At 49.1% G+C, this 70,572-nt stretch overlaps 4 protein-coding genes across 4 annotated transcripts; 1 reads left to right on the top strand and 3 right to left on the bottom strand.

Moving 5' to 3' along the window:
• Positions 1–11,551: 11,551 nt before the first annotated feature.
• On the bottom strand, positions 11,552–12,663 carry LOC114909072 (vomeronasal type-2 receptor 26-like). Its single transcript, XM_029255899.1, has 2 exons — positions 12,631–12,663; positions 11,552–12,367 (listed from the first exon to the last, which is right to left on the bottom strand). The coding sequence occupies exons 1-2, from the start codon at positions 12,661–12,663 to the stop codon at positions 11,552–11,554; spliced, it is 849 nt and encodes a 282-aa protein (XP_029111732.1).
• Positions 12,664–14,327: 1,664 nt separating this feature from the next.
• On the bottom strand, positions 14,328–43,852 carry LOC108934050 (uncharacterized). Its single transcript, XM_029255898.1, has 21 exons — positions 43,592–43,852; positions 42,530–43,327; positions 42,204–42,425; positions 41,844–41,967; positions 40,828–41,720; positions 36,170–36,278; positions 32,513–32,725; positions 31,633–31,976; positions 29,243–29,406; positions 28,786–29,080; positions 27,724–28,521; positions 27,397–27,618; positions 27,067–27,190; positions 26,039–26,943; positions 24,055–24,330; positions 17,557–17,720; positions 17,104–17,398; positions 16,052–16,849; positions 15,725–15,946; positions 15,365–15,488; positions 14,328–15,241 (listed from the first exon to the last, which is right to left on the bottom strand). Exons 1-21 carry the CDS (start codon positions 43,850–43,852, stop codon positions 14,328–14,330), a joined length of 8,265 nt encoding a protein of 2,754 aa, XP_029111731.1.
• Positions 43,853–49,187: 5,335 nt separating this feature from the next.
• Positions 49,188–56,919, bottom strand: LOC114911710 (extracellular calcium-sensing receptor-like). Its single transcript, XM_029255897.1, has 7 exons — positions 56,872–56,919; positions 55,633–56,449; positions 53,438–53,607; positions 53,011–53,065; positions 50,967–51,095; positions 49,547–49,617; positions 49,188–49,328 (listed from the first exon to the last, which is right to left on the bottom strand). The coding sequence occupies exons 1-7, from the start codon at positions 56,917–56,919 to the stop codon at positions 49,188–49,190; spliced, it is 1,431 nt and encodes a 476-aa protein (XP_029111730.1).
• Positions 56,174–65,892, top strand: LOC108934047 (extracellular calcium-sensing receptor-like). The gene is made up of 7 exons (XM_029255326.1): positions 56,174–56,333; positions 62,528–62,657; positions 62,813–63,107; positions 63,372–64,169; positions 64,274–64,495; positions 64,732–64,855; positions 64,979–65,892. The coding sequence occupies exons 2-7, from the start codon at positions 62,617–62,619 to the stop codon at positions 65,890–65,892; spliced, it is 2,394 nt and encodes a 797-aa protein (XP_029111159.1). The 5' UTR covers positions 56,174–56,333; positions 62,528–62,616.
• The last annotated feature ends 4,680 nt before the right edge of the window (positions 65,893–70,572 follow it).

Here is a 70,572-nt window from a genome sequence, read left to right as displayed (position 1 = left end):
GCAAACAGAGAAGGACGCGGAACTTTGTTCGCCGACACAGCTCACTTGCTTGAGTCAGCCTGCTCCTCGCTCTCATCCTTGTTCCCAGTCCACCCGCCCGACTCCTTCTCCCGTGACCTCTACCTTCCTGTGTTCTGATCCGTGTTTTCGTGTTTGACCTATCGCCTGTACTCACCGACCACGATTCTGGATTTCCTGGTAAACGACGTTTGCAGTACGAAGACCCACGCCTGTCCCCGACCACGGTTCCTGTCCTGTCCCTCAAATTCCTGTGTACTCTGCAATTGAGTCCGCCTTCTACTTCCGGAAGAAACCATGGCAGAAGGTTCCGCCTACGGAATGGACTTAGCGGAGATCGATCGCGTCAAGAGGGCACTCGTCGCACAAGGTAACCATTTGGGGTCGATGGAGCAAACCTTAAATAGCCTTACGGAGGCTTTCCAGTCCCTAGTCGAAACGATGCAGGAGCAAGGTATGCTCGTTGCGGCGAAGACTGCCCCCGCGACCGCCTCCAGACCAGAGCAGCTGCCAGCAATACCACCGTCTCCGCTGTCCCAGCCTCCACTGCCTCAAGACCCGCGTCTCCTGCCGCCTGCCCGCTTCGAAGGTGACTCCACTCGCTGCGCAGGGTTTTTGATGCAATGCGAGCTGGTTTTTTCTAGCCTGCCTCAGGTGTACGGCACTAACCTAAGCCGTATTACTTATATCATGTCTCTCCTTGCCGGCCGCACATTAGACTGAGCCACGGCCACTTAGGGGTGTAATTCACAGTCAACCTATGAAGACTTTAAAACCTGGTTTCAAGCCGTGTTCGGGCTGCCCCCGTCAGATGACAGCATAAGTGAAAGACTGTTCGAGATCAGACAGGGGGAACGAACGGTAGCCGACTACGCCATCGAGTTCCGCACCTTAGCCGCTCGCAGTGACTGGGGCAAGTCAGTACTCCTGGCTAGTTTTCGGAGAGGTTTAGACCCTCACATACGGAAAGAGATGGTGTTCCGAGGAGACAAATGGACCCTGGATCAATTCATTGACACTGCGGTGGCCGTCGACAACACCTTGCGCACTAAAGAACCACGGCGCCGCGCCACTCCGGAGCAAACCAGCAACGAGCGCAGCACCGCGGAGCCCATGCAGCTGGGACGGGGATGCCTGTCTCCCACGGAACGAAGGCGAAGATTCCAAGAAGCCCTGTGCCTGTATTGCGGGGAACCCGGACACCGTTATCTTCAGTGTCCCGTCCGTCCCCGAGCCCAGGTGAGTGGGATCCTCCACTGTGACCGTATGACTGTACCCATCACCTTGTCTTGGGGAGTGGGTAGCCTGTCCATACAGGCTTTGGTCGATTCTGGGGCAGCAGGCAGTTTTATAGACATTAATTTTGCCCAGTACCACAAGATCCCTGTAGAAAAATGTCCCCAGCGCCTTAAGATTAATGCGTTAGATGGACAACCCCTAGGCAAGGGGTTTGTAGATTCCCAGACAGCCCCCCTTCAGATGGTGATCGGGGCTTGTCATCATGAAACAATACAGTTTTATCTGATCGCCACCCCTGAGGTTCCGGTGATTCTGGGATTTCCCTGGTTGACATCTCATAACCCCGTCTTTTATTGGAGCACCGGAGACCTCACTTTGTGGGGAACTCAATGTGAGGGAAAATGCCTGAGGTTACCTTGCAGGGCTACCTCCATTGAGGGAAATGAATCTGCACGGCCTGCCCAGATACCCCCCGAGTACCAAGGTCTGGCTACAGTTTTCAGCCGCAGTCGTGCCGCCGAGCTACCTCCTCACCGCCCATGGGACTGTGCAATTGATCTGTTACCAGGTACCACACCACCCCGTAGTTGTGTTTATCCCCTGTCACGGCCTGAGCAGCAGGCGCTTCAGCAATACATCACAGAGGCGCTTGCCTCCGGTATCATCCGACCCTCCACTTCTCCTGCCTCCGCCGGTTTTATTTTTGTGGAGAAGAAGGACGGGGGATTGCGACCGTGCATAGACTATCGGGGCCTAAATCGCATCACTATCAGGTACCCTCATCCAATGCCATTGATCACAGCTGCCCTAGAACAAGTTCGAGATGCGAAATGGTTCACAAAACTAGACTTAAGGAGTGCATACAACCTGATACGTATCTGAGAAGGAGATGAGTGGAAGACCGCGTTTAGTACGACCATGGGGCATTATAAGTACCGGGTCATGCCTTTGGGCTTGCCAATGCACCAAGTGTATTTCAGGCCTTTGTCAATCATGTGCTGGGGGACCTGGTACTTTGTGGGGTGCTCGTATACCTGGATGACATCTTGATTTTTTCCAAGGATTTTAACAGTCACGTTCAGTTGGTTAGACGGGTTTTACGGCGCCTGCTACAGAACCGATTGTACGTCAAGCTGGAAAAGTGTGAGTTCCACCAGCAAAGGATCTCCTTCCTTGGTTTCATACTGACCCCGGATGGAGTCGCCATGGATCCGGGTAAGGTACGTGCATTATTAGAATGGCCGTGTCTGACCACTACAAAGGCCTTACAACGATTCCTAGGGTTTGCTAACTTCTACCGCCGGTTCATAAGGAATTTCAGTTTGATTGCTGCCCCTCTAACTGCATTAACAGCAACGAAATCATACAGACTCCCATGGAACCCAGAGGCTCAACAGGCATTCGATGAGCTCAAACGCCGCTTCACCTCAGTGCCCATCTTACACCAACCAGATCCAGAACTCCCATTCATCGTGGAGGTCGATGCATCGGAAACTGGGGTAGGCGCTGTGCTTTCCTAACGCCAGGGTAAGCCGGAGAAAATGTACCCTTGTGCCTTCTTCTCTAGGAAATTGTCTCCTGCTGAACGCAACTACGACATCGGGAATCGGGAGCTGTTAGCCATGAAGTTGGCATTAGAAGAATGGCGTCACTGGTTGGAAGATGCAAAGCATCCCTTTCTGATACTAACAGATCACAAGAACCTCGAGTACCTGCAGAGTGCCCGACGCTTAAACTCTCAGCAAGCCAGGTGGACGCTCTTTTTTGCTCGATTTAACTTCACGGTGACCTACAGGCCTGGGACGAAAAACACCAAAGCGGATGCTCTCTCGTGCCTACATGAGGAAAGACCACCCCCTGGTGAACCTGATTATATCCTGCCCAGGACCTGTGTGGTGGGGCCCGTGCTATGGGATGTCCACCAAGGGCAGCAACCAGATCCGTCCACAGTACCTCCTGGAGAACCGGTGGGTAAGCAATATGTTCCCCCAGGGAGACGAAAGACGCTGCTCCAATGGGCACACGATCACCCAGCTGCAGGACATCCCGGCTTCAGCCGCACTCAAGAGCAGCTGCAGAGGCAATACTGGTGGCCGTCCCTCAAAGAGGATGTGCAAGACTATGTCCGGGCTTGCCCTGTTTGTGCACAAAGGTTCCAACCCAGAAACCTGCAGGTCTCCTACAGCCCTTGCCCATCCCAAGGTGCCCCTGGACACACATAGCCCTCGACTTCTTAGTCAACCTCCCCAGTTCAGAAGGTAAGACCACAATCCTGACCATCATTGACCGTCTCTCTAAGGGTTGTCGCCTGGTTCCTTTACCAAAGCTACCCACTGCCCTCGAAACCGCCGAGCTTCTCTTCCACCATGTTTTCCGGCTTTACGGTCTGCCCGAGGACATAGTATCCGATCGAGGACCTCAGTTCACCTCACGGGTCTGGAAGGCATTCTGGAGAAAGCTAGGGATTACGGTGAGTCTGACTTCTGGCTACCACCCCCAGGCCAATGGGCAAGTGGAGCGTCTCCAACAAGACATTGGCCGGTTTCTTCGAAGCTACTGTTTGGGTAATCCCCAGCAGTGGGTGAGGTACTTGCCCTGGGCAGAATACGCCCACAACACCCTCACTCACTCATCGACTGGACACTCACCATTCCAGTGTATTTTAGGGTACCAACCGCCGTTATTTCCATGGCATCCGGAACCCAGTGACGTGCCCGCTGTGGATGCCTGGTACAAGAACAGCCAGACGGTATGGAAAGCCGTGTGCGATCATCTTCTCCGTCGCCAGTCACAACTAAAACACCAGGAGGACAGACGACGACGACCGCTCTCCATCCTCCCTGGTCAGAGGGTATGGTTATCCACCCGCGGCTTACAAGGACCATACATGTCCAAAAAACTTAGCCCTAGGTACTTGGGACCCTTCAAGGTTCTACGGCGAGTCACTCCTGTCACCTATCAGCTACAACTACCCCGGCACTTCCGTGTACACCCCTCTTTCCATGTGTCGTTCCTGAAACCCATGGCCACTACTCTCCATCAGCCGCAGCCAGCACCTCCCTCTCCCATAACCTTGCCCGACGGGAGTGGGCCTGCGTACATCGTAAGGGCGCTCCTGGATTCCCGTCGCCGCGGAGGGACCCTTCAGTACCTTGTGGATTGGGAGGGTTATGGGCCGGAGGAGCGCAGTTGGGTGGCGGCCTGTAATATTTTGGATCCTGACCTTGTTTCCGATTTTCACAGGGCACATCTGGATCGGTCCTCTCTCCGCCCCCGTGGTCGCCCCCCGGGTCCCAGGCGAGCGTCTAGAGCCGCTCCTGGAAAGGGGGGTCATGCCACACCCATGCCATCACCATAACCAGATACACCTGGACCTGGCAGGATATAAGGCAAAAGCAAACAGAGAAGGACGTGGAACTTTGTTCGCCGACACAGCTCACTTGCTTGAGTCAGCCTGCTCCTCGCTCTCATCCTTGTTCCCAGTCCACCCGTCCGACTCCTTCTCCCGTGACCTCTACCTTCCTGTGTTCTGATCCGTGTTTTCGTGTTTGACCTATCGCCTGTACTCACCGACCACGATTCTGGATTTCCTGGTAAATGACGTTTGCAGTACGAAGACCCACGCCTGTCCCCGACCACGGTTCCTGTCCTGTCCCTCAAATTCCTGTGTACTCTGCAACTGAGTCCGCCTTCTACTTCCGGAAGAAACCATGGCAATTTCAAATTCCTCGAAAGGGAAACTGCCTTTCCTTTTTTCCTCACCACATGTTGTCCTGATTCGGTGCTTCTGACAAGCACATGCCAAAGCTTGGCAAAAGTGTGAAATCCACTACTTTTCCATCTCTTTGCTAATTACTAAATTTCTCTAAAAATGGCCAAAAACTTCTTCCCCACTCCTAAAGAAAAGTCAATGATAAAACTAATTAGATAATAACTGGACTGAAGAATATTTATTTGTAAATGTTTAAACATAGGGGGGTGCGGTGGCGCAGTGGGTTGGACCACAGTCCTGCTCTCTGGTGGGTCTGGGGTTCAAGTCCCGCTTGGGGTGCCTTGCGACGGACTGGCGTCCCGTCCTGGGTGTGTCCCCTCCCCCTCCGGCCTTACGCCCTGTGTTGCCGGGTAGGCTCCGGTTCCCCGTGACCCCCTATGGGACAAGCGGTTCTGAAAATGTGTGTGTGTGTGTGTGTTTAAACATAGTCTTTCCATGTCTGCTGTCATGTGTACATCGAGTAAAACGTTTTGTAAATGAATTTGCGCCACCGCGCCCCCCACAACAAGCCAACTCATTGTTATTCACTTTGATGTATTTTCTGTGATGGGGGGTGCGGTGGCGCGGTGGGTTGGACCAGGTCCTGCCCTCCGGTGGGGCTGGGGTTTGAGTCCTCCTTGGGGTGCCTTGCGACGGACTAGTGTCCTGTCCTGGGTGTGTCCTCTCCCCCTCCAGCCTTACGCCCTGTGCTGTCGGGTTAGGCTCTGGCTCCTCATGACCCCGTCTGGGACAAGCGGTTCAGAGGGGTGTGTGTATTTTCTGTGTCCTATCAGTTCCAATATCAATATGAATATTAATAAGCAAAGTAATACATTTAGTGCTGTTTTTACTGTTAAAATGAGTATGATCTGAGAATTACTATAAAAATGTTTGACCCTTAGTCCATTTTACATTTCATGATCTTATACTCATGAGAAAGTAGTTAAAGAACCCCCATTTATATGCTATTAGACAAAGGAAGAAATTCTATATTTTTGTTCACAGAATAACATTATCAAAGTATGTAGTAAAGTTGCCTTGATCGCACCAGGTGTCAAAGCTGTAGATAGGTTGCAGGTAGCTTTTACCTGAATGCTTGAAATTTGTGTTCTGTTTATTAAAGAAACATTTTGTGAACATGAGTGTTAACCCTTGAAAACGCCGCCTGTGCTCCGCGCCTGAGTCCCCGGCTCCGACCAGGGGAAAACCCAGTGACAGAAATATTCAACCTATAAACACACACTACAAACAGGGCCATGCAGAAGGACTGTAAACAGGAGCTGCGCTGTACACATATTCATTTGACACTAATTTCACTACCACCCTAAGTGCAAAGACAGGTTGATTGGTTGTTAATTTTAGGTTTTAACACTAACACTAATTACAATAATTAGTAACACATATTAATAACATACACTAAAAGCAGTTCAACAAACCAGATTAAGCGGTGAGCTTGCGCACCATGTCATTTTTATGTTCCTCTCTGACTGGACCACTGCACAACCATTATACTTTGCCTTTCACCACAGATGAGACAATCTCTGTGTTGGACCAGTCAACTGGTAGACACTTTGTACACTCCGCCGAACTTGAACAGAAAGGTTTACGCTGCACTATGTGATTTCCCACAAACCTTCATTATATCCTTCACTGATACTGGGGGGGCTTTCATTCAGTCACAGTTGAATGTGGATGTATGCTCTGATGACGTTGGATGTTACACCATCAACTGCAGTTTAAAAGACCAATGTGGGACACACATGTCTGTTGCGGTGGCTACATCTCTCATACTTGTGACCTGGGTGCTGGCTAGCTGGCTGAAGTTTTTGTTTTTCCTTTCTTTTTTTGAGACAGATGTGCAGTTTATATCGCCACCTGGTGGGGCTGATGGCCCCTTCCTTGTAGTGCTCAGTGTTCATGCCAATAAAATTCATAATGGGTATGCACACATCTTTAAAGCACATGTGAGGGCATCCATTTTATCTCTTTCCTGAGGAAGTTCCTCCACAAAGAATATCTTTTGGGATGGGAGCATCTTGCATCGGCCAAACACGTCCAAGCTAATGAGGTGGTGTTCCAGTAGCAAAGTATACATTCTTGCAATACCAGCATGGATGAGTTGGAGGCAGTGCAGGTTTTGAGTTTCTTCCCTTGCTTGTCATATGTAGTCCAGGATTCACTGCTATACAGAAGAGTGCTTATGACACATGTACCCTGCTGTCAAACAGCAAACTGTGCCAGTAACTCTGAAGGGAACCAGACCATTGGGACCAGAAGGGCAAGCTCATGTGAGCCCCGTGGAGAGCAGAGCTCCCCCCTCCAGTCAAGAGGCACCTGCGGCGGGATCGGCCTTGGGGATGGGACCAGAGGGATGTGTAACTGCAATTACATCGATGCAAACCCATGTGACCCTGTCTGCAGGGGACGGGCTTTGTTTTTTTTGCTATCAGATGTACACTCACTGCCCTCAAAAACATTCAAGCTGACCAAAGATTGAATACAATTTTCCTATTTAATGAGTGAGATTACATGAGTACCTGTGACCTTTCTATACAACTGCAGACATCCTTCATAAAACACTATTTCTCTGTAGCTATTCCTCATATGTGGTATATTCCCATTTATTGAAACAGTGTCATGTAATTTTTTCACGATGTGCTGTGAAAGAGAAACAAACAGTTTGCAAGACCTGTTTATTGTGATGCCTTCATTGTTTCCATCTATTACAGCATTCTTAACATAAGATTTTGCATGAAGACAGATGTTTTACATTATCTAACACAGTTTTTTGTTTGATTAATGATTGTTAAGTTTCTTGGAAGATAGTTTTTAATCAAAACTGCATCCCTTGTTGGTACTATAATGTTGGTCAGCGCTGTTGCCTTGTAATCAGTCAGTCTCAGCAAAGTATTTAATTTTCAACGTCTTCCGTAAACAAAAGATACGAGGAAGCATTATTAAGCCAGAAGACGTAGTCACGAAACAGGCAAAGGGTCACCGATGTGCTGACGAAATCCAAGGGAGAATCCAAGGGGCGTAATCCAAAGACAAGCAGTAAGTCGTATAACGAGAGAGTCGAGCTGATTCAGGAGAGAAGGATCGGGAAAACAAGGACGGGGAGAGGGAAGGTCGAGGACGAGGACGAGGACTCAGGGAGGATGGGAGAGCAAAGGTAAGTTCCGTAAGCGAGAGAGAATGCTGAACAAGGTTCCTCGTCTGTGTGTGCTCTGGAGCGTCCTTTTATGTGGTCGTTCCCTGATCCGCCACAGGTGTCCCTCGTTGCGCTGAGGGGGGCGTGAGAGTACCCTCCCCTCCACGGGTGGCTCCAGCTGCCCTGCGACGACCAGGAGGGCGTCCATGGGGCCTGAGCGCGGGACAGTCTGGGTGGTCCTTGTGAAAAGTGCGGATCAGGTCTGGGTCCAACACATCACGGGCTGCCACCCAACATCGTTCTTCCGGTCCATAGCCCTCGCAGTCAACAAGGTGTTGGAGGACGCTACCTTGGTGACAGGAATCCAGAAGCGCCCGGACTGCATAGGCGGGTGCTCCTCCATCCAGTGAGGGAAGCGGCGGGGGCGAGTCCAGGAGAGGTTGGTGTATGGACGTAGCGCAAGGCTTGAAAAAGGATGCATGGAAGGTTGGTGGATTCTGAGGTATTGTGGCAGCTGGAGGCGGTAGGATACCGGAGTGACACGGCGCAGGACCTTGAGTGGACCGATGTACCGGGGGCTGAATTTCTTGGACACGTATGGCCCTTGGAGACCTCTGGTGGAGAGCCAGACCCTCTGGCCGGGCAGGAAGGAGACTGGATGCCATCGTCGGTCTGCCTGCCATTTCATTTGGGTCTGGCTGCAAAGGAGGTGTCGCTGTGCTGTTTGCCATACCTTGGCGCTGGACTTGTACCAGGAGTCCATGGCCGGGATGTCTCTGGAGCTAGGCTGCCAGGGGAATAAAGGAGGTTGATAGCCCAATACGCACTGGAATGGAGAACATCCTGTGGACAAGTGTGGCATTGAGTTATGTGCGTATTCTGCCCAGGGTAAGTATCACACCCATTGTTTTGGTTGTTTCATAGAATAACTACGTAGGAACCGGCTGATATCTTGCTATAGGCGTTCCACCTGCCCGTTCGCCTGTGGATGGTACCCCGAGATTAAACTAACGGATACCCCCAACTTTTGCCAAAAGGCACTCCATAGCCAGGATGTGAACTGGGGTGCTCGGTCAGATACAATGTTCTTGGGTAATCCAAAGAGGCGAAAGACATGGAGGAACAGGAGCTCGGCGGTCTCCAATGCTGTAGGGAGTTTTGGGAGGGGTACCAACCGGCAGGCTTTGGAGAATCCGTCAATCACAGTCATGATGGTGGTCGTACCATCAGAGTTGGGCAGATCGATCAGGAAGTCTAGTGCACTATGGGACCAGAAGCGATTGGGTATCGGCAAGGGCTCCAGGAGTCCAGCGGGTTGTTGATTTGGAGGCTTGGCCTGGGCACAGATATGACATGTCCGCACGTAGTCCTGGGTGTCTTCCGCGAGCGAGGCCCACCAGAAATGTTTCTGAAGGAGCATCTGGGTCTTGTTGAATCCAGGATGCCCAGAGGCTGGGTGGTCATGAGCCCATTGGAGGATAGTGGCTCTCATCTGTGAGGTACATATTGTTTTCCGATGGATTTACCTGGTGGTTCGGGGTCGACAGCCTGGGCTTGGGCGAACTCCTTAGAGAAGTCCCACGGAACAGGAGTAATGAAGCAGGTCCGAGGTAGGATGCAGCTTGGGTCGTGCTCGGCAGGTCCCCGTTCGTACATGCGGGAGAGGGCGTTGGCCTTGATGTTTTTGCTGCCAGAGCGGTAGGATACAGTAAAGTTGAAACGTGTGAAGAAGAGGGCCCACCTGGCTTGTCGGGGGTTGAGTCGTTTGGCGGTTTGCAGATATTCCAGATTCTTGTGATCTGTGAGGACAGTGAAAGGGTGTCGGGCCCCCTCTAGCCAGTGCCTCCACTCCTCCAACGCCCACTTTACTGCCAAGAGCTCCTGGTTGCCGATGTTGTAATTCTTTTCTGCCGGGGACAACTTCTTAGAAAAGAAGGCACATGGATACAGTTTGGGTGGATTACCCTGATGCTGTGACAGTATCGCTCCTACCCCAGTCTTGGAGGCATCCACCTCTTCCATGAACGGCTTGTCTGGATCTGGGTGGTGGAGGATTGGGGCCGAGGAGAACCTACGCTTCAGGACCTCAAAGGCCCGTTGGGCCTCCTCGGTCCATGTGAACCGTGGCGTCTTGGTGGAGGTTAAGGCGGTCAGTGGGGCGGGCAGGGTGCTGAAAGCCCTAATAAAATGACGGTAAAAATTGGCGAACCCCAGAAAGCGTTGAAGGGCTTTCATGGTGGTGGGTCGGGGCCATTGGAGAATGGCTTTTACCTTGTCAGGGTCCATGGCCAGGCTGGGCTTTGAAGTCTTCATAGGTATACTGGGAGTGGGTTTCCCAGGTGGCAGTGGCCCAATCCAAAGCCCGTTCACCCAAAAGAGAAATTAGGTAAGCAATCCAACTTTGAGCTGAGCAATAGACATGGGGCAAACTGGAAAATACGAGCTCGCAATGCATCAAAAACCCCGCAAACTTGGACGGCGTGCCATCATACCTTGTCGGGGCTGCCAGTCAAGGGTTGCGTTCGGGGGGTGGTGATGATGCAGTGATAGCTGCATGGGCTGATGCAGGCGGCGCGGGTAATTCCGGAGTGTGTAGCGCATTCACCAGGTTGTTGTATGACAAGATGAGGTGGTTGAGCATTTGGCCCAACTTTTCTAGGTGCGCTGCACAGGAATCCAGCTCCGCCTGCAGTGGGTTCAGCTCCGCTGGGTCTGCAGTAGAGGCGGAACCTTCTGTCACGAGGTTTTACCCTGGTTGGAGCGGTGGACTCAGGTGCGGAGCACAGGCGGGGTTTTCAAGGGTTAAGCCAGAAGACATAGTCACAAAACAGGCAAAGGGTCACCGATGTGCTGACAAAATCCAAGGGACGTAATCCAAAGACAAGCAGTGAGTCATATAACCAGAGAGTCGAGCTGATTCAGGAGAGAAGGATCGGGAAACCGAGGACGAGGACGAGGACTCAGGGAGGACGGGAGAGCAAAGGTAAGTTCCGTAAGCAAGGGAGAATGCATCTGTGTGTGCTCTGGAGCATCCTTTTATGTGGTCGCTCCCTGATCCGCTGCAGGTGTCCCTCTTTGCGCTGAGGGGGGCGTGAAAATTACTCAATAGGGCAAATTAAGTGATAATGAAATGTGTTGCTATCCAATAGTTTCAAACAAAATAAATATCATTTATGGAAAACTTTAAAACGTTGCATGATTGTGTATGTAATATATGCAGATTGGTTGTTGATTAAATGATTCACATTATAAACTCTGAGAGAAAATTTGTTTGTTGAGATGTCATGGTCTAGTCACACTTGGGGGACGAAACAACTCTACAACTCCACATTGTACTGAAAACTTTGACAAAATCTGTGTGTGCAGTCAAAGTTCTGGTTACCCAGTTCCTTTCAAAGAGCTTTGGATGGAACTTTGCCCATCATGTGCTTTTTGGTGTTCTTCTCTGGCTCAAACAATATAATAAAGCATTTAGGGGCAAATATACACATGACCAAACCTAAACTGGAGGATATTATAGCAAAGATCTCAACAGCTACAGTGAACTTGCCCGGTGAGCTGACATAGGCCGGGATAAAGGTGATCCACACCGCACAGAATATGAGCATGCTGAATGTGATGAATTTGGCTTCGTTGAAGTTGTCGGGCAGCTTCCTGGCCAGGAAAGCCAGTACAAAGCACATGAGAGAGAGGAGACCAATGTAGCCCAACACAGCCCAGAAGCCCACGGCTGAGCCCACGTCACACTCGAGAATGATCTTGTCTTTGTAGTACTTCATGTTCTTGTTGGGGAAAGGAGGGGAAAATGTTAACCAGAGCACACAAATGAGGACCTGAATGAGAGTGAATGCAAGAACACTGAGTCTCTGCTGTGGAGGTCCAAACCATTTCATGACATTGCTGCCTGGAAGTGTAGCCCTGAAGGCCATCAACACCACTATCGTTTTGCCCAGAACACAAGAGATGCAGAGGACAAAGGTGACCCCGAACACTGTGTGACGCAGCATGCAGGACCACTGAGAGGGCCGGCCGATGAAAGTGAGAGAGCAAAGGAAACAGAGGGTGAGCGAGAAGAGCAGCAGGAAGCTCAGCTCTGAGTTGTTGGCCCTCACAATAGGAGTGTCCTTATGCAGGTAAAACACAGCTGCGATGGCAATGGCAAGACATGCTCCAACCACTGAGCTTGCAGCCAGAATGATTCCCAAATACTCGTTGAATGAGAGGAATTATGGAAGGACTTTTGGCAGAAGCTTGGGGTCTCCGTCAGCTTCACCTCAGAGTACTTCGGAGCTACTACGGTTGGAACCAGGACCAGTGGTCACAGTTCTTACCATCGACAGAGTATGCCTACAAGGCCCTTTCTCATTCCTCCATGGACTTATCCCCCTTCCAGTGTCTTTTAGGTTATAAACCTCCCCTATTTCCTTGGCATCTGGGCTCCACAGTTGTCCCAGCCATCGGTACTTGGTACCAAAACAATGAGGAGGCCTGGCACTCCATGCATGACCACCTGCACCAGACCATATTTTCAAGCTGGACTCAAAAACATTTTTCAAGTTGGTTTGTTTGTCTACTTAGTTCGGAATCTAGATTTAACATCTTATTGTCACAAGGCCTCAGAACTCAGGGTGATCACTGGAGGTATGGCCCCAGGTCCACCTAGCTGCACCGGGATACTTGAACTCAACAAATTCCTGGTCTTTAGGACTATGAAAGTAGTAAAAGGCGGATTTCTTGTTGCTGGTTGTCTGGACTGGAGTTATTAATTACTTATTAAGAATCTGAACCAAAAAAAATTGTATTTTTTAATGAACATACCACCCTGTGCCAAACAATTTCCTATGAATAATATGCATACTTTCTTCAGGCAAAAGTCATATTTATTCTGTCATGTTATTTAGAGTTCCACCCAAATACCCCGGTTGTGACTGATGTGGTCTTGTTAATGAATACACTTTCTGTAGCGTCTGGACGGGAGTCCGACACGGACGCGCGTTGCTATTACATCCAAACATGGACGAAAAGTAGAACGACCCCACGTGCAGAGTGATATTTGGAGTGCACGGTGCAGACTGTAAAGCACTCGGTGGAAGTGAAACAGGAAACGCGGGACAAGGAAACACAGACTGTGTTTGAACTAAGGTGAACAGTGAAACGCTACTCTGTGAGTATGACTGCAACTCAGAGATGTGACAAAATGCCAGATTGGAACACTGGACCAGGACTGGAGAAAAAGAGGCAGGGACTGACAGGACCAGCACTTGGGACTGGAACATAAACACCTATGAGACAAACTGAGGAAACAAGAGACTACTGATGGCCAGAAGAGCACAATGGAACTGCTGATTAAGAATTCACAATCAGTCCTGCTCCACTCGCTCTTTTTATACCTCCGTGACCTATGAGACTGTGAATTGGTATGTGGGTGTTGACTAATGGCACTGAGTGGCGCCGCCTCTGGCTGGGAGGGGCATTACCCCCGTGGGCCATGACACTTTCACTGTTAATAACATTAGTTAAAATTAACCCACCCATGTATCCTTCCTGGGCTTCGGTGAAATTAGTGTTGAATAAACACATTGCACGGGGGCGCGGTGGCGCAGTGGGTTGGACTGGGTCCTGCTCTCTGGTGGGTCTGGGGTTCGAGTCCCGCTTGAGGTGCCTTGCGGCCGACTGGCGTCCCGTCCTGGGTGTGTCCTCTCTCCCTCTGGCCTTACGCCCTGTGTTGCCGGGTAGGCTCTGGCTCCCCGTGACCCCGTATGGGACAAGCGGTTCCGAAAATGTGTGTGTGTGTGTGTAAACACGTTGCTTAATGGCAAATGAAGTCTTCACATTATGCTCAAAACATGTGTAATGTCTTCCAAATCAAACAGTGTTAATAATGAAATGTATTGCTATATTTGAAGTTTAATGATTATATTCATATAAAACTCTGAGCCTGTGGCATTTGTACAGAAAATATGCAGACTGAATGTGATGCTATTTGTTAAGAAGACAAGAATTTCATGCTTTAAGCTCAAGGAACAATTTTATTTGCAGATACTGACATGTCTAGCGGAGGGTCCAATCACAGTTGGTGGATAACATTAATCATGATGACCTCTATAACTCTGAATTTCTGGGACAAAATCTATGTGTACAGTCAAAGCTCTGGTTACCCAGTTCCTTTCACAGAGCTTTAGAGGGAACTTTACCCATCATGTGCTTTTTGGTGTTCTTCTCTGGCTTAAACAGTATAATAAAACATTTAGGAACAAATATACACATGACCAAACCGCAACTGGAGGATATTATAGCAAAGATCTCAACAGCTACAGTGAACTTGCCCGGTGAGCTGACATAGGCCGGGATAAAGGTGATCCACACCGCACAGAATATGAGCATGCTGAATGTGATGAATTTGGCTTCGTTGAAGTTGTCGGGCAGCTTCCTGGCCAGGAAAGCCAGTACAAAGCACATGAGAGAGAGGAGACCAATGTAGCCCAACACAGCCCAGAAGCCCACGGCTGAGCCCACGTCACACTCGAGAATGATCTTGTCTTTGTAGTACTTCATGTTCTTGTTGGGGAAAGGAGGGGATAATGTTAACCAGAGCACACAAATGAGGACCTGTACGAAAGTGAATGCAAGAACACTGAGTCTCTGTTGTGGAGGTCCAAACCATTTCATGACATTGCTGCCTGGAAGTGTAGCCCTGAAGGCCATCAACACCACTATCGTTTTGCCCAGAACACAAGAGATGCAGAGGACAAAGGTGACCCCGAACACTGTGTGACGCAGCATGCAGGACCACTGAGAGGGCCGGCCGATGAAAGTGAGAGAGCAAAGGAAACAGAGGGTGAGCGAGAAGAGCAGCAGGAAGCTCAGCTCTGAGTTGTTGGCCCTCACAATAGGAGTGTCCTTATGCAGGTAAAACACAGCTGCGATGGCAATGGCAAGACATGCTCCAACCACTGAGCTTGCAGCCAGAATGATTCCCAGATACTCGCTGAATGAGAGGAACTCGATGGGCTTTGGGATGCAGGCGTCTCCCTGGGGGTTGGGCCAGGCATCGGAAGGACAGCGGACACAGTCCAGGGAGTCTGCAGAACAGAAATAGCATGGTTTCCACTGATCTGATATGCACTGTGTTCATGGTTCTTCCTGTCTGCAGTGTGTCTAAAATGCACAATGCATCACAAAAACACCTTGAAAGGTCCCATCACCTGTCTTGTTGCTGATCTCATCCTCAGCACAGGGCACACAGTCGTAACAGCAGACAGGCTTTCCTCTCTGCACAGCCTTGCGAGTTCCTGGGGGACAGCTCTCACTGCACACTGACTTGGGTACCTGCAGGGATTTATACACACAGACATGCAGCATGTCAGCATACTCATCAAGAGATAGCGCTTTGCGGGTTTTACTGCAAATAAATTGTTGTTCAATAAAAATATTTCCAATTCAGTCACACTCAGATTTTCCGTTTCAGGTTCATTTGCCTGGGGTATTATAGCTGAAGCAGAAGACACAGCAAATGTAGAAGTGAAATGGAGAAATCACAGTTGAACAGCAACTTAGAACTCTACCTGTGACTGGCCACCTGTCCATGTGATGTTCCTGGTCATTGTGAGGAGCTCCCCTTCTGGTGCAGATGCGTCATAGTACCCCACAGTCACAAACTCCACCTGCCCGTTCTCTGACAGCTGCCAGTTCACCAGCTCGTAGGTAGCGACAGGGTCTCCGTTGGCATCAAAGGAGACGCGGTTCCCATTGAGAGTAAAGTTCACCTTACGGATGTGCTCCAGGACCTGAAATTAGAGGGGAGGTGGTTAGAAGATGCTGTCAGTCACAATCATTATGGTCTGTGTGACACTCAGTTGTTAGACCCACATGACCCTGGGAGCATGCTGCACCTGCAGAGGGTTCGGCTTCATTCCACGGTCACAGTGCAGGGTGGAGCCGTTCTGCTCTGCACATACAAGGCTGTGCAGGCCATGTGCCACTGCGTACACTGCCTTATACACCATGTTGGTGATGCGCAGCTGGGATGTGTCCGTGTAGGCATTCTGCAGCTGCTGCAGACTTTCACTTCCATTACAGACTCGCTCCCCAGGTCCTACTGGACCACTTGCCAGGCGACACCTGAATGCGCTTTCCCAGAATTCTCGTAAAATAGGTGAAGCAGATGCTTGTGCTGGGCTCAGGTCTAGCAGGAAAGTCCGTAGGCCTGGTATCACAGCTCTGCGAATGCCAATCCCCACGGCACCAAGAAACATGTGGAACTGGGTCATAGCAGGGTCGGTGACCCATGACTCACTTCCAACCCACTGCAGTGGAGGAAGACTGAGTTCCAGCAGGTCTTCTAACAGCACAATCATGTCACCAGTGGAAACGAATGCTACGACCACCCGAGCAGTAGATCTCTGGATAACCTCGGCCACCCGTTGAATGCGTGAGAGAGGGTTGGTCCTGTAGAAAGCTTCTGAGTATTCAATACAGATGCCCTCTGTCTTAGCTGCTGCCAGGAAGGCTGCCATGCCACTGTTCCCGTAGTCTGAGTCACTGTGCACTGCCCCAATCCATGTCCAGCCAAAGCGCTTGACCAGCTGGGCAAGAGCCGTTGCCTGAAAATGGTCACTGGGGACAGTCCTGGAGAAGGTGGGGTACTGCTGCTTGTTGCTCAGACAGGCACAGGTGGCAAAGTGGCTCACCTGTGGGACAGGAGGGAAGGAGGGGGACACTGTGGGCACCTGCTGACAGGTGTTTGCTCACAGACAATAGCATCCAGGGTCAATCTTATATTCACATCCTTGGACTCTTGTGTGTGTGACTGTGTTCTGCATTTAAATCATCAGGAACATCAGGAAAAACTGTATACTCCACATTATCCTGCGACTTCATGGTTGATGTGATTTAAACTCAAAGATTAGTTGAGACAATAAGAAGAGGTGCTGAGCAAGCTCACCTGAGCAATTCCAAAGGGGCTGAGGACACGGGCCATGGCAATGGAGGGAGTGGAACCAGACTCAGCTACAATGGCAGAAACTGTGGCAGAGTTGGAGCATGGTGCACTGAGAGAGAAGGTTGACTCCAGGCCATTGATCAGCTGAAAGGTGACTCTGGTGGCCACTGACACGGAGGAGCAGGAGTCATAGATCTGGTAACCAAGTTTGATTCCGGGTAGCAATTCCGTGCTGTTGTTGATTTCCTCGATGGTGAACATCATGGCACGGGCAAAGCGCAGTTCTCTGAAATCAAAACTGCCACACAGCAACATCAAAGTGAACTTGTGGAATCACATCACAGATTTACATTTTCATTTCAGGCTAACACTGACTTTGTGAAAAATTTACCATAGCTAATGAAACAATGATCTTTTGTTTTGCAGAAATACAATACTCTCTGAGGAATCACAAACCTGCCGCTGCATTGCAGTGACTCTGGAATGTGTGTGAATGAGAGCTCTGTCGTTTTCAGGGAGGTGTGTATTGAGAATACGCCTCCAATTATGAAGTCCCCGGGCTGTGTCAGGATGACTGTGCCAGAACTCTCCAGCAGCCTGCACCCTACTTGTGATGAGTCCTGGATAGTAACAACATTAATAGAAGGGAGAGTGACCACCAAGAGAGCAACAATGGCCACAGTCCACATCACTTTTGCTGCTGAACTATGGCTCTAGCAGGGTAGGACAGGACTTGGCCTCAGGTATAAATACTGTATCTTGGCACCCTACCCCTCCCACCACCAATGGTAGGTTAGATGGTGGAATAAGGGGCAGTCGCAATAATGGTATTGACTCTGGGCGTGGTCTGTGGCCCAAGGCAGCCCATTGGAGCAATGTAGCATGCTGTATGGGATACTGGATTTGCCCACCCAGTCAGAGTTGCTGTTCGTTTTCCAGTAATTATGGGGATTTCATAACACCGCTGTTTCATCCAGTAAATATATCTTACACCACACACACACACACACACACATTTTCTGAACCGCTTGTCCCAATCGGGGTCACGGGGAGCCAGAGCCTAACCTGGCAACAAAGGGCATAAGGCCAGAGGGGGAGGGGACACACCCAGGATGAGATGTCAGTCCGTCACAAGGCACCCCAAGCAGGACTTGAACCCCAGACCCACTGGAGAGCAGGACCTGGTCCAACCCACTGCGCCACCACGCCCCCCCATATCTTACACTATACAAACAAATATAGAACACTGATTACAAGACATTTTCTTGTGCTTGTGCTCTGAAGAAGATGTGGGATCATTTTGAAAAGGGTGCTTCCTTTTATTTCAATTTTTCAAGTTTTAATGAAAATTTCCAACAAGGTATTCCTGTTTTGGTCTGTGACAGAAAAGTGTCTGCTAAACAAATAAATATGATTATTCAAATAAAATGTAATGAGCTTCTGTGTTTTCAGAGGGTGTGTGGTGTTCAGCAATCCAACAGCAGAACAAGAATGCCCATCTCCTTCAGACGTGGTCAGATAGGGTTAGATGGGGTTGGGAGTGATGTAGCCACACTCACAGGTCCCTCTGGCTCTGTCCCAAACTCAGATCCTGCTGCAGCTACCCCTTAGCAGTAGGGAGGAGCTTCTGCATCAGCTCCAGGGTCAGCAGCACTCGGTGTGGGGCCTATCCCTACGATGGACCCCAGACTAGTCACACCCCTGAGGTACAATGGTGCCCTGGAGAAATGCCAGGGGTTTCTCCTACAGTGCGAGTTGGTGTTTTCCAGCTTACCACACATTTATCAAACAGATGAGAACTGTGTAATGTACCTTGTTTCCTTGTTGATGGGACCAGCTCAAGATTAGGCCACAGCAATCTGGAGGCAGTATGCCTCCTTCACCTACGCGGACATTCAAAAGCGGTTCAAGACTATCTTTGATCACTCAGTATCTGGAAAAACAGCTGATCACCGCTTGCTGCTACTACAGCAAGGAGAAAGGACCGTGTCCACTTACGCACAAAACCTAGTGGAACGACGCAGCACTACTGGTGTGTTTTCAGCAAGGTCCGGACCTCCATATTCAAACTTAACTGGTGTACCGAGGGAAGAACTGGACGCTCAACCAGTTCACTGAAAAGGGCATAACGCTGGACAACTTGGCCCGAGAATGCCTAAGACGCCTCGGGCAAGCCCCCCAATTGCCGGCACCCTCCTGGAGACCCTGGAGCCCATGCAAGTCAGCCTAGGGCAACTGACGCCCACTGAGAAACAACGGTGGCTCCACGAAGGGCTTTGCCTATATTGCTGGATTTCAGAGCTCTTCTGGGCAGCTTGTGCAGTGGGGCCACCAGACAGGGGTCCACAACCACACCGACAGGTGAGTGACCTTCTCTGACCAGCCGCTCAACTCACACACACACACATTTTCAGAACCGCTTGTCCCGTACGGGGTCACGGGGAACCGGAGCCTACTCGGCAACACAGGGCGTAAGGCCGGAGGGGGAGGGGACACACCCAGGACGGGACGCCAGTCCGTCGCAAGGTACCCCAAGCGGGACTCGAACCCCAGACCCACCGGAGAGCAGGACTGCAGTCTAACCCACTGCACCACCGCACCCCCAGCCGCTCAACTCTCATTGCCAATTGTTTTATCGTAGGGAGGGAACCGGGTTATTGACTCCGGGGTGGGCAGCAGCTTCATGGATTCCGAGTTTGCCAATACACATGGAATTCCCACTCGTGTGTATGAAGTTACGTTACGGATTAATGCACTAGATGGGCAACTGCTGGGCAAAGGAGTTGTAGAGTCCCGCACAGAGTCCATTACTCTCCAGGTAGGTGCTTGTCATAAGGAACAACTCTCCTTTCTCCTGATAAAGTCCACTGACAGCCCCATTATCCTGGGTTATAAGTGGCTGGCTTGGCATGATCCTGTGTTTTCCTGGAGAACCAGGGAATTTACATTTACATTTATTCATTTAGCATATGCTTTTCTCCAAAGCAACGTACCTCTCAGAGAAAATACATTTTCTCCATTAAATTAAGAGAAAGAGAGACATAACTGCAGACATGTGATTCTTTAGTAAACCTAGACTGTTTCTTTCCACTTTATGCACCAATGTTCATCTCACAAGTAGGTGCACAAAACTCAAGGTAGACTAATCCTGATCACCTTCCTATAATTTCTTTTTAAAAGGTACACACAAACATTTTCAGAACCGCTTGTCCCATACAGGGTCGTGGGGAACTGGAGCCTACCCGGCAACACAGGGAGTAGGGCTGGAGGGGAGGGGACACACCCAGGACGGGACACCAGTCCGTCACAAGGCACCCCAAGCGGGACTCGAACCCCAGACCCACCTGAAAGCAGGACCCGGTCCAACCCACCGCGCCACCACGCCCCCTGATACACAAACATTTGCATACAATACAGGATTAGCAGCTGTAGATGCTTATCTGGGTATGATCCTAAAGTCACGGTGTATGAACATTACAACTCAAGCACCATACATGAGCTTGAGAGATCATGGGCAAAGTGAGTCCGGAAAAGGTGAGTTTTCAGACCCTTCTTGAATTTAGACAGAGTTTGTGCAGTTCTGAGTGAAACGGGTAGATCATTCCACCACAACAGAGCCAGAACTGAAAACCTCTGCGCTTTACCTTTCATCCACAGGACCACCAAATGAGCAGAAGTAGACAAGCAAAGCAGTCTGGTTGGAGTGTAGCGGTGGATCAAGTCTTGTAAATAGCTGGGAGCAGTTCTATGCACGCATTTGTAGGCAATAACCAGGGTCTCGAATTTGATCTGGGCAGCTATAGGAAGCCAGTGCAGAGAAATGAGTAGGGGAGATACACGGGAACGCTTTGTCAAATCAAACCCAACTCGTGCAGCAGCATTCTGTATCAGCATCCCCAGGTTTGATGTCAGTAGTGGGAAGAGAGAAAGTTGCAGTCGCCCAAACGGGATGTCACCATGGCCTGAACAAGTAATCGGGCAGAGTCAGTTGTGAGGTAAGGACAGATCCTGCGAATATTATGCAGAATGTGTTGGTAGGTCCAGGTTGTGGCTTCGATTTGCTGAGACAAAGACAGACTTGAGTCAGTCGTCACTCCCAGACTCTTAGCCGAGGAGGTAAGCAAAATGAGTGACTTGTCCAGTTTGATTGATAGATCATGACAGGAAGATAGGCCAGCTGGGAGGTGAAGAATCTCTGTTTTGGAGAGGTTGAGTTGGAAGTGATGATCAAACATCAAAGCAGAGATGTCTGACAGGCAGACAGCAATGCGTGCAGAGATCTCTGATGCTCCAGGTGGAAAGAAGAGGAAGAACTAGGTATCATCGGGATAGCAGTGGTATTTGAATCCATGGGAGGCTATGACTGGGCCGAGGGAGGAGATGTAGATCGAAAAGAGAAGAGGACCCAGTACCGGGTCCTGCGGACACTGGTTGAGAGAGGTAGAGGAGAAGAACGGGAGCTCTGCCAAACCACTTGATAGGATCTGTCAGATAGGTAGGACTCAAACCATCTCAGTGCCGCTCCTTTGATCCCAAGCTGACTAAGAGAGGAGAGTAGAATCCGGTTGTTGACAGTGTTGAATGCTGCAGACAGATCTAGGAGGATGAGGACCGAGGAGAGGGAGGCGGCTCTAACCAACTGGATAGCATCAGACACCGCCAGAAGTGCCAGCTCTGTAGAGTGACCAACTTTGAAACCAGACTGATAACTATTGAGGAGATGGTTCCGAATTCAGAAAGTTGATCACAGCCTGCTCGCTCTAGAGTTAGGCAGGAAGGAGAGGAGGGAAACTGGTTTGTAGTTTTTAACCAAGTTGGGATCCAAGGAGGGTTTCTTTAATGGAGATCTTGTGATGTAGGAGAACTTGTGTCATGGGGACCGTGATGAGTCTTTTCCTGTGTGTCAGTCCTGTGTAGATCCACTTCCATCGAGAGCCCCAAAGCAGCACATCCCCTCGAGGTGTCTGAGGCACATCAGGGCCTCATGGAGGTCTTTAGCAAGACCAGGGTGTAAGGAAGAAGTGCTGGCACAGTCACGGAAGTTGCAAGAAGGGGGCGGTTTATTCGGAGTTGTGTGGGTCAACAGACAGGGGAAAGGGGGAAACGGGGGCATAGGGAACTGGTAGGTTGTGGGGGCACTCGGAAGGGGGGGTTGTGTATGGGGTTGTGGTTGTGTCCTGATTTGCTGACACCTTGAGGTCATCTCCCGCATCTGCTTCTCAGTTGCTCTCTCTTCCTCTCACTGGCCGGGCCGGGGAAAGAAATAGGGACATTGATTAAGTTCAGCTGCTGTTGGTCCGTCCCTGGCTCTGCCCATCCTTCCGACCGCCTCGGTGTGCTGCACAGGGCTTTGGCTATCCCCCCGCACCGGCCCTGGGATTGCGCCATTGACCTGTTACCAGGAACCTCTCCGCCTAGGGGCAGAGTCTATCCCTTATCCCTTCCTGAGCAAAGGCTATGGATGCCTATGAAACTGAAGCACTGGCCTCAGGTATCATCAGGCTGTCAACCTCGCCTGCTTCCATAGGGTTTTTTTTTTGTTGGATTTGGTTAACCAGTGTGTTCTTTTGTATTTTGATGATGTACTTTTGTTCTCCAGGTCGCTCCCGGAACATGTTGGGCACGTATGTCAGGTACTAAGACGACTCTTAGAAAGTGGCCTCTTTGTCAAGGGACAGAAGTGTCTCTTCCATCAAGAGCGAGTTTCTTTTCTGGGGTTTCTCCTTGGCCCTGACAGGATAGCCCTGAACCCTTCCAACGTCCAGACGGTGCTGGATTAGCCTAACCTAACATCGGTAAAGGTACTTCAGCGGTTTTTGAGTTTTTCTAACTTCTACCGTCAGTTTATTCAGGGCTTCAGTTCTTTTGCTGCACCTCTCACATCTTTGCTTATAAGGAAGACCACGAGGCTCATCTAGTCTCCCAAGGCTACGGAGACGTTTCAGGGCCTCATAAGGTTATTTACGACTGCCCCGGTGCTCTGTCATCCCGACACCTTTCTACCGTTCATGGTAGAGGTGGACTCCTGAGTTGTAGGGGTGGGTGCTGTGCTTTCACAGAAACAGGGAACTCCGGCGAAACTCCATCTTTGTGCCTATTTTTCTCATAAGCTGTCGCCCACTGTAGAAACTAAGGCACCGCAAATCATGACTTGCTGGCCATTAAATTAGCTCTGGAGGAGTGGAGGCACGCAGTAGGTTGGACTTGGTCCTGCTCTCTGGTGGGTCTGGGGTTCGAGTCCCGCTTGGGGTGCCTTGCGACGGACTGGCGTCCCATCCTCGGTGTGTCCCCTCCCCCTCCAACCTTTCACCCTGTGTTGCTGGGTTAGGCTTTGGCTCCCTGCGACCCCCTATGGGACAAGCGGTTTCAGATGATCTGTGTGTGTGTGGAGTGGAAGCATTAGCTGGAGGGTGCCGCTCACCTGTTCTTTGTCCTCATGGACTATAGAAATCTGGAATCTCTGTGAATGGCTTGCTGTCTGAATCCCATTCAAGTGCGATGGGCCTCGTTCTTTACCCGGTTTCGCTTCACCATTTTGTATAGATCAGAATAAAAAACATCAAAGGCGATGCCTTGTCCCACATCTTTAAGAAAGATCCCATTACTACCCCTCCTGAACCCATACTCCCCAAGTCCTGTTTTGTTGCTCCAGTATGATGGCAGTTTTTGCAGGATCTGAGGGCTGCACAGGCAGGAGATCCAGATCCTCAAGGAGTCCTGGAAAGGAGGGAGTACAAGTATGCATCTGTAACTGCTCCATTGGGCCTACGATTGTCCAACCGCGGGTCATCCGGGTTTCTGAAGGACTCTCGCACTACTCCAGCAGAAGTACGTGACCTTGCATTCGAGATGATGTGCAGGAATTTGTCGAGGCCTCTGAGGTTTGTGTCCAAGACAAGACCCCAACCCAGAAGCCAGTGAGATTGCTGGAACCTCTCCCTGTTCCTTCCCAACCTTGGTCCCATGTGGCAGTGAATTTCCTAACGGATTTGCTGCCTCAGAGGGCAACACCGTCATCCTGATTAATTCCTTCTCCAAAGCCTGCCGCCTCATTCCGCTTTCTTGACTCCCCACTGTGCTGGTTATGGCCGAAATGCTTTTCCACAAGGTGTTCCGGCTGCACAAGTTGCCTGAGGATGTGGTCTCTGACTGGGGGCCCCAGTTCATGTCCTGAGTATGGAAGGACTTTTGGCAGAAGCTCGGGGTCTGCGTCAGCTTCACCTCGGTGTACTATGGTTGGAACCAGGACCAGTAGTCACGGTTCTTACCATGGGCAGAGTATGTCCACAAGGCCCTTTCTAACTGCTCAATGGGCTTATCCCTCTTTCAGTGTCTTTTAGGTTATCAGCCTCCCCTATTTCCTTGGCATCCGGGCTCCACAGATGTCCCAGCCATCGGCGCTTGGTACCAAAACTACGAGGAGGCCTGGCACTCCATGCATGACCACCTGCACCAGAGAATATTTTCAAGCTGGACTCAAAAACATTTTTCAAGTTGGTTTGTTTGTCTACTTAGTTCGGAATCTAGATTTAACATCTTATTGTCACAAGGCCTCAGAACTCAGGGTGATCACTGGAGGTATGGCCCCAGGTCCACCTAGCTGCACCAGGATACTTGAACTCAACAAATTCCTGGTCTTTAGGACTATGAAAGTAGTAAAAGGCGGATTTCTTGTTGCTGGTTGTCTGGACTGGAGTTATTTACATTTATATTTACATTTATTCATTTTGCAGACGCTTTTGTCCAAAGCGACGTACATCTCAGCAAAAGTACAATTATGCATTACATTAAGAGGAGACATAGCTGCAGACATGAAAGTCTCAAGCAGGTTCATCGTTCAAGTAGGTGCATAAGACACAGGATAGACAAACCCCGATAGCCTCCCACCATTTTTTTTTTTAATATGACATGATACACAAATGAGCAAATACAATGCCAGAGTAATGGCTGAATAAAGGTTGTATCTGGGAATGCTTATGGAGTTTTCGATGCGTGAACAGTTACACCGTAAATGAGCTGGAGAGATCTTGGGTGAAGTGGATCTGGAAAAGGTGAGTTTTCAGACCCTTCTTGAAAATAGACAGAATTTCCGCAGTTCTGAGTGACAGGGGAAGGTCATTCCACCACAACGGACCCAGGGAGAACAAAGGCCTCAGAACTCAGGATGATCACTGGAGGTGTGGCCCCAGGTCTACCCAGCAGCTACTTGAACTCAACAAATTCCTGATCCCTAGGACTATGACAGTAGTAAAAGGTGGATTTCTTGTTGCTGGTTGTCTGGACTGGAGTTATTAATTACTTATTAAGAATCTGATCCAAAAAATTGTATTTTTTAATGAACATACCACCCTATGTCAAACAATTTCCTATGAATAATATGCATACTTTCTTCAGGCAAAAGTCATATTTATTTTATCATGTTATTTAGAGTTCCACCCAAATACCCCAGTTGTGACTTATGTGGTCATGTTAATGAATACACTTTCACTGTTAATAACATTAGTAAAAATTAACCAACCCATGTATCCTTCCTGGGCTTCAGTGAAATCAGTGTTGAATGAATAAGATGCATAATGACAAATGAAGTCTTCATATTATGCTCAAAAAATGTGTAATGTCTTGCAAATCAAACATTGTTAGTAATGAAATGTATTGCTATATTTGAAGTTTAATGATTATGTTCATATAAAACTCTGAGCCTGTGGCATTTGTACAGAAAATATGCAGACTGAATGTGATGCTATTTGTTAAGAAGACAAGAATTTCATGCTTTAAGCTCAAGGAACAATTTTATTTGCAGATACTGACATGTCTAGCGGAGGGTCCAATCACAGTTGGTGGATAACATTAATCATGATGACCTCTATAACTCTGAATTTCTGGGACAAAATCTATGTGTACAGTCAAAGCTCTGGTTACCCAGTTCCTTTCACAGAGCTTTAGAGGGAACTTTGCCCATCATGTGCTTTTTGGTGTTCTTCTCTGGCTTAAACAGTATAATAAAACATTTAGGAACAAATATACACATGACCAAACCGCAACTGGAGGATATTATAGCAAAGATCTCAACAGCTACAGTGAACTTGCCCGGTGAGCTGACATAGGCCGGGATAAAGGTGATCCACACCGCACAGAATATGAGCATGCTGAATGTGATGAATTTGGCTTCGTTGAAGTTGTCGGGCAGCTTCCTGGCCAGGAAAGCCAGTACAAAGCACATGAGAGAGAGGAGACCAATGTAGCCCAACACAGCCCAGAAGCCCACGGCTGAGCCCACGTCACACTCGAGAATGATCTTGTCTTTGTAGTACTTCATGTTCTTGTTGGGGAAAGGAGGGGAAAATGTTAACCAGAGCACACAAATGAGGACCTGAATGAGAGTGAATGCAAGAACACTGAGTCTCTGCTGTGGAGGTCCAAACCATTTCATGACATTGCTGCCTGGAAGTGTAGCCCTGAAGGCCATCAACACCACTATCGTTTTGCCCAGAACACAAGAGATGCAGAGGACAAAGGTGACCCCGAACACTGTGTGACGCAGCATGCAGGACCACTGAGAGGGCCGGCCGATGAAAGTGAGAGAGCAAAGGAAACAGAGGGTGAGCGAGAAGAGCAGCAGGAAGCTCAGCTCTGAGTTGTTGGCCCTCACAATAGGAGTGTCCTTATGCAGGTAAAACACAGCTGCGATGGCAATGGCAAGACATGCTCCAACCACTGAGCTTGCAGCCAGAATGATTCCCAGATACTCGCTGAATGAGAGGAACTCGATGGGCTTTGGGATGCAGGCGTCTCCCTGGGGGTTGGGCCAGGCATCGGAAGGACAGCGGACACAGTCCAGGGAGTCTGCAGAACAGAAATAGCATGGTTTCCACTGATCTGATATGCACTGTGTTCATGGTTCTTCCTGTCTGCAGTGTGTCTAAAATGCACAATGCATCACAAAAACACCTTGAAAGGTCCCATCACCTGTCTTGTTGCTGATCTCATCCTCAGCACAGGGCACACAGTCGTAACAGCAGACAGGCTTTCCTCTCTGTACAGCCTTGCGAGTTCCTGGGGGACAGCTCTCACTGCACACTGACTTGGGTACCTGCAGGGATTTACACACACAGACATGCAGCATGTCAGCATACTCATCAAGAGATAGCGCTTTGCGGGTGTTACTACGAAAAATTTCCCTTTCAGTAAAAGTATTTCCTCTTCAATTCAGTCACGCTCTGATTATCCGAATGTAGAAGTGAAATGGAGAAAGTCAAGCAAAGACAATGACAGTCGAGCAAAGACTTAGAACTCTACCTGTGACTGGCCACCTGTCCATGTGATGTTCCTGGTCATTGTGAGGAGCTCCCCTTCTGGTGCAGATGCGTCATAGTACCCCACAGTCACAAACTCCACCTGCCCGTGCTCTGACAGCTGCCAGTTCACCAGCTCGTAGGTAGCGACAGGGTCCCCGTTGGCATCGAAGAAGACGAGGTTCCCATTGAGAGTAAAGTTCACCTTACGGATATGCTCCAGGACCTGAAAAAAGAGGGGATGTGGTTAGAAGATGCTGTCAGTCACAAACATTATGGTTTATGTGACACTCAGCTGTTAGACCCACATGACCCTGGGAGCATGCTGCACCTGCAGAGGGTTCAGCTTCATTCCACGGTCACATTGCAGGGTGGAGCCGTTCTTTTGTGTGCACACAAGGCTGTGCAGACCATGTGCCACTGCGTACACTGCCTTATACACCATGTTGGTGATGCGCAGCTGGGATGTGTCCGTGTAGGCATTCTGCAGCTGCTGCAGACTTTCACTTCCATTACAGACTCGCTCCCCAGGTCCTACTGGACCACTTGCCAAACGACACCTGAATGCGCTTTCCCAGAATTCTCGTAAAATAGGTGAAGCAGATGCTTGTGCTGGGCTCAGGTCTAGCAGGAAAGTCCGTAGGCCTGGTATCACAGCTCTGCGAATGCCAAACCCCACAGCACCGAGAAAAATGTGAAATCGGGTCATGTCGGAGTTGGTGATCCATGACTCACTTCCAACCCACTGCAGTGGAGGAAGGTTGAGTTCCAACAGCTCTTTCAACAGCACAATCATGTCACCAGGGGTAACGAATGCCACGACCACCCGAGCAGTAGATCTCTGGATAACCTCGGCCACCCGTTGAATGCGTGAGAGGGGGTTGGTCCTGTAGAAAGCTTCTGAGTATTCAATACAGATTCCCTCTGTCTTAGCTGCTGCTTGAAAGGCTGCCATGCCACTGTTCCCGTAGTCTGAGTCACTGTGCACTACTCCAATCCATGTCCAGCCAAAGTGCTTGACCAGCTGGACAAGAGCTGCTGCCTGAAATTGGTCACTGGGAATAGTCCTGGAAAAGGTAGGGTACTGCTGCTTGTTGCTCAGGCAGGCACAGGTGGCAAAGTAGCTCACCTACGGAACACCAAAGAAAGGGGGGCACGGTGGGCAACTGTTCAGATGTGTTTGATCACACACAGCAGCACTACTAAGAGAGTAAAGAGGATGCATGGCTGAGATCATATTGAAACACACTTGATGGACTTGGAGTTCTGCATTTAAATCATCTGGAAAACTGTGCACTGCACAACATGCTGTGACTTTATAGTTACTATGAAGCTGAAACTCTAAACTCAAAGATTAGTTGAGACAATAAGACGAGGTGCTGAGCAAGCTCACCTGAGCGATGCCAAAGGGGCTGAGGACTCGGGCCATAGCAATGGAAGTTGTGGAACCAGACTCAGCCACAATGGCAGAAACCGTGGCGGACTTGTAGCATGGTGCACTGAGAGAGAAGGTTGACTCCAGGCCATTGATCAGCTGGAAAGCGGCTTTTGTGGCCAGTGACACGGAGGCACAGGAGTCGTAGATCTGGTATCCAAGCCTGATCCCAGGCAGCAGTTCTGTGCTGTTGTTGATTTCCTCAGTGGCAAAGGTCATGGCTCGGGCAAAGCGCAGCTCTCTGAAATCAAAACTGCTGTACAGCAATAAGAGCAAAGTGGAGTCATGGGAAAACACTGCAGCTTTACCTTTATAGTTCACATTAATGTTTACCTTGTTGAAAATGTGCCATAGCCAATAACATGACATTCCTCCTTATTGGAGAAAAAACAATACTCCCTGAGGTGTCACTAACCTGCCGCTGCACTGCAGTGGCTCTGGAGCATGTGTGAACATGAGCTCTGTCGTTTTCAGGGAGGTGTGTATTATGAATACACCTCCGATTATGAAGTCTCCAGGCTTTGTCAGTACAGCTTGGACAGAACCTTCCAGCAGCTTGCACCCAAGCCCCGATGAGCCCTGGAGGGCAACAATATTGGTATTGGGAAGGACGACCACCAAGAGGACAACAATGGCCACAGTCCACATCACTGCTGCCACTGAACGATGACTCCAACCGGGCAGGACAGGGCTCGTCCCCAGGTATAAATACTATATCCCCACACCTTACCCCTCCCACCAGCAAGAATATGGTGGGTGGGTGAATAAGGGGCAGTTACAACTTGGGCGTTGTCAGTGGTTCAAGGCATCCTATTGGAGTGACGCACTATACCATGGTGGAGACCTGATTTTCCCACACAGTCAGAGTCACGCTTTTCGCATCATTGTGGGAACTTTGCAAGAATTCTCTCCTGAATTCAAAAAATATTTTACACTACACAAAGAAATCTTAATGACATAACTAAATGCTACACATTTTCTTGCAGTTTTTGTTTGAAGAAAATGCTGACATTTTTAAAGGTGTTTTGTTGCAGCTTTTTAAGGTTTAATCAAAATTTTCCACATGGTTTGCAAAATACCTGCCTCCGCCATTCACACTTCCAAAGTTTTTAGTTCTTGTTAATATATTCCAGTGGTCATTTACCACATACATATATGAACCACATACATACATATATGGGCAGTGTTTACTGCATGAATTCAGAATGTGTCATGCCCTCATCCACCGGTCCCTCAGCGACACCTGGTGCCGATCAAGGGCGCCCAGCGTAAAAGGGTGTCCTCGAAGCTCTTCGATGCAGAGCCTCCCAAAGAGACATCGCTGTGCTGAGTTCCTGTGCACTTTCCTTATCCCTTGTGTGTTTGCTTCCCTGGTTTTTGATCCTTGCCTTGTTGACTACAGTTCTTGTTTCTCACCTTCGGACTACATCTGCTCATCGCTCGACCCTTGCCTGTCCTCCGACTACTCTTTTGCCTGATCCCCACTGTTCAATAAAAGAACCACGAGCACTGCACTTCAGTCCATCGCTCTATTCCCTCCGTCAGCGTGACAATAAGTACCTTAGTCTTCAGTCGTGGGAGTAGAACTTGAACCTGGGTCTTATGAGTTTGTCTATGTCTCTCTTGCTGTTGGTAAAATACACTTTTATATTTGCTGAGCTGTATGTTACTTTGAATAAAAATGTTTGCTAAATGAATAATATGAATGGTCATGTAAAATATATAAATGTTAAATGTAATGAGCTTGTTTGTTTACAGAGGTTTCATGGTGTTCAGAAATCCAACAGGAGAACAACAAAGCCCATCTCCTTCAGATGGGGTCAGATGAGGTTAATAATTGCAAGCTTTGTTACAGCTCCTTTGAGATGTAAATAATGGAATGAAAACAATTGCTTCCAGACCCTCTTCTTGCTTCAAGACTTCCTGGCCTTCTACGAGTCCTTGGCCATTATTCTTCTCACACTGTCAGTACTTACATTTACATTTATTCATTTAGATGCTGATGCTTTTCTCCAAAGCGACTTACAGTGTTAACCTACTTGCAATGATTTATCCATTTATGTAGCTGGGTGTCATGCTGGGGTCCGGAATCAGCGATGGACACAAGTGCGGGCTCCCAGGTTTTATTTCATGGACTGGGCACAAGAATGGTCTTGGGACAGTCACAGGTCGGGTGATCAAACATCTGTCGGAGAGAGAGACAATACTCAAAATCCAGAGACAATCCAGGAAACAAAACCAGAAAAGACAAACAGGAAGTATCAAGAGAAGAGCGCTGCTGTTGCTCATTGGGGTGGTTCCGCATCAAGGTGCTTCCGGGGTGCCCTTTTATGTGGTGTTCCCGTGACGGTAGCAGGTGTCGCTGATCAGCTGCTGAGCGAGGGTGTGACAGTACCTCCCCATACAGGCGGCCCCAGCTGCCCTACACCGAGAGGGAGGGTTCCCTCGAGAACGAGGCACTGGGTGATCTGGGGGGGGGGGGGGGGGGTCCCTGGGGAAGACGGCAATCTTATCAGGGTCCAGGATGTCTCAAGCTGCAACCCATGAATGGTTCTCTGGACTGTTCACCTACCAGTCCACCAAGTACTGTATCGCCGTCCCCCTGTGCCTGGAGTCCAGCAGGGCCCACACTGCGTAAGTTGGCTCCCCATCCACCTGCACTGGCGGAGGAGGCGCATCGCTACCGGACGGCTGGAGGAGTGAGGTGCTGCAGGGTTTGAACAAGGACACATGGAAAGTAGAGTGGACGCGCATGCCTAGAGGCAGCTGACGCTGGTAGGTGACAGGAGTAATCCAGTGGCATACCTTGTAGGGTTCAATAAAATGGGGAGTGAGCTTCCTTAACGGCAGCCACCGTTTCAGGTTGCAGGTGGAAAACCAGACCCATTGTCCAGGCAGGAAAGACAGGGTATGACAGTGCCGGTCCGCCTGTCTCTTGTACTGTGCAGTGCGCTCCTGGAGATGGTCCTGGACTGAACGCCAGGTCTCAGCACTTTCCCGGTACCAGTCGTGTACCGTGGGCACCTGACTCGGGGCAGCCTGCCATGGAAAGAGCTTGTGGGAGAAGTATGCGCAGAGGCACATCTCTGGAGGGTTCCCTTGCCTCTGGGAAAGGACTGCCCCTACCCCCACTAACGAGGCATCCACATCTACGACAAATGGAAGAGGGGCGAGGGTGTTTGAGCACCGGGGCAGAGGTGAACCGGGCCTGCAGTTCCTGGAAGGCCTGGTCGGCAGCACTGGTTCAGTGCAACCCGGGGCTTTTGCTTGAGGTCAGCACGGTAAGGGGGGCTGCGATGGTACTAAACCCACAGATGAACCTATGATGGACGGATGGTTGCTGGCGGCTTGTGTGGAGAGCGGTTGGTCAAGGACTGATTCAAACTTTTTCAGAAGTCGGCGTTAAGTCATCCGGGTGCATGTGGCCACAATGCGGTCAAATGTCGTGTCAGCTCGGTGAGGAGAGCCATAATGAAGGCTATCTTCAGTTCATCTGCCTGATATGTTTGTAGAGAACTTATGAACAACAGCTCACACTGCATGAGCAACCCCTGGCAGTTCTCAGGCAAACCATCGTAAGTTTTCGATGTGGCAAGGTGCTCTTCCAGTCCAGGGGGTTTCCGGTGGTGTCATGCTGGGTCTCTCGTGATTGCAGTGGGATCCTCAGTGGTGAGGATAATCCCACTGTCTTGCACTGCTGCAAGCAGCCCATGGACTGTGTCCTCAGTCCCATTCAGGGCTTGCGCCTGAGCTCCTATCCAGGTGCCTTGCATGAAGACAGTATGTTGCAGGCGTCTGAGCTCCACTGCGTTCGTTGTGTTGGTGGAACCTTCTGTCATGCTGGGGTCCGGAATCAGCGACGGACACAAGTGTGGGCTCAGAGGTTTTATTTCAAGGGCTGGGCACAAGAATGGTCTTGAGACAGTCAGAGGTCAAACATTGGTCAGAGGAATAGACAATACTTGAAATCCATAGCCAATTCAAGGAACAAAATCAGAAACCCCAAACAAACAGTGTCAAGGGAAGATAACTGTAGGTGCTTATCTGGAAGGTTCCACACAGAGGTACTTTCAGGGCACTCTTTTATGTGGTGTTCCCTGGGACGGCAGCAGGTGTTGCTGATCAGCCACTGAGTGAGCGCGTGACACTGGATACTTTTACTGGAGCAATTTACATTTATTCATTTAGCAGATGCTTTTCTCCAAAGTAATGTACATCTTATAGGAAATACAATTTGTGCATTACCTTAGGAGAAAGAGACATAGCTGCAGATGTGTGAAGTCCAGTTTGCCACGCTCACACCCTCAAGCCGACATGGAACACCTGGGACGCAGCACAGACTGGGGCATAAACGGCTGCATCAGACCAGCAGCTGATGTGGAACATTGTTCAGCCTTGTTGATTGCGACCTCCTCGCTCCTCGCTCTTGTTCCCTTACGCCTTCCCCGATACCGTCCCTTGTTCCCACGATCTGTACCTCTTTATGATCATCGACCTCTTGCCTGTGTACCGACCTTGCCTTTTGGATTCTCCCTGTAACGACGTTTGCACCTTGAAGACTAATCTCTCTTGGATTTCCCTGATTACACCACGTATACCGCTCTGCACTTGGGTCCGCTGCTTCCTTCCGGAACCAGACATGGCAGAAGGTTCCGCCTCAAATACGGACCCAGCGGAGCTGAACCGTCTACAGGCGGTGTTGGACTCTCGTGAAGCACGCACGGAAGGAATAGAACAGACGCTCTACAACCTCAACACCTCCTACAACGAAACGGTAAGCGCGCTGAACACGTCGCGAGCACTCATGCCGCCCATCGTGAAACGCGCAGCCGGTCCTGCAACAACTCGCCGAGCACAACGCCATCTCTACCACGCATTTTCCACTTGTCTCCCCCCACCCGCTTTGACGGGACCCCGGCTCACTGTGAAGGTTTCTTGTTTCAATGCGAACTCGTTTTTTCCAGTATGCCCCCTGTTTACAGCACCGAACAGAGCCGAATCACCTACATACTCTCCCTGCTCACGGGCAGAGCGCTTGATTGGGCGACAGCAGTCTGGACAAATGACTCACCCAGCACATATTCTCAGTTCAGGAGCCGTTTCCTTGCAGTTTTCGGACTGGTTCACCCTGAAGAACACCTGAGTGAAAAACTTATGGACTTACAACAAGGTAACCGACCCATGGCAGAGCACGCCATAGAATTCTGTACCCTTGCGGAGCGCAGCTGTTGGGGCGAGAAAGCTTTGTTAGTTGGTTTTCACCATCTAAACCCACGCATCTGCAAAGAAATGGCGTTCCGGGGAGAAAGATGGACCATAGATCGGTTCATAGAAACCGCTGTTGCCTTGGATCACCAGATCTGAATCCAAGAACCAGTTTCAGAACCTGCCCCAGAAAACTCCTGTCTCGCTCAGGAGGAAGCAGAGAATACAAAAGCACCTGTGTCTCTACTGCGGTGACCCCGGCCACTTCCGTCTCCAGTGCCCTGTCCGCCCTGAGGCCAAGGTGAGTGGAACCCTTTGTTGTAACCGCCTCGCTGTACCTGTTATGTTGTCGTGGGGCTCAGGGCAGGTAAAGACTCAAGCCATAGTCGATTCGGGAGCAGCAGGGTGCTTCATGGACGTTGGCTTTGCTCGGGTGCATAGCATTCCCTTCAAACCCATTGAGAGGTGTCTCAAAGTGAAAGCCCTGGATGGCCAGCCCCTAGGGAGAGGTTTTGTGGACCACCGGACGGCACCAGTGACCGTGAGTGTGGGGGTATGTCACCAAGAAATGTCACAATTAATTTTTGATTACGCCTCCGGAGTTTCCCCTGATTCCAGGGTTCCCCTGGCTCTCCCACCATGATCCTGTTTTTCAGTGGAGTACTGGGGAGTTGGTGGCTTGGGGACCCCAATGTGAGAGGACCTGCTTGAAGTTACCTTGCTGAGCTGTGTCCATAGAGAGCTCAGAATCCGCCCCACAGGTGCCAGTTCCCCCCGAGTATCAGGATCTGGCCGAAGTTTTCAGCAAAAGGCAAACATCCGAGCTACCACCGCATCGCCCGTGGGACTGTGCAATCAACCTCCTGCCAGGTACCACGCCTCCTTGCAGTCGCATTAGCAAATAGCCTTGCAAAAGTATATCACCGAAGCATTAGAAGCAGGAATAATACGTCCATCCATGTCCCCAGCGTCTTCCGGGTTTTTTTTCATAGAAAAAAAAGATGGGGGGCTGCGCCCGTGTATTGACTATCGGGGGCTGAATAGCATTACCGTGAAATACCCACATCCCCTACCTTCGATCACGGCTGTCCTAGAGAACATCCAGCAGGCAGAGTGGTTCACGAAGCTAGACCTGAAAAGTGCATATAATCTGGTCCGTATCCGGGAGGGTGATGAATGGAAGACTGCTTTCAGTACCACCCTTGGTCATTACGAATACCTGGTTATGCCTTTTGGTCTTGCGAACGCACCCAGCGTCTTCCAGGCGTTTGTGAATCATGTGCTCGGGGACATGATCAACAATGGCGTCCTTGTATACCTTGACGATATCTTGATCTATTCTGATACGTTGGCCAGGCATGTACTGACTGTCAGACAGGTGCTCCAGCGACTGTTGCAGAACAGATTATATGTGAAGTTGGAGAAGTGTGAGTTCCACAAGAAGCAGGTCTCCTTCTTAGGGTTCATCCTCACCCGAGACGGCATTGCTATGGATCCCAGAAAAGTCCAGACCATCCAGCAATGGCCTCGCCGGACCACCACTAAGGCTCTTCAGCAGTTTTTGGGGTTCTCGAATTTTTACCGTCGGTTCATCAGGAACTTCAGTGCGATCGTCGCCCCGTTGACGGCGCTTACCGCAAGTAAAACACCTCGTCTCCCGTGGGCAGCTGTAAGACGACACCTCCTAGAATCTCAAACCCGGATCAAGCATGAAGCCGATCGACATCGATGGCCCCTCTCCCTCACACCAGGACAGAGGGTATAGTTATCAACCCGGGGTCTCCAAGGACCCTACATGTCGAAGAAACTCAGCCCAAAGTACATCGGACCCTTCAAGATTACCCGCAAAGTAACCCCGGTCTTGTATCGCCTGCAACTTCCCCAACATCTACGAACACTTCCAACGTTCCACGTGTCATTCCTCAAGCCCTTGGCCACCTCACTACACCAGCTAGCAACAGCGCCGCCGGCCCCGATACACCTGCCTGACGGTGGCGCACCGACTTATGCCGTAAGGGCGCTCTTGGATTCCCGCGGAGCGGTCCTTCAGTATCTGGTAGATTGGGAAGGATACGGGCCGGAGGAACGTTGCTGGGTGGCGGCACAAAACATCCTGGATCCAAGCCTCATCGCTGACTTCCACAGGAGTCATCCGGATTGGCCCGCACCCCGGCCTCGAGGCCGTCCCCCTGGTCGCCCTCGAGTGTTAGGGGCCGCTCCTGGGGGCGTACTGCCATGCCCACACCCTCGAGCCGACATGGAACACCTGGGCCGCAGCACAGACTGGGGCATAAATGGCTGCGTCAGACCAGCAGCTGATGTGGAACGTTGTTCAGCCTTGTTGATTGCGATCTCCTCGCTCCTCGCTCTTGTTCCCTTACGCCTTCCCCGATACCGTCCCTTGTTCCCACGACCTGTACCTCTTTATGATCATCGACCTCTTGCCTGTGTACCGACCTCGCCTTTTGGATTCTCCCTGTAACGACGTTTGCACCTCGAAGACTAATTGCCTGTTCTTTGACCACCTCTCTTGGATTTCCCTGAACACACCACGTATACCGCTCTGCACTTGGGTCCGCCACTTCCTTCCGGAACCAGACATGGCGCAGTTAGTTTATTTCCTTCACTATAAGCACCGATGTTCATTACACAAGTAACTGTATAAAACTTTACCAGAATATCGACAATTCCTAATCACCTTCCTAGTAGTTTTTTGTTTTTTTTGAGATACATATAAACATTTACGTTACAACACATGCTATGTAAAGGATTGATCTGAGCATGATCATGAACATTTATACCTTATGGGCATGAACATTTATACCTTTCATGAACTCAATGGATCATGGACGAAGTGACTCCAGAAGATACTGTCACGCCCGCCGGTCAATCAGCACCACCTGCAGCTCATCAGAGGAACACTGGATAAAAAGGCACCCCGGAAGCTCTTCCCTGGAGGTTCTTGCCTTGGAGCATGTGTTTTTGTTTTACCCTGCTTTGTGGACTCTACTTCCTGTGTTTGGTTTCCTGGTTCCTTTATCCTTCACTTGACTTTTCTGACTATGATTCTGTTAGCCCCTTTGGATGATGTTTGCTCCTTGCCTAATCCTAGCCAGTCCCTTCACTACTCTTTTGCTTCATCCCTGTGGCTTAATAAAAACCCTAAGAGCACTGCACTTGGCTTTCTTCAGATGTCTGAGGAAGTGGAGACGTTGATGGGCCTTTTTGATGGTTGATGCTGTGTGCTCAGTACATGTGAGTTTGGCACTGAGGGTGACCCCTAGGAATTTCAAGCTGTTGACTGTTTCTACAATGTCCCCTCCTATGTAGATGGGTGCATGAACTGTATTCTGTTTCCTGAAATCAATCACCAGCTCCTTAGTTTTACTGACATTGAGAGACAGGTTGTTGTCCTGGCACCACTCTCCCAGGAGCCTCACCTCCTCTCTGTAGGCCGTCTCATCGTTGTTGGTGATGAGACCCACAATGGTGGTACCGTCAGCAAACTTTATGATGGTGTTGGAACTGTGCCTGGCCACACAGTCATGTGTGAACAAGGAATATAGCACCAGGCTCAGGACGCTTCCCTGTTGAGTGCCAATGCTGATGGTCAGTGGGGAGGAGGTATTTCTGCCAATCTGCACACGCTGGGGTCTGTCGGTGAGGAAATCCAGGATCCAGTTACACAATGTGGCACTCAGTCCCAGACCTAGTAGTTTGTGGATCAGCTTGGTTAGGATGACAGTGTTGAGTGCTGGGCTATAGTCCACAAATAATAGAATTGCAAAGCAGTTTTTATTGTCCAGGTGAGCCAGAGTGGTGTGAAGTGTGCGTGATATTGTGTCTTCAGTGGCTCTGTTGTGGCGGTAGGCAAACTGCAGTGGGTCCAAAGTGTCAGGGATGGTGTCCTTAATGTGTACCAGTACCAGCCTCTCAAAGCATTTCATTGCAATGGGGGTTAGTGTCACTGGGCAATAGTCATTAAGGCAGCTCACTTTGTTTGTCTTAGGAACAGGGATAATGGTGGTGTTTTTGAAACAGGTGGGTACAGCTGCCCTTTTTAAGGAGGTGTTAAAGAAGACAGTAGCTAGTTGCTCGCTGCATGTTTTTAAAACTCGCCCTGAAATTCCATCTGAACCAGCAGCTTTGTGGATGTTGATTCGGCTAAAAGTTTTTCTCACTTGTGCCACAGAGACAGTGAGACTGGAGTGAAGCAGTGCTGTGGGAATTCGCACTGGGGAGTCCTTGTTCGCAAACTCAAAATGGCCATAAAACACGTTCAGTTTGTCAAGGAGAGACGCAGAGGCGCCTGTCAATGTTCGCGTCTGTGCTTTATAGTCTGTTCAAGTTTGGATTCCCTGCCACAACCTACGTGTGTCTTGTGTGCAGTTAAACTCTGATTCTACCCTTCTGCTGTATTCTCATTTCGTGCTGGCAATGGCTTTGCGGAGCTCGTACTTACAGTTCTTGTGGCGTCTCCGGACTGAAACGCGCGGGTACGCGCGGGGATCTTATTTATGATTTCGGCGGTAATACACGGTTTTTGGTTAGGGAATGAGCGGACTGTTTTATGGAGTATGCAGACACTAACACAGTACCGGATGAAGTCCGTGAGCACTGTGGCATACTTGTCCAGATTGGAGGATGAGTTTCTGAACCTGTCCCACTCTACAGAGTTGAAGCAGAGTCCTGGAGCCTTTCCTCCACTTCTGGTGTCCAGCGCTGTGCAGTGTGCATCACAGGTTCCTCTGGTGTCAGTTTCTGCTTATAGACAGGTAGACCGGGAGCAGCAAAATCGAGGCGTGATCTGACTGCCCGTAGTGTGGACGCAACAGGGAGTGGTACACACCTTTGTGTGAAGTGTAGCAGTGGTCGAGGGTGTATGAGCCTCTGGTGGGACAGGAGATGTGCTGATAGTATTTTGGGTACACATTCCTGAAGTCGGCTTGGTTAAAGTCACCAGAGATAATGAACAGGCTATCTGGGTGCTTGTTCTCGTACTTAGTGATGACGTGGTACAGTGCGTTCAGAGCGCTGTGTGTGTTCCCTTGGGGCGGGATGTAAACTGCGGCCATGAGCACAGCCGAGAACTCCCTGGGCAGGTGGAATGGTCGGCATTTGATCGGAAGGCATTCAAGGTCCGGAGTGCAGTTCTGTGCAATCACAGTCGTACACCAAGCGTCGTTAATAAGAAAGCATATGCCCCCTCCTCTCTTTTTTCCCCTATGAATCAGTCCGATCTGCACGGTAGATTGAGAAGCCCTCGGGCTGGACCGCATGGGCTGGCGTGCTGGTGGTGAGCCACATCTCCGTAAAGCAGAATTTTTCCTATAGGGGGTGTGGTGGCGCAGTGGGTTTGGCCTGTCCCTGCTCTGTGGCAGGTCTGGGGTTCGAGTTCTGCTTGGGGTGCCTTGTGACAGACTGGCGTTACATCCTGGGTGTGTCCCCACACCCTGTGTTGCTGGATTTGGCTCCAGCTTGCCATGACCCCACTCGGGACAAGCAGTTTCAGTCAGTGTGTGTGTGTGTGTGTGTGTGTGTGTGTGTGTGTGTGTGTGTGTGTGAGTGTATTTTCATATGAAAATCATATTTTCTGGTCTTCATTATATTATTTATCATATTTAGTATTTTCCTTTACATATTATTTTGAACTCTATGCTGTAGATAGCTCTAGAATACAGAATGCCATTGTAACTTGATTATTTTTCACAGACCAGGTGTATAGGCTGAGGCTTCGATAAGTAAGTTTCAAGCTGTGTGAAAAGATGCAACAGCATGTGCAGGGGGGGAAATTGCAAACACACGGGACACAAGCAGGAGACACAGGACTGTGTTCACATCAGTGCGGCCGTACGTCTTTTGAGATGTGTGTGCATAGACCTGTGATAATTTCTTGTGAAATCTAACAGAATAGTAATAAAATCTTTTTAAGCTTTATTGTGACTCATCATTCAGACTCCAAAGAACCTCAGATTGTTTTAAAAAGTCAATTTCAACATGAAGTTCTCCCAGTTAGAGACATATTCAGAGGGCTTTACTTTTTAAAGTAAGAAAGTGGAATCTAGATTGAAGATTATTTAATCTCCTTAAAATTACAAACCCCATTTCCTGAAAAGTTGGTATATTTTCTAAAATGCAATAAAAGCAAGAACCTGCTATTTGTTAATTCTCTTTATTTAACTGACAAAAGCACAAAAAAGATTTTCAGTGTTTTCACTGAGCAACTTAATTGCATTTTGTATATGTAAACAAATTTAGAGTTTGATGCCTGCAACATACAGAGGCATGTTTACCATCATGTTACATCACCTTTCATTTTAATTACACTTTTTAATTCTTTGGGAACTGAGAATGCTAATTGTTGCACTTTGCAAGTGGAATTTTCATCCATTCTTGCGTGATACAAGAGTTCAACTGCTCTACAGTCAGGATCAAGAAAATTTATAGATGGCAGATTTTTGTTTTTATTCTACTTTAGAAAATATCTCTACCTTTCCTGGAAATGGTCTTTGTATTTTTCTCCTTAAAATCCCACATTAAAAAAATTCACAAAGTTTAAAGTCATGTGAAAAATGTGTCAAGAACACAAGAATTTCGCACTATAAGTCCTGAGAAACATTTTATTTGCAGATGTTGACATGTCCAGTAGATAGTCTAGTCACACTTGGGGGACGAGATTAGTCATGATGACCTCTATACTCCAATCTCCACATTGTGCTGGAAACTTGGACAACGTCTGTGTGCACTGTCAAAGCTCTGGTTACCAAGTTCCTTTCAAAGAGCTTTAGAGGGAACTTTACCCATCATGTGCTTTCTGGTGTTCTTCTCTGGTTTAAACAGTAAAATAAAACATTTAGGAACAAATATACACATGACCAAACTTAAACTGGAGGATATTATAGCAAAGATCTCAACAGCTACAGTGAACTTGCCCGGTGAGCTGACATAGGCCGGGATAAAGGTGATCCACACCGCACAGAATATGAGCATGCTGAATGTGATGAATTTGGCTTCGTTGAAGTTGTCGGGCAGCTTCCTGGCCAGGAAAGCCAGTACAAAGCACATGAGAGAGAGGAGACCAATGTAGCCCAACACAGCCCAGAAGCCCACGGCTGAGCCCACGTCACACTCGAGAATGACCTTGTCTTTGTAGTACTTCATATTCTTGTTGGGGAAAGGAGGGGATAGTGTTAACCAGAGCACACAAATGAGGACCTGTACGAAAGTGAATGCAAGAACACTGAGTCTCTGTTGTGGAGGTCCAAACCATTTCATGACATTGCTGCCTGGAAGTGTAGCCCTGAAGGCCATCAACACGACTATCGTTTTGCCCAGAACACAAGAGATGCAGAGGACAAAGGTGACCCCGAACACTGTGTGACGCAGCATGCAGGACCACTGAGAGGGCTGGCCGATGAAAGTGAGAGAGCAAAGGAAACAGAGGGTGAGCGAGAAGAGCAGCAGGAAGCTCAGCTCTGAGTTGTTGGCCCTCACAATAGGAGTGTCCTTATGCAGGTAAAACACAGCTGCGATGGCAATGGCAAGACATGCTCCAACCACTGAGCTTGCAGCCAGAATGATTCCCAGATACTCGCTGAATGAGAGGAACTCGATGGGCTTTGGGATGCAGGCGTCTCCCTGGGGGTTGGGCCAGGCATCGGAAGGACAGCGGACACAGTCCAGGGAGTCTGCAGAACAGAAATAGCATGGTTTCCACTGATCTGATATACACTGTGCTCATGGTTCTTCTTGTCTGCAGTGTGTCTAAAATGCACAATTCATCACAAAAACACCGTGACAGGTCTCATCACCTGTCTCGTTGCTGATCTCATTCTCAGCACAGGGCACACAGTCGTAACAGCAGACAGGCTTTCCTCTCTGCACAGCCTTGCGAGTTCCTGGGGGACAGCTCTCACTGCACACTGACTTGGGTACCTGCAGGGATTTATACACACAGACATGCAGCATGTCAGCATACTCATCAAGAGATAGCGCTTTGCGGGTTTTACTGCAAATAAATTGTTGTTCAATAAAAATATTTCCAATTCAGTCACACTCAGATTTTCTGTTTCAGGTTCATTTGCCTGGGGTATTATAGCTGAAGCAGAAGACACAGCAAATGTAGAAGTGAAATGGAGAAATCACAGTTGAACAGCAACTTAGAACTCTACCTGTGACTGGCCACCTGTCCATGTGATGTTCCTGGTCATTGTGAGGAGCTCCCCTTCTGGTGCAGATGCGTCATAGTACCCCACAGTCACAAACTCCACCTGCCCGTTCTCTGACAGCTGCCAGTTCACCAGCTCGTAGGTAGCGACAGGGTCTCCGTTGGCATCAAAGGAGACGCGGTTCCCATTGAGAGTAAAGTTCACCTTACGGATATGCTTCAGGACCTGAAAAATAGTGGAGTTCGTTAGAAGATGCTGTCAGTCACAATCATTATGGTTTATGTGACGCTCAGTTGTTAGACCCACATGACCCCGGGAGCATGCTGCACCTGCAAAGGGTTCAGCTTCATTCCACAGTCACATTGCAGGGTGGAGCCGTTCTTCTGTGTGCACACAAGGCTGTGCAGGCCATGTGCCACTGCGTACACTGCCTTATACACCATGTTGGTGATGCGCAGCTGGGATGTGTCCGTGTAGGCATTCTGCAGCTGCTGCAGACTTTCACTTCCATTACAGACTCGCTCCCCAGGTCCTACTGGACCACTTGCCAAACGACACCTGAATGCGCTTTCCCAGAATTCTCGTAAAATAGGTGAAGCAGATGCTTGTGCTGGGCTCAGGTCTAGCAGGAAAGTCCGTAGGCCTGGTATCACAGCTCTGCGAATGCCAAACCCCACAGCACCGAGAAAAATGTTAAATCGGGTCATGTCGGAGTTGGTGATCCATGACTCACTTCCAACCCACTGCAGTGGAGGAAGGTTGAGTTCCAACAGCTCTTTCAACAGCACAATCATGTCACCAGTGGAAACGAATGCCACGACCACCCGAGCAGTAGATCTCTGGATAACCTCGGCCACCCGTTGAATGCGTGAGAGGGGGTTGGTCCTGTAGAAAGCTTCTGAGTATTCAATACAGATTCCCTCTGTCTTAGCTGCTGCTTGAAAGGCTGCCATGCCACTGTTCCCGTAGTCTGAGTCACTGTGCACTACTCCAATCCATGTCCAGCCAAAGTGCTTGACCAGCTGGACAAGAGCTGCTGCCTGAAATTGGTCACTGGGAATAGTCCTGGAAAAGGTAGGGTACTGCTGCTTGTTGCTCAGGCAGGCACAGGTGGCAAAGTGGCTCACCTACGGAACACCAAAGAAAGGGGGGCACGGTGGGCAACTGTTCAGATGCGTCTGATCACACACAACAGCACTACTAAGAGAGTAAAGAGGATGCATGGCTGAGATCATATTGAAACACACTTGATGGACTTGGAGTTCTGCATTTAAATCATCTGGAAAACTGTGCACTGCACAACATGCTGTGACTTTATAGTTACTATGAAGCTGAAACTCTAAACTCAAAGATTAGTTGAGACAATAAGACGAGGTGCTGAGCAAGCTCACCTGAGCGATGCCAAAGGGGCTGAGGACTCGGGCCATAGCAATGGAAGTTGTGGAACCAGACTCAGCCACAATGGCAGAAACCGTGGCGGACTTGTAGCATGGTGCACTGAGAGAGAAGGTTGACTCCAGGCCATTGATCAGCTGGAAAGCGGCTTTTGTGGCCAGTGACACGGAGGCACAGGAGTCGTAGATCTGGTATCCAAGCCTGATCCCAGGCAGCAGTTCTGTGCTGTTGTTGATTTCCTCAATGGTGAAGGTCATGGCTCGGGCAAAGTGCAGCCCTCTGAAATCAAAACTGTTGTACAACAATAACAGCAAAGTGGAGTCATGGGAAAACACTGCAGCTTTACCCTTGAAGTTCACATTACCTTGTTGAAAATGTGCCATAGCCAATAACATGACATTCCTCCTTATTGGAGAAAAAACAATACTCCCTGAGGTGTCACTAACCTGCCGCTGCACTGCAGTGGCTCTGGAGCATGTGTGAACATGAGCTCTGTCGTTTTCAGGGAGGTGTGTATTATGAATACACCTCCGATTATGAAGTCTCCAGGCTTTGTCAGTACAGCTTGGACAGAACCTTCCAGCAGCTTGCACCCAAGCCCCGATGAGCCCTGGAGGGCAACAATATTGGTATTGGGAAGGACGACCACCAAGAGGACAACAATGGCCACAGTCCACATCACTGCTGCCACTGAACGATGACTCCAACCGGGCAGGACAGGGCTCGTCCCCAGGTATAAATACTATATCCCCACACCTTACCCCTCCCACCAGCAAGAATATGGTGGGTGGGTGAATAAGGGGCAGTTACAACTTGGGCGTTGTCAGTGGTTCAAGGCATCCTATTGGAGTGACGCACTATACCATGGTGGAGACCTGATTTTCCCACACAGTCAGAGTCACGCTTTTCGCATCATTGTGGGAACTTTGCAAGAATTCTCTCCTGAATTCAAAAAATATTTTACACTACACAAAGAAATCTTAATGACATAACTAAATGCTACACATTTTCTTGCAGTTTTTGTTTGAAGAAAATGCTGACATTTTTAAAGGTGTTTTGTTGCAGCTTTTTAAGGTTTAATCAAAATTTTCCACATGGTTTGCAAAATACCTGCCTCCGCCATTCACACTTCCAAAGTTTTTAGTTCTTGTTAATATATTCCAGTGGTCATTTACCACATACATATATGAACCACATACATACATATATGGGCAGTGTTTACTGCATGAATTCAGAATGTGTCATGCCCTCATCCACCGGTCCCTCAGCGACACCTGGTGCCGATCAAGGGCGCCCAGCGTAAAAGGGTGTCCTCGAAGCTCTTCGATGCAGAGCCTCCCAAAGAGACATCGCTGTGCTGAGTTCCTGTGCACTTTCCTTATCCCTTGTGTGTTTGCTTCCCTGGTTTTTGATCCTTGCCTTGTTGACTACAGTTCTTGTTTCTCACCTTCGGACTACGTCTGCTCATCGCTCGACCCTTGCCTGTCCTCCGACTACTCTTTTGCCTGATCCCCACTGTTCAATAAAAGAACCACGAGCACTGCACTTCAGTCCATTGCTCTATTCCCTCCGTCAGCGTGACAATAAGTACCTTAGTCTTCAGTCGTGGGAGTAGAACTTGAACCTGGGTCTTATGAGTTTGTCTATGTCTCTCTTGCTGTTGGTAAAATACACTTTTATATTTGCTGAGCTGTATGTTACTTTGAATAAAAATGTTTGCTAAATGAATAATATGAATGGTCATGTAAAATATATAAATGTTAAATGTAATGAGCTTGTTTGTTTACAGAGGTTTCATGGTGTTCAGAAATCCAACAGGAGAACAACAAAGCCCATCTCCTTCAGATGGGGTCAGATGAGGTTAATAATTGCAAGCTTTGTTACAGCTCCTTTGAGATGTAAATAATGGAATGAAAACAATTGCTTCCAGACCCTCTTCTTGCTTCAAGACTTCCTGGCCTTCTACGAGTCCTTGGCCATTATTCTTCTCACACTGTCAGTACTTACATTTACATTTATTCATTTAGATGCTGATGCTTTTCTCCAAAGCGACTTACAGTGTTAACCTACTTGCAATGATTTATCCATTTATGTAGCTGGGTGTCATGCTGGGGTCCGGAATCAGCGATGGACACAAGTGCGGGCTCCCAGGTTTTATTTCATGGACTGGGCACAAGAATGGTCTTGGGACAGTCACAGGTCGGGTGATCAAACATCTGTCGGAGAGAGAGACAATACTCAAAATCCAGAGACAATCCAGGAAACAAAACCAGAAAAGACAAACAGGAAGTATCAAGAGAAGAGCGCTGCTGTTGCTCATTGGGGTGGTTCCGCATCAAGGTGCTTCCGGGGTGCCCTTTTATGTGGTGTTCCCGTGACGGTAGCAGGTGTCGCTGATCAGCTGCTGAGCGAGGGTGTGACAGTACCTCCCCATACAGGCGGCCCCAGCTGCCCTACACCGAGAGGGAGGGTTCCCTCGAGAACGAGGCACTGGGTGATCTGGGGGGGGGGGGGGGGTCCCTGGGGAAGACGGCAATCTTATCAGGGTCCAGGATGTCTCAAGCTGCAACCCATGAATGGTTCTCTGGACTGTTCACCTACCAGTCCACCAAGTACTGTATCGCCGTCCCCCTGTGCCTGGAGTCCAGCAGGGCCCACACTGCGTAAGCTGGCTCCCCATCCACCTGCACTGGCGGAGGAGGCGCATCGCTACCGGACGGCTGGAGGAGTGAGGTGCTGCAGGGTTTGAACAAGGACACATGGAAAGTAGAGTGGACGCGCATGCCTAGTGGCAGCTGACGCTGGTAGGTGACAGGAGTAATCCAGTGGCATACCTTGTAGGGTTCAATAAAATGGGGAGTGAGCTTCCTTAACGGCAGCCACCGTTTCAGGTTGCAGGTGGAAAACCAGACCCATTGTCCAGGCAGGAAAGACAGGGTATGACAGTGCCGGTCCGCCTGTCTCTTGTACTGTGCGGTGCGCTCCTGGAGATGGTCCTGGACTGAACGCCAGGTCTCAGCACTTTCCCGGTACCAGTCGTCTACCGTGGGCACCTGACTCGGGGCAGCCTGCCATGGAAAGAGCTTGTGGGAGAAGTATGCGCAGAGGCACATCTCTGGAGGGTTCCCTTGCCTCTGGGAAAGGACTGCCCCTACCCCCACTAACGAGGCATCCACATCTACGACAAATGGAAGAGGGGTGAGGGTGTTTGAGCACCGGGGCAGAGGTGAACCGGGCCTGCAGTTCCTGGAAGGCCTGGTCGGCAGCACTGGTTCAGTGCAACCCGGGGCTTTTGCTTGAGGTCAGCACGGTAAGGGGGGCTGCGATGGTACTAAACCCACAGATGAACCTATGATGGACGGATGGTTGCTGGCGGCTTGTGTGGAGAGCGGTTGGTCAAGGACTGATTCAAACTTTTTCAGAAGTCGGCGTTAAGTCATCCGGGTGCATGTGGCCACAATGCGGTCAAATGTCGTGTCAGCTCGGTGAGGAGAGCCATAATGAAGGCTATCTTCAGTTCATCTGCCTGATATGTTTGTGGAGAACTTATGAACAACAGCTCACACTGCATGAGCAACCCCTGGCAGTTCTCAGGCAAACCATCGTAAGTTTTCGATGTGGCAAGGTGCTCTTCCAGTCCAGGGGGTTTCCGGTGGTGTCATGCTGGGTCTCTCGTGATCGCAGTGGGATCCTCAGTGGTGAGGATAATCCCACTGTCTTGCACTGCTGCAAGCAGCCCATGGACTGTGTCCTCAGTCCCATTCAGGGCTTGCGCCTGAGCTCCTATCCAGGTGCCTTGCATGAAGACAACATGTTGCAGGCGTCTGAGCTCCACTGCGTTCGTTGTGTTGGTGGAACCTTCTGTCATGCTGGGGTCCGGAATCAGCGACGGACACAAGTGTGGGCTCAGAGGTTTTATTTCAAGGGCTGGGCACAAGAATGGTCTTGAGACAGTCAGAGGTCAAACATTGGTCAGAGGAATAGACAATACTTGAAATCCATAGCCAATTCAAGGAACAAAATCAGAAACCCCAAACAAACAGTGTCAAGGGAAGATAACTGTAGGTGCTTATCTGGAAGGTTCCACACAGAGGTACTTTCAGGGCACTCTTTTATGTGGTGTTCCCTGGGACGGCAGCAGGTGTTGCTGATCAGCCACTGAGTGAGCGCGTGACACTGGATACTTTTACTGGAGCAATTTACATTTATTCATTTAGCAGATGCTTTTCTCCAAAGTAATGTACATCTTATAGGAAATACAATTTGTGCATTACCTTAGGAGAAAGAGACATAGCTGCAGATGTGTGAAGTCCAGTTTGCCACGCTCACACCCTCAAGCCGACATGGAACACCTGGGACGCAGCACAGACTGGGGCATAAACGGCTGCATCAGACCAGCAGCTGATGTGGAACATTGTTCAGCCTTGTTGATTGCGACCTCCTCGCTCCTCGCTCTTGTTCCCTTACGCCTTCCCCGATACCGTCCCTTGTTCCCACGATCTGTACCTCTTTATGATCATCGACCTCTTGCCTGTGTACCGACCTTGCCTTTTGGATTCTCCCTGTAACGACGTTTGCACCTTGAAGACTAATCTCTCTTGGATTTCCCTGATTACACCACGTATACCGCTCTGCACTTGGGTCCGCTGCTTCCTTCCGGAACCAGACATGGCAGAAGGTTCCGCCTCAAATACGGACCCAGCGGAGCTGAACCGTCTACAGGCGGTGTTGGACTCTCGTGAAGCACGCACGGAAGGAATAGAACAGACGCTCTACAACCTCAACACCTCCTACAACGAAACGGTAAGCGCGCTGAACACGTCGCGAGCACTCATGCCGCCCATCGTGAAACGCGCAGCCGGTCCTGCAACAACTCGCCGAGCACAACGCCATCTCTACCACGCATTTTCCACTTGTCTCCCCCCACCCGCTTTGACGGGACCCCGGCTCACTGTGAAGGTTTCTTGTTTCAATGCGAACTCGTTTTTTCCAGTATGCCCCCTGTTTACAGCACCGAACAGAGCCGAATCACCTACATACTCTCCCTGCTCACGGGCAGAGCGCTTGATTGGGCGACAGCAGTCTGGACAAATGACTCACCCAGCACATATTCTCAGTTCAGGAGCCGTTTCCTTGCAGTTTTCGGACTGGTTCACCCTGAAGAACACCTGAGTGAAAAACTTATGGACTTACAACAAGGTAACCGACCCATGGCAGAGCACGCCATAGAATTCTGTACCCTTGCGGAGCGCAGCTGTTGGGGCGAGAAAGCTTTGTTAGTTGGTTTTCACCATCTAAACCCACGCATCTGCAAAGAAATGGCGTTCCGGGGAGAAAGATGGACCATAGATCGGTTCATAGAAACCGCTGTTGCCTTGGATCACCAGATCTGAATCCAAGAACCAGTTTCAGAACCTGCCCCAGAAAACTCCTGTCTCGCTCAGGAGGAAGCAGAGAATACAAAAGCACCTGTGTCTCTACTGCGGTGACCCCGGCCACTTCCGTCTCCAGTGCCCTGTCCGCCCTGAGGCCAAGGTGAGTGGAACCCTTTGTTGTAACCGCCTCGCTGTACCTGTTATGTTGTCGTGGGGCTCAGGGCAGGTAAAGACTCAAGCCATAGTCGATTCGGGAGCAGCAGGGTGCTTCATGGACGTTGGCTTTGCTCGGGTGCATAGCATTCCCTTCAAACCCATTGAGAGGTGTCTCAAAGTGAAAGCCCTGGATGGCCAGCCCCTAGGGAGAGGTTTTGTGGACCACCGGACGGCACCAGTGACCGTGAGTGTGGGGGTATGTCACCAAGAAATGTCACAATTAATTTTTGATTACGCCTCCGGAGTTTCCCCTGATTCCAGGGTTCCCCTGGCTCTCCCACCATGATCCTGTTTTTCAGTGGAGTACTGGGGAGTTGGTGGCTTGGGGACCCCAATGTGAGAGGACCTGCTTGAAGTTACCTTGCTGAGCTGTGTCCATAGAGAGCTCAGAATCCGCCCCACAGGTGCCAGTTCCCCCCGAGTATCAGGATCTGGCCGAAGTTTTCAGCAAAAGGCAAACATCCGAGCTACCACCGCATCGCCCGTGGGACTGTGCAATCAACCTCCTGCCAGGTACCACGCCTCCTTGCAGTCGCATTAGCAAATAGCCTTGCAAAAGTATATCACCGAAGCATTAGAAGCAGGAATAATACGTCCATCCATGTCCCCAGCGTCTTCCGGGTTTTTTTTCATAGAAAAAAAAGATGGGGGGCTGCGCCCGTGTATTGACTATCGGGGGCTGAATAGCATTACCGTGAAATACCCACATCCCCTACCTTCGATCACGGCTGTCCTAGAGAACATCCAGCAGGCAGAGTGGTTCACGAAGCTAGACCTGAAAAGTGCATATAATCTGGTCCGTATCCGGGAGGGTGATGAATGGAAGACTGCTTTCAGTACCACCCTTGGTCATTACGAATACCTGGTTATGCCTTTTGGTCTTGCGAACGCACCCAGCGTCTTCCAGGCGTTTGTGAATCATGTGCTCGGGGACATGATCAACAATGGCGTCCTTGTATACCTTGACGATATCTTGATCTATTCTGATACGTTGGCCAGGCATGTACTGACTGTCAGACAGGTGCTCCAGCGACTGTTGCAGAACAGATTATATGTGAAGTTGGAGAAGTGTGAGTTCCACAAGAAGCAGGTCTCCTTCTTAGGGTTCATCCTCACCCGAGACGGCATTGCTATGGATCCCAGAAAAGTCCAGACCATCCAGCAATGGCCTCGCCGGACCACCACTAAGGCTCTTCAGCAGTTTTTGGGGTTCTCGAATTTTTACCGTCGGTTCATCAGGAACTTCAGTGCGATCGTCGCCCCGTTGACGGCGCTTACCGCAAGTAAAACACCTCGTCTCCCGTGGGCAGCTGTAAGACGACACCTCCTAGAATCTCAAACCCGGATCAAGCATGAAGCCGATCGACATCGATGGCCCCTCTCCCTCACACCAGGACAGAGGGTATAGTTATCAACCCGGGGTCTCCAAGGACCCTACATGTCGAAGAAACTCAGCCCAAAGTACATCGGACCCTTCAAGATTACCCGCAAAGTAACCCCGGTCTTGTATCGCCTGCAACTTCCCCAACATCTACGAACACTTCCAACGTTCCACGTGTCATTCCTCAAGCCCTTGGCCACCTCACTACACCAGCTAGCAACAGCGCCGCCGGCCCCGATACACCTGCCTGACGGTGGCGCACCGACTTATGCCGTAAGGGCGCTCTTGGATTCCCGCGGAGCGGTCCTTCAGTATCTGGTAGATTGGGAAGGATACGGGCCGGAGGAACGTTGCTGGGTGGCGGCACAAAACATCCTGGATCCAAGCCTCATCGCTGACTTCCACAGGAGTCATCCGGATTGGCCCGCACCCCGGCCTCGAGGCCGTCCCCCTGGTCGCCCTCGAGTGTTAGGGGCCGCTCCTGGGGGCGTACTGCCATGCCCACACCCTCGAGCCGACATGGAACACCTGGGCCGCAGCACAGACTGGGGCATAAACGGCTGCATCAGACCAGCAGCTGATGTGGAACGTTGTTCAGCCTTGTTGATTGCGATCTCCTCGCTCCTCGCTCTTGCTCCCTTACGCCTTCCCCGATACCGTCCCTTGTTCCCACGACCTGTACCTCTTTATGATCATCGACCTCTTGCCTGTGTACCGACCTCGCCTTTTGGATTCTCCCTGTAACGACGTTTGCACCTCGAAGACTAATTGCCTGTTCTTTGACCACCTCTCTTGGATTTCCCTGAACACACCACGTATACCGCTCTGCACTTGGGTCCGCCACTTCCTTCCGGAACCAGACATGGCGCAGTTAGTTTATTTCCTTCACTATAAGCACCGATGTTCATTACACAAGTAACTGTATAAAACTTTACCAGAATATCGACAATTCCTAATCACCTTCCTAGTAGTTTTTTGTTTTTTTTGAGATACATATAAACATTTATGTTACAACACATGCTATGTAAAGGATTGATCTGAGCATGATCATGAACATTTATACCTTATGGGCATGAACATTTATACCTTTCATGAACTCAATGGATCATGGACGAAGTGACTCCAGAAGATACTGTCACGCCCGCCGGTCAATCAGCACCACCTGCAGCTCATCAGAGGAACACTGGATAAAAAGGCACCCCGGAAGCTCTTCCCTGGAGGTTCTTGCCTTGGAGCATGTGTTTTTGTTTTACCCTGCTTTGTGGACTCTACTTCCTGTGTTTGGTTTCCTGGTTCCTTTATCCTTCACTTGACTTTTCTGACTATGATTCTGTTAGCCCCTTTGGATGATGTTTGCTCCTTGCCTAATCCTAGCCAGTCCCTTCACTACTCTTTTGCTTCATCCCTGTGGCTTAATAAAAACCCTAAGAGCACTGCACTTGGCTTTCTTCAGATGTCTGAGGAAGTGGAGACGTTGATGGGCCTTTTTGATGGTTGATGCTGTGTGCTCAGTACATGTGAGTTTGGCACTGAGGGTGACCCCTAGGAATTTCAAGCTGTTGACTGTTTCTACAATGTCCCCTCCTATGTAGATGGGTGCATGAACTGTATTCTGTTTCCTGAAATCAATCACCAGCTCCTTAGTTTTACTGACATTGAGAGACAGGTTGTTGTCCTGGCACCACTCTCCCAGGAGCCTCACCTCCTCTCTGTAGGCCGTCTCATCGTTGTTGGTGATGAGACCCACAATGGTGGTACCGTCAGCAAACTTTATGATGGTGTTGGAACTGTGCCTGGCCACACAGTCATGTGTGAACAAGGAATATAGCACCAGGCTCAGGACGCTTCCATGTTGAGTGCCAATGCTGATGGTCAGTGGGGAGGAGGTATTTCTGCCAATCTGCACACGCTGGGGTCTGTCGGTGAGGAAATCCAGGATCCAGTTACACAATGTGGCACTCAGTCCCAGACCTAGTAGTTTGTGGATCAGCTTGGTTAGGATGACAGTGTTGAGTGCTGGGCTATAGTCCACAAATAATAGAATTGCAAAGCAGTTTTTATTGTCCAGGTGAGCCAGAGTGGTGTGAAGTGTGCGTGATATTGTGTCTTCAGTGGCTCTGTTGTGGCGGTAGGCAAACTGCAGTGGGTCCAAAGTGTCAGGGATGGTGTCCTTAATGTGTACCAGTACCAGCCTCTCAAAGCATTTCATTGCAATGGGGGTTAGTGTCACTGGGCAATAGTCATTAAGGCAGCTCACTTTGTTTGTCTTAGGAACAGGGATAATGGTGGTGTTTTTGAAACAGGTGGGTACAGCTGCCCTTTTTAAGGAGGTGTTAAAGAAGACAGTAGCTAGTTGCTCGCTGCATGTTTTTAAAACTCGCCCTGAAATTCCGTCTGAACCAGCAGCTTTGTGGATGTTGATTCGGCTAAAAGTTTTTCTCACTTGTGCCACAGAGACAGTGAGACTGGAAGTCTTCACTGGAGACAGTGAAGCAGTGCTGTGGGAATTCGCACTGGGGAGTCCTTGTTCGCAAACTCAAAATGGCCATGAAACACGTTCAGTTTGTCAAGGAGAGACGCAGAGACGCCTGTCAATGTTCGCGTCTGTGCTTTATAGTCTGTTCAAGTTTGGATTCCCTGCCACAACCTACGTGTGTCTTGTGTGCAGTTAAACTCTGATTCTACCCTTCTGCTGTATTCTCATTTCGTGCTGGCAATGGCTTTGCGGAGCTCGTACTTACAGTTCTTGTGGCGTCTCCGGACTGAAACGCGCGGGTACGCGCGGGGATCTTATTTATGATTTCGGCGGTAATACACGGTTTTTGGTTAGGGAATGAGCGGACTGTTTTATGGAGTATGCAGACACTAACACAGTACCGGATGAAGTCCGTGAGCACTGTGGCATACTTGTCCAGATTGGAGGATGAGTTTCTGAACCTGTCCCACTCTACAGAGTTGAAGCAGAGTCCTGGAGCCTTTCCTCCACTTCTGGTGTCCAGCGCTGTGCAGTGTGCATCACAGGTTCCTCTGGTGTCAGTTTCTGCTTATAGACAGGTAGACCGGGAGCAGCAAAATCGAGGCGTGATCTGACTGCCCGTAGTGTGGACGCAACAGGGAGTGGTACACACCTTTGTGTGAAGTGTAGCAGTGGTCGAGGGTGTATGAGCCTCTGGTGGGACAGGAGATGTGCTGATAGTATTTTGGGTACACATTCCTGAAGTCGGCTTGGTTAAAGTCACCAGAGATAATGAACAGGCTATCTGGGTGCTTGTTCTCGTACTTAGTGATGACGTGGTACAGTGCGTTCAGAGCGCTGTGTGTGTTCCCTTGGGGCGGGATGTAAACTGCGGCCATGAGCACAGCCGAGAACTCCCTGGGCAGGTGGAATGGTCGGCATTTGATCGGAAGGCATTCAAGGTCCGGAGTGCAGTTCTGTGCAATCACAGTCGTACACCAAGCGTCGTTAATAAGAAAGCATATGCCCCCTCCTCTCTTTTTTCCCCTATGAATCAGTCCGATCTGCACGGTAGATTGAGAAGCCCTCGGGCTGGACCGCATGGGCTGGCGTGCTGGTGGTGAGCCACATCTCCGTAAAGCAGAATTATAGGGGGTGTGGTGGCGCAGTGGGTTTGGCCTGTCCCTGCTCTGTGGCAGGTCTGGGGTTCGAGTTCTGCTTGGGGTGCCTTGTGACAGACTGGCGTTACATCCTGGGTGTGTCCCCACACCCTGTGTTGCTGGGTTAGGCTCCAGCTTGCCATGACCCCACTCGGGACAAGCAGTTTCAGTCAGTGTGTGTGTGTGTGTGTGTGTGTGTGTGTGTGTGTGTGTGAGTGTATTTTCATATGAAAATCATATTTTCTGGTCTTCATTATATTATTTATCATATTTAGTATTTTCCTTTACATATTATTTTGAACTCTATGCTGTAGATAGCTCTAGAATACAGAATGCCATTGTAACTTGATTATTTTTCACAGACCAGGTGTATAGGCTGAGGCTTCGATAAGTAAGTTTCAAGCTGTGTGAAAAGATGCAACAGCATGTGCAGGGGGGGAAATTGCAAACACACGGGACACAAGCAGGAGACACAGGACTGTGTTCACATCAGTGCGGCCGTACGTCTTTTGAGATGTGTGTGCATAGACCTGTGATAATTTCTTGTGAAATCTAACAGAATAGTAATAAAATCTTTTTAAGCTTTATTGTGACTCATCATTCAGACTCCAAAGAACCTCAGATTGTTTTAAAAAGTCAATTTCAACATGAAGTTCTCCCAGTTAGAGACATATTCAGAGGGCTTTACTTTTTAAAGTAAGAAAGTGGAATCTAGATTGAAGATTATTTAATCTCCTTAAAATTACAAACCCCATTTCCTGAAAAGTTGGTATATTTTCTAAAATGCAATAAAAGCAAGAACCTGCTATTTGTTAATTCTCTTTATTTAACTGACAAAAGCACAAAAAAGATTTTCAGTGTTTTCACTGAGCAACTTAATTGCATTTTGTATATGTAAACAAATTTAGAGTTTGATGCCTGCAACATACAGAGGCATGTTTACCATCATGTTACATCACCTTTCATTTTAATTACACTTTTTAATTCTTTGGGAACTGAGAATGCTAATTGTTGCACTTTGCAAGTGGAATTTTCATCCATTCTTGCGTGATACAAGAGTTCAACTGCTCTACAGTCAGGATCAAGAAAATTTATAGATGGCAGATTTTTGTTTTTATTCTACTTTAGAAAATATCTCTACCTTTCCTGGAAATGGTCTTTGTATTTTTCTCCTTAAAATCCCACATTAAAAAAATTCACAAAGTTTAAAGTCATGTGAAAAATGTGTCAAGAACACAAGAATTTCGCACTATAAGTCCTGAGAAACATTTTATTTGCAGATGTTGACATGTCCAGTAGATAGTCTAGTCACACTTGGGGGACGAGATTAGTCATGATGACCTCTATACTCCAATCTCCACATTGTGCTGGAAACTTGGACAACGTCTGTGTGCACTGTCAAAGCTCTGGTTACCAAGTTCCTTTCAAAGAGCTTTAGAGGGAACTTTACCCATCATGTGCTTTCTGGTGTTCTTCTCTGGTTTAAACAGTAAAATAAAACATTTAGGAACAAATATACACATGACCAAACTTAAACTGGAGGATATTATAGCAAAGATCTCAACAGCTACAGTGAACTTGCCCGGTGAGCTGACATAGGCCGGGATAAAGGTGATCCACACCGCACAGAATATGAGCATGCTGAATGTGATGAATTTGGCTTCGTTGAAGTTGTCGGGCAGCTTCCTGGCCAGGAAAGCCAGTACAAAGCACATGAGAGAGAGGAGACCAATGTAGCCCAACACAGCCCAGAAGCCCACGGCTGAGCCCACGTCACACTCGAGAATGATCTTGTCTTTGTAGTACTTCATGTTCTTGTTGGGGAAAGGAGGGGATAATGTTAACCAGAGCACACAAATGAGGACCTGTACGAAAGTGAATGCAAGAACACTGAGTCTCTGTTGTGGAGGTCCAAACCATTTCATGACATTGCTGCCTGGAAGTGTAGCCCTGAAGGCCATCAACACCACTATCGTTTTGCCCAGAACACAAGAGATGCAGAGGACAAAGGTGACCCCGAACACTGTGTGACGCAGCATGCAGGACCACTGAGAGGGCTGGCCGATGAAAGTGAGAGAGCAAAGGAAACACAGGGTGAGCGAGAAGAGCAGCAGGAAGCTCAGCTCTGAGTTGTTGGCCCTCACAATAGGAGTGTCCTTATGCAGGTAAAACACAGCTGCGATGGCAATGGCAAGACATGCTCCAACCACTGAGCTTGCAGCCAGAATGATTCCAAGATATTCGCTGAATGAGAGGAACTCTATGGGCTTTGGGATGCAGGCGTCTCCCTAAGTCACGTCTCTGTAAAGCAGAAAACGCAGCAGTTCCGTAAGTCTCTTGGGAGTTTAAGTCGCTCTCTGGGATCGTCTAGTTTGTTGTCGCGAGACTGAATGTTGGACAGGAAAATGCTGGGCATCGGAGGTCATAGCCCGAGGTGTTTTGCTTTCACCTGTACGCTGGCCCTGTGGCCCCGTTTCCGAGCTCGCGTCTTTTGAGTGGTCCCAGGTGGGTCGCGGTTATGATGCTCGTGGCAGAGCAAAGGTAGTGAGTTCAGTTCTCTTATGCTAAGAATTGCGTCTAATTGCACTGTTTCACTTATTTGCGGAAGTGTTTGGCTGTCAAAAGTAATAAGAGAGTAAACTGGGTGGAGGGATAGTGACACAAACGAAATAATATACACTGTACTAACAAGTCTGCGAGGAGAAGCAATCAACACATCGCCTCGTGCCGGCGCCATGTTAAGGAGCATTTGTTATAGAGGTGGATGCCTCATTAGTGGGGGTAGGGGCGGTCCTTTCCCAGAGGCAAGGGAACTCTCCAAAAATGTTCCCCTGCACATACTTCTCCCGCAAGCTGTCCCTGGCTGAGCAGAATTACAACATTGGCAACCACGAGCTGCTGGCCATCAAGCTTCCATTGGAGGAGTGGCGGCACTGGCTAGAGCGCGCCGTCCATCCCTTTCTGGTGTTAACTGACCACCAGAACTGAGAATGCCTCTGATAAGTACATCGATTCTACCCCCGTCAGGCTCGTTGGGCTTTGTTCTTCACTCGGTTTGACTTCAGTATCCTACCTTCCCGGTTCCAAGAACACCAAAGCCGATGCCCTGTCCCAGAGTTATGATCCAGAACCTGCAACTGAACCCCCCAAACTAATTCTACCCAGAATTACGTGGTGGCATTGATCAAGTGGAAAATTTTTGAGGTGCTACAGGAGGTCCAGGCAATCAAAGCAGGACTGCTGGACAAACCCGCAGGTAAGGAGTACGTGCCAACCAGCATGAGGACCTCCCTGTTGCAATAGGCCCACGACTCCCCCAGTGGCAGGGCATCCAGGAGTCCGTCGGTCTCTCTCTCTCCTACAGGAGTGATTCTGGTGGCACTTCATGTTGGACGACGTCCACGAATATGTGGAAGCCTGTTCCACATGCACCCATTCCAAAACCTCAACCCTGAAGCTGGCTGGACTACTGGAACCCCTGCCTATGCCCTCACGCTTGTGGTCTCATGTCACCATGGACTTCCTAGTTGACCTTCCCCTGTCCAACGGTAAGATGACTATCCTCACCTTGGTGACCGGTTCTCGAAGGCATGTCAACTGATCCCTTTCCCCAAGTTGCCGATGGCCTGGGAGATGTCTGAAGACTTATTCCAGCAGATGTTTCAGCTGTTCGGACTGCCTGAAAACCTCGTGTCAGACAGGGGGCTACAGTTCACGTCCCAAGTCTGGAGGGTCTTTTGGGACAAACTAGGGGTACAGGTAACCCTAACTTCAGGCTACCATCCACAGGCCAACGGCTAGGTCAAGCGACTACAATAGGACATTTATAAGTATGTCCAGTCATACTGTGGACAGACATAGTCTGCCCCGGGCGGAAGATGCCCATAATGCTCTATCACACACATCCATGGGACTCTTACCCTTTCAATGCGTCCTGAGATACCAGCCTACCCTGTTTCCATAACAGGCCACCCTGAGTCAGGTGCCTGCGGTGGACAACTGGTACCGGGAAAGTGGTGAGGCCTGGAGTTCAGTCTGGGACCATCTCCAGGAGTGCACCACACAGTACAAGAGACAGGCAGACCAGCACCGTCGTACCCTGTCTTTCCTGCCTGGACAACGGGTCTGGTTTTCCACCAGCAACCTGAAACGGTGGCTGCCATTAAGGCAGCTCACTCCCCATTTTATTGAACCCTACAAGGTACTCCGCTGGGTTACTCCTGTCACCTACCAACCCACCGAAATCAGCCAGCCCAGACAACATCTCTGGACGCGTACTTAGAACCTGCTCATCGGTGCTAGCTGATGTCTTTACCGATATATTCAATCTGTCCCTTGCACAAGCCTCAATTCCCACCTGCTTAAAGAGGACCAGTATCCTGCCGCTGCCAATAAACATCAAAGCATCCTGCCTCAATGACTACCGACCCATTGCACTGACTCCAATAGTGATGAAGTGCTTCGAGAGAATCATCTTAAGGTTCATCCAGACCATCACTCCGGACACTCTAGACCCACTCCAGTTCACATCCAGACAGAAGAAATCCACAGAGGATGCCTTCAGCACAACAATATACACTGCATTCACCCACCTGGAAAACGAGGACAGCTATGTTCGAATGCTGTTTATTGATTACAACTCAGCATTCAACACAGTGATACCTTTGAAGCTCATCAACAAGCTTTACAATCTTGGTGTGCCACCCACCCTCTGCAACTGGGTTCTGGACTTTCTAACGGGCAGACCCCAGTCCGTTAGAATTGGGAACCACACGTCCAGGTCAATTACCGTAAACACAGGAACCCTGCAGGGCTGCGTGCTGAGCCCCATGCTCTACGCACTCTTCACCCATGATTGTGTGGCCTCTCAGAACAACACCAGCATCATCAAATTTGCTGAGAACACGACAGTCATTGGACTGATAACGGGAGGCAATGAGGCGGCATACAGTGGCTGACCTAGTGAAGTGGTGCCACGACAACAATCTCTCCCTCAACGTCAACAAAACAAAGAAGTTGATAGTTGATCCATGGAGAAGGAGGGAGCAACACTCATCACTGCATATTGGTGAGACAGTGGTGGAGAGAGTGAGCAGCTTCAGATTCCTGGGTGTTCACATTACTGAAGATCTCACCTGGTCTCACAACACTACACATCTGGTCAAGAAATCACGCCAATGTCTGCACTTCTTGAGAAGGCAGAGGAAATTTGGGATGCCAAACTGAATCCTCAGAAGCTTCTATAGGTGTGCAGTCAAGAGCATCCTCACCAGCTCTATCACATTGTGGTTTGGAAGCTGCACAGTACAGGATCATAAGGCACTACAGTGAGTGGTGAAAGCTGCTCAAACCATATCTGAAACATCCTTACCATCACTGGAGAGCCTGTACCAGGCCAGAACCACCAGGAGACCCATTAACATCATCAAGGACAATAGTCACTCCTAGCACAGCCTTTTTACACCATTACCATCAGGCAGACGCTACAAGAGTGTTAAAGCCAGAACTTCAAGGCTGAAGAACAGTTTTTACTCACAGGCCCTCAGGCTTGTGAACAACACCCATCCACTGCCTCTCCACCCATCACGGCAGACACAGATTATCCTCTGAGCCTGAGAGGTGTCAATTACCCCCCATCCCGCCTACACGCACATACAAATCCACAATGCCAATAACATCAGAGACCACAGACTACCTCCGCATACCTTGCACACACAAATACACAGCCCCTTTCAACTGCGAATTGACCCAATCTACCTCTGCAGGACTTTGCACATGTACTTCTTCCATGTTTACATTGCGGACTGCACACTTTATATACGTATATAACTTTGTTTTTTGGATTTTTACACTAATAGTAATTTTTGTAAATGTGTGATTTTTTGCACTAATAGTAATGTTTGTAATTTGTGATTTATGCCTTGTGTTTTTCTTTCCAGATGTGCTTACAATTGATTTCATAGGGTCCTGAGAGGTTTCACAGCATAAGAATTTCATTGTATGGTGTAACTCTTTGCTGTACACATGACGATAAACTCTTGAATCTTGAATCTTCAGTTGCCTTTGGGCATGAGCGTCCACTCTACTTTCCATGCGTCCTTGTTCAAACCCTGCAGCACCTCACTCCTCCAGCCGTCCGGTAGCGATGCGCCTCGTCCGCCAGTGCAGGTGGATGGGGAGCCAGCTTACACAGTGTGGGCCCTGTTGGACTCCAGGCACAGACAGGTGTATTCAGCACTGTGTGATTTCCTGTAAACCTTCACTGTTTCTATTGATTTTTGTATTTTGTGCTCTGGAAGCAATTGTTTTCATTCCATTATTTACATCTCATAGGAGCTGTAACAAAGCTTGCAATTACTGATTTCACTAATACTCTTCCCTAAAACAGCTTGCAGTAATTTGTAGATCTAGGGGATTTTTTACTGTGTAACTCAGGGTAGGCTCCTTCATAAAGAAGGGGGTGGGATTTGAACCTACATTTTTCAGGCAGAAAGTAGTACCAACCACTACATTTCCTGCTGGCTTATTATCAAAATTCATAATTAAAAATGCTACCAATGCAAAAAATAACTCTTGCAATGCTTACATATAACTCCACCACATGCAGCACAGCGAAAATACACATAACCAGTGCAAAAAGGACATATTCTTTCTGTGACTGGCATGAAGTACTGTGTAAAAGAAGATTATATTGGCTAGTCTGAAGGCAGCCAGGTACTTACAGGTATCTTTAGGTGAGCCTTGTGGAAAACAAAGCCCCGCCACACAAACCTCACCTCTATACTGCTAGGAGGCAGCTGCAGCAGAATGTGCCATTGGGACGGAACCAGAGAGACCTGTGACTGAGGCCACATCACTCCCAACCTCATCTGACCCCATCTGAAGGAGATGGACTTTGTTGTTCTCCTGTTGGATTTCTGAACACCATGAAACCTCTGTAAACAAACAAGCTCATTACATTTAACATTTATATATTTTACATGACAAGAAGGTGCGGTGGCGCAGTGGGTTGGACCAGCTCCTGCTCTCCAGTGGGTCTGGGGTTCAACTCCTGCTTGGGGTGCCTTGCGATGGACTGGCGTCCCCTCCCCCTCTGGCCTTACGTCCTGTGTTGCTGGGTAGGCTCCGCGACCCCGTACGGGAGAAGTGTGTGTGTGTGTGTATATATATATTTTACATGACCATTCATATTATTCATTTAGCAAACATTTTTATTCAAAGTAACATACAGCTCAGCAAATATAAAAGTGTATTTTACCAACAGCAAGAGAGACATAGACAAACTCATAAGACCCAGGTTCAAGTTCTACTCCCACGACTGAAGACTAAGGTACTTATTGTCACGCTGACGGAGGGAATAGAGCGATGGACTGAAGTGCAGTGCTCGTGGTTCTTTTATTGAACAGTGGGGATCAGGCAAAAGAGTAGTCGGAGGACAGGCAAGGGTCGAGCGATGAGCAGACGTAGTCCGAAGGTGAGAAACAAGAACTGTAGTCAACAAGGCAAGGATCAAAAACCAGGGAAGCAAACACACAAGGGATAAGGAAAGTGCACAGGAACTCAGCACAGCGATGTCTCTTTGGGAGGCTCTGCATCGAAGAGCTTCGAGGACACCCTTTTACGCTGGGCGCCCTTGATCGGCACCAGGTGTCGCTGAGGGACCGGTGGATGAGGGCATGACACATTCTGAATTCATGCAGTAAACACTGCCCATATATGTATGTATGTGGTTCATATATGTATGTGGTAAATGACCACTGGAATATATTAACAAGAACTAAAAACTTTGGAAGTGTGAATGGCGGAGGCAGGTATTTTGCAAACCATGTGGAAAATTTTGATTAAACCTTAAAAAGCTGCAACAAAACACCTTTAAAAATGTCAGCATTTTCTTCAAACAAAAACTGCAAGAAAATGTGTAGCATTTAGTTATGTCATTAAGATTTCTTTGTGTAGTGTAAAATATTTTTTGAATTCAGGAGAGAATTCTTGCAAAGTTCCCACAATGATGCGAAAAGCGTGACTCTGACTGTGTGGGAAAATCAGGTCTCCACCATGGTATAGTGCGTCACTCCAATAGGATGCCTTGAACCACTGACAACGCCCAAGTTGTAACTGCCCCTTATTCACCCACCCACCATATTCTTGCTGGTGGGAGGGGTAAGGTGTGGGGATATAGTATTTATACCTGGGGACGAGCCCTGTCCTGCCCGGTTGGAGTCATCGTTCAGTGGCAGCAGTGATGTGGACTGTGGCCATTGTTGTCCTCTTGGTGGTCGTCCTTCCCAATACCAATATTGTTGCCCTCCAGGGCTCATCGGGGCTTGGGTGCAAGCTGCTGGAAGGTTCTGTCCAAGCTGTACTGACAAAGCCTGGAGACTTCATAATCGGAGGTGTATTCATAATACACACCTCCCTGAAAACGACAGAGCTCATGTTCACACATGCTCCAGAGCCACTGCAGTGCAGCGGCAGGTTAGTGACACCTCAGGGAGTATTGTTTTTTCTCCAATAAGGAGGAATGTCATGTTATTGGCTATGGCACATTTTCAACAAGGTAATGTGAACTTCAAGGGTAAAGCTGCAGTGTTTTGCCATGACTCCACTTTGCTGTTATTGTTGTACAACAGTTTTGATTTCAGAGAGCTGCACTTTGCCCGAGCCATGACCTTTGCCACTGAGGAAATCAACAACAGCACAGAACTGCTGCCTGGGATCAGGCTTGGATACCAGATCTACGACTCCTGTGCCTCCGTGTCACTGGCCACAAAAGCCGCTTTCCAGCTGATCAATGGCCTGGAGTCAACCTTCTCTCTCAGTGCACCATGCTACAAGTCCGCCACGGTTTCTGCCATTGTGGCTGAGTCTGGTTCCACAACTTCCATTGCTATGGCCCGAGTCCTCAGCCCCTTTGGCATCGCTCAGGTGAGCTTGCTCAGCACCTCGTCTTATTGTCTCAACTAATCTTTGAGTTTAGAGTTTCAGCTTCATAGTAACTATAAAGTCACAGCATGTTGTGCAGTGCACAGTTTTCCAGATGATTTAAATGCAGAACTCCAAGTCCATCAAGTGTGTTTCAATATGATCTCAGCCATGCATCCTCTTTACTCTCTTAGTAGTGCTGTTGTGTGTGATCAGACGCATCTGAACAGTTGCCCACCGTGCCCCCCTTTCTTTGGTGTTCCGTAGGTGAGCCACTTTGCCACCTGTGCCTGCCTGAGCAACAAGCAGCAGTACCCTACCTTTTCCAGGACTATTCCCAGTGACCAATTTCAGGCAGCAGCTCTTGTCCAGCTGGTCAAGCACTTTGGCTGGACATGGATTGGAGTAGTGCACAGTGACTCAGACTACGGGAACAGTGGCATGGCAGCCTTTCAAGCAGCAGCTAAGACAGAGGGAATCTGTATTGAATACTCAGAAGCTTTCTACAGGACCAACCCCCTCTCACGCATTCAACGGGTGGCCGAGGTTATCCAGAGATCTACTGCTCGGGTGGTCGTGGCATTCGTTTCCACTGGTGACATGATTGTGCTGTTGAAAGAGCTGTTGGAACTCAACCTTCCTCCACTGCAGTGGGTTGGAAGTGAGTCATGGATCACCAACTCCGACATGACCCGATTTAACATTTTTCTCGGTGCTGTGGGGTTTGGCATTCGCAGAGCTGTGATACCAGGCCTACGGACTTTCCTGCTAGACCTGAGCCCAGCACAAGCATCTGCTTCACCTATCTTACGAGAATTCTGGGAACGCGCATTCAGGTGTCGTTTGGCAAGTGGTCCAGTAGGACCTGGGGAGCGAGTCTGTAATGGAAGTGAAAGTCTGCAGCAGCTGCAGAATGCCTACACGGACACATCCCAGCTGCGCATCACCAACATGGTGTATAAGGCAGTGTACGCAGTGGCACATGGCCTGCACAGCCTTGTGTGCACACAGAAGAACGGCTCCACCCTGCAATGTGACCGTGGAATGAAGCTGAACCCTTTGCAGGTGCAGCATGCTCCCGGGGTCATGTGGGTCTAACAACTGAGCGTCACATAAACCATAATGATTGTGACTGACAGCATCTTCTAACGAACTCCACTATTTTTCAGGTCCTGAAGCATATCCGTAAGGTGAACTTTACTCTTAATGGGAACCGCGTCTCCTTTGATGCCAACGGAGACCCTGTCGCTACCTACGAGCTGGTGAACTGGCAGCTGTCAGAGAACGGGCAGGTGGAGTTTGTGAATGTGGGCTACTATGACGCATCTGCACCGGAAGGGGAGCTCCTCACAATGACCAGGAACATCACATGGACAGGCGGCCTGTCAGAGGTAGAGTTCTAATTCTTTGTTTGACTGTCATTTCGCCATTTCACTTCTACATTTGCTGTGTCTTCTGCTTCAGCTATAATACCCCAGGCAAATGAACCTGAAACGGAAAATCTGAGTGTGACTGAATTGGAAATATTTTTATTGAACAACAATTTATTTGCAGTAAAACCCGCAAAGCGCTATCTCTTGATGAGTATGCTGACATGCTGCATGTCTGTGTGTATAAATCCCTGCAGGTACCCAAGTCAGTGTGCAGTGAGAGCTGTCCCCCAGGAACTCGCAAGGCTGTACAGAGAGGAAAGCCTGTCTGCTGTTACGACTGTGTGCCCTGTGCTGAGGATGAGATCAGCAACAAGACAGGTGATGGGACCTTTCAAGGTGTTTTTGTGATGCATTGTGCATTTTAGACACACTGCAGACAGGAAGAACCATGAACACAGTGCATATCAGATCAGTGGAAACCATGCTATTTCTGTTCTGCAGACTCCCTGGACTGTGTCCGCTGTCCTTCCGATGCCTGGCCCAACCCCCAGGGAGACGCCTGCATCCCAAAGCCCATCGAGTTCCTCTCATTCAGCGAGTATCTGGGAATCATTCTGGCTGCAAGCTCAGTGGTTGGAGCATGTCTTGCCATTGCCATCGCAGCTGTGTTTTACCTGCATAAGGACACTCCTATTGTGAGGGCCAACAACTCAGAGCTGAGCTTCCTGCTGCTCTTCTCGCTCACCCTCTGTTTCCTTTGCTCTCTCACTTTCATCGGCCGGCCCTCTCAGTGGTCCTGCATGCTGCGTCACACAGTGTTCGGGGTCACCTTTGTCCTCTGCATCTCTTGTGTTCTGGGCAAAACGATAGTGGTGTTGATGGCCTTCAGGGCTACACTTCCAGGCAGCAATGTCATGAAATGGTTTGGACCTCCACAACAGAGACTCAGTGTTCTTGCATTCACTTTCGTACAGGTCCTCATTTGTGTGCTCTGGTTAACATTATCCCCTCCTTTCCCCAACAAGAACATGAAGTACTACAAAGACAAGATCATTCTCGAGTGTGACGTGGGCTCAGCCGTGGGCTTCTGGGCTGTGTTGGGCTACATTGGTCTCCTCTCTCTCATGTGCTTTGTACTGGCTTTCCTGGCCAGGAAGCTGCCCGACAACTTCAACGAAGCCAAATTCATCACATTCAGCATGCTCATATTCTGTGCGGTGTGGATCACCTTTATCCCGGCCTATGTCAGCTCACCGGGCAAGTTCACTGTAGCTGTTGAGATCTTTGCTATAATATCCTCCAGTTTAAGTTTGGTCATGTGTATATTTGTTCCTAAATGTTTTATTTTACTGTTTAAACCAGAGAAGAACACCAGAAAGCACATGATGGGTAAAGTTCCCTCTAAAGCTCTTTGAAAGGAACTTGGTAACCAGAGCTTTGACAGTGCACACAGACGTTGTCCAAGTTTCCAGCACAATGTGGAGATTGGAGTATAGAGGTCATCATGACTAATCTCGTCCCCCAAGTGTGACTAGACTATCTACTGGACATGTCAACATCTGCAAATAAAATGTTTCTCAGGACTTATAGTGCGAAATTCTTGTGTTCTTGACACATTTTTCACATGACTTTAAACTTTGTGAATTTTTTTAATGTGGGATTTTAAGGAGAAAAATACAAAGACCATTTCCAGGAAAGGTAGAGATATTTTCTAAAGTAGAATAAAAACAAAAATCTGCCATCTATAAATTTTCTTGATCCTGACTGTAGAGCAGTTGAACTCTTGTATCACGCAAGAATGGATGAAAATTCCACTTGCAAAGTGCAACAATTAGCATTCTCAGTTCCCAAAGAATTAAAAAGTGTAATTAAAATGAAAGGTGATGTAACATGATGGTAAACATGCCTCTGTATGTTGCAGGCATCAAACTCTAAATTTGTTTACATATACAAAATGCAATTAAGTTGCTCAGTGAAAACACTGAAAATCTTTTTTGTGCTTTTGTCAGTTAAATAAAGAGAATTAACAAATAGCAGGTTCTTGCTTTTATTGCATTTTAGAAAATATACCAACTTTTCAGGAAATGGGGTTTGTAATTTTAAGGAGATTAAATAATCTTCAATCTAGATTCCACTTTCTTACTTTAAAAAGTAAAGCCCTCTGAATATGTCTCTAACTGGGAGAACTTCATGTTGAAATTGACTTTTTAAAACAATCTGAGGTTCTTTGGAGTCTGAATGATGAGTCACAATAAAGCTTAAAAAGATTTTATTACTATTCTGTTAGATTTCACAAGAAATTATCACAGGTCTATGCACACACATCTCAAAAGACGTACGGCCGCACTGATGTGAACACAGTCCTGTGTCTCCTGCTTGTGTCCCGTGTGTTTGCAATTTCCCCCCCTGCACATGCTGTTGCATCTTTTCACACAGCTTGAAACTTACTTATCGAAGCCTCAGCCTATACACCTGGTCTGTGAAAAATAATCAAGTTACAATGGCATTCTGTATTCTAGAGCTATCTACAGCATAGAGTTCAAAATAATATGTAAAGGAAAATACTAAATATGATAAATAATATAATGAAGACCAGAAAATATGATTTTCATATGAAAATACAGGGGGTGCGGTGGCGCAGTGGGTTGGACCGCAGTCCTGCTCTTCGGTGGGTCTGGGGTTCAAGTCCCGCTTGGGGTGCCTTGCGGCAGACTGGCGTCCTGTCCTGGGTGTGTCCCCTTCCCCCTCCGGCCTTACGCCCTGTGTTGCCGGGTAGGCTCCGGTTCCCCGTGACCCCGTAAGGGACGAGCGGTTCTGAAAATGTGTGTGTGTGTGTATGAAAATACACTCACACAGACACACACACACACACACACACACACACACACACACACACACACACACACTGACTGAAACTGCTTGTCCCGAGTGGGGTCATGGCAAGCTGGAGCCAAATCCAGCAACACAGGGTGTGGGGACACACCCAGGATGTAACGCCAGTCTGTCACAAGGCACCCCAAGCAGAACTCGAACCCCAGACCTGCCACAGAGCAGGGACAGGCCAAACCCACTGCGCCACCACACCCCCTATAGGAAAAATTCTGCTTTACGGAGATGTGGCTCACCACCAGCACGCCGGCCCATGCGGTCCAGCCCGAGGGCTTCTCAATCTACCGTGCAGATCGGACTGATTCATAGGGGAAAAAAGAGAGGAGGGGGCATATGCTTTCTTATTAACGACGCTTGGTGTACGACTGTGATTGCACAGAACTGCACTCCGGACCTTGAATGCCTTCCGATCAAATGCCGACCATTCCACCTGCCCAGGGAGTTCTCGGCTGTGCTCATGGCCGCAGTTTACATCCCGCCCCAAGGGAACACACACAGCGCTCTGAACGCACTGTACCACGTCATCACTAAGTACGAGAACAAGCACCCAGATAGCCTGTTCATTATCTCTGGTGACTTTAACCAAGCCGACTTCAGGAATGTGTACCCAAAATACTATCAGCACATCTCCTGTCCCACCAGAGGCTCATACACCCTCGACCACTGCTACACTTCACACAAAGGTGTGTACCACTCCCTGTTGCGTCCACACTACGGGCAGTCAGATCACGCCTCGATTTTGCTGCTCCCGGTCTACCTGTCTATAAGCAGAAACTGACACCAGAGGAACCTGTGATGCACACTGCACAGCGCTGGACACCAGAAGTGGAGGAAAGGCTCCAGGACTCTGCTTCAACTCTGTAGAGTGGGACAGGTTCAGAAACTCATCCTCCAATCTGGACAAGTATGCCACAGTGCTCACGGACTTCATCCGGTACTGTGTTAGTGTCTGCATACTCCATAAAACAGTCCGCTCATTCCCTAACCAAAAACCGTGTATTACCGCCGAAATCATAAATAAGATCCCCGCGCGTACCCGCGCGTTTCAGTCCGGAGACGCCACAAGAACTGTAAGTACGAGCTCCGCAAAGCCATTGCCAGCACGAAATGAGAATACAGCAGAAGGGTAGAATCAGAGTTTAACTGCACACAAGACACACGTAGGTTGTGGCAGGGAATCCAAACTTGAACAGACTATAAAGCACAGACGCGAACATTGACAGGCGTCTCTGCGTCTCTCCTTGACAAACTGAACGTGTTTTATGGCCATTTTGAGTTTGCGAACAAGGACTCCCCAGTGCGAATTCCCACAGCACTGCTTCACTCCAGTCTCACTGTCTCTGTGGCACAAGTGAGAAAAACTTTTAGCCGAATCAACATCCACAAAGCTGCTGGTTCAGACGGAATTTCAGGGCGAGTTTTAAAAACATGCAGCGAGCAACTAGCTACTGTCTTCTTTAACACCTCCTTAAAAAGGGCAGCTGTACCCACCTGTTTCAAAAACACCACCATTATCCCTGTTCCTAAGACAAACAAAGTGAGCTGCCTTAATGACTATTGCCCAGTGACACTAACCCCCATTGCAATGAAATGCTTTGAGAGGCTGGTACTGGTACACATTAAGGACACCATCCCTGACACTTTGGACCCACTGCAGTTTGCCTACCGCCACAACAGAGCCACTGAAGACACAATATCACGCACACTTCACACCACTCTGGCTCACCTGGACAATAAAAACTGCTTTGCAATTCTATTATTTGTGGACTATAGCCCAGCACTCAACACTGTCATCCTAACCAAGCTGATCCACAAACTACTAGGTCTGGGACTGAGTGCCACATTGTGTAACTGGATCCTGGATTTCCTCACCGACAGACCCCAGCGTGTGCAGATTGGCAGAAATACCTCCTCCCCACTGACCATCAGCATTGGCACTCAACAGGGAAGCGTCCTGAGCCTGGTGCTATATTCCTTGTTCACACATGACTGTGTGGCCAGGCACAGTTCCAACACCATCATAAAGTTTGCTGACGGTACCACCATTGTGGGTCTCATCACCAACAACGATGAGACGGCCTACAGAGAGGAGGTGAGGCTCCTGGGAGAGTGGTGCCAGGACAACAACCTGTCTCTCAATGTCAGTAAAACTAAGGAGCTGGTGATTGATTTCAGGAAACAGAATACAGTTCATGCACCCATCTACATAGGAGGGGACATTGTAGAAACAGTCAACAGCTTGAAATTCCTAGGGGTCACCCTCAGTGCCAAACTCACATGTACTGAGCACACAGCATCAACCATCAAAAAGGCCCATCAACGTCTCCACTTCCTCAGACATCTGAAGAAAGCCAAGTGCAGTGCGATACAACCCACTGCGCCACCGTGCCCCCCGCTCTGTTGATGCATTTGTAGGCAATTTTCAGGGTCTCGAATTTGATCTGAGCAGCTATAGGAAGCCAGTGCAGAGAAATGAGTAGGGGAGATACATGGGAACGCTTTGACAAGTCAAACCCAACTCGTGCAGCAGCATTCTGTATCAGTTGCAGATATTTGATGGGAGTAGCGGGAAGGCCACACAAGAGAAAGCTGCAGTAGTCCAAACGGGATGTCACCGTGACCTGGACAAGTAGTTGGGAAGAGTCAGTTGTGAGGTAAGGATAGATCCTGCGGATATTATGCAGGATGTATTGGTAGGTCCGGGTTGTGGCTTCGATTTGCTGAGACAAAGCCAAGACTTGAGTCAGTCGTGACTCTCAGACTCTTAGCTGAGGAGGTAGGCAAAATGAGTGACTTGTCCAGTTTGATTGATAAATCACGACAGGAAGACAGGCCAGCTGGGAGGTGAAGGATCCCTGTTCTGGAGAAGTTGAGTTGGACGTGATGATCAAACATCCAAGCAGAGATGTCTGACAGGCAGACAGCAATGCATGCAGAGATCTCTGATGCTCCAAGTGGAAAGGAGAGGAAGAGCTGGGTATCATCAGCATAGCAGTGGTATTTGAATCCATGGGAGGCTATGACTGGGCCGAGGGAGGAGATGTAGATCGAGAAGAGGACCCAGTCCTGAGCCCTGCAGGACAGTGGTTGAAAGAGGCAGAGGAGAAGAACGGGAGCTCTGCCAAACCACTTGATAGGATCTGTCAGATAGGTAGGACTCAAACCATCTCAGTGCCGCTCCTTTGATCCCAAGCTGACTAAGAGAG

Source organism: Scleropages formosus, chromosome 10, assembly GCF_900964775.1.
Source record: "Scleropages formosus chromosome 10, fSclFor1.1, whole genome shotgun sequence".
NCBI lineage: Eukaryota > Metazoa > Chordata > Actinopteri > Osteoglossiformes > Osteoglossidae > Scleropages > Scleropages formosus.
Note: the sequence above shows the minus strand (reverse complement) of the source record. Positions and strands in the feature narration are given on the sequence as shown.

What these genes read in the sequence shown, in the direction of transcription:
- LOC108934050 (XM_029255898.1), bottom strand. Translation starts at nt 43,852, where the DNA reads ATGACCTTCACCATTGAGGAAATCAACAACAGCACAGAACTGCTGCCT. An exon ending in TGAAGCCGAACCCTCTGCAG is followed by an intron (nt 15,947 to 16,051) that starts GTGCAGCATGCT and finishes CTCTAATTTCAG; the next exon opens with GTCCTGGAGCACATCCGTAA. An exon ending in GGACAGGTGGCCAGTCACAG is followed by an intron (nt 15,489 to 15,724) that starts GTAGAGTTCTAA and finishes AAATCCCTGCAG; the next exon opens with GTACCCAAGTCAGTGTGCAG.
- LOC114909072 (XM_029255899.1), bottom strand. Translation starts at nt 12,663, where the DNA reads ATGCATGGAGTGCCAGGCCTCCTCATTGTTTTG. An exon ending in CAGGCCTCCTCATTGTTTTG is followed by an intron (nt 12,368 to 12,630) that starts GTACCAAGTACC and finishes TCATTCAACGAG; the next exon opens with TATTTGGGAATCATTCTGGC.
- LOC108934047 (XM_029255326.1), top strand. Translation starts at nt 62,617, where the DNA reads ATGTTCACACATGCTCCAGAGCCACTGCAGTGCAGCGGCAG. An exon ending in CCACTGCAGTGCAGCGGCAG is followed by an intron (nt 62,658 to 62,812) that starts GTTAGTGACACC and finishes GTTGTACAACAG; the next exon opens with TTTTGATTTCAGAGAGCTGC. An exon ending in TGAAGCTGAACCCTTTGCAG is followed by an intron (nt 64,170 to 64,273) that starts GTGCAGCATGCT and finishes ACTATTTTTCAG; the next exon opens with GTCCTGAAGCATATCCGTAA.
- LOC114911710 (XM_029255897.1), bottom strand. Translation starts at nt 56,919, where the DNA reads ATGGCGCCGGCACGAGGCGATGTGTTGATTGCTTCTCCTCGCAGACTT. An exon ending in CGGACTTCATCCGGTACTGT is followed by an intron (nt 53,066 to 53,437) that starts GTTAGTGTCTGC and finishes GAATTCCCACAG; the next exon opens with CACTGCTTCACTGTCTCCAG. An exon ending in TCACTGTCTCTGTGGCACAA is followed by an intron (nt 51,096 to 53,010) that starts GTGAGAAAAACT and finishes GCTGCGGCCCAG; the next exon opens with GTGTTCCATGTCGGCTCGAG.